This window comes from Podarcis muralis, chromosome 3 (assembly GCF_964188315.1).
Source record: "Podarcis muralis chromosome 3, rPodMur119.hap1.1, whole genome shotgun sequence".
In the NCBI taxonomy this organism is placed as follows: Eukaryota; Metazoa; Chordata; class Lepidosauria; order Squamata; family Lacertidae; genus Podarcis; species Podarcis muralis.
In genome coordinates, this window is record NC_135657.1 from 118,329,495 (window position 1) to 118,401,583 (window position 72,089).

Sequence of the window (72,089 nt, forward strand, 5' to 3'; positions counted from 1 at the left end):
CTCCCTCGGGAGGTGGACTCTCCTTCCTTGGATGTTCTTAAGCAGAGATTGAATGATCATCTGTCATGGATGCTTTAGCTGAGATTCCTGCATAGCAGGGGGTTGGACTAGATGACCCTTGGGTCCCTTCCAATGCTAAGATTCTATGATTCTTCATTTTCAGAGGAAGCATTTCTAGACCTGGTTCAGCCCCATGAGCTGCAGCCCTAGACAGCTGGTGGACCACAATTCCTCCACCTCTACATAAAGAAAGGCTAATTTCAGCATTCCTTTTTGATGGGGTGGGATGGCTTGGAGGCAAAGTCATCAAGCGCTATTGTAACAAACCCTCCCCCCAAATTTATCACTTTGAGGGAGACTATTTGCATGTTTGGTGGAGCTGCTTAACTGTAGCTATTGCAATATGCTGATGAATAAAGTGATGCTTGGAATATTTGTGACCCATTCCCAGCCACCCTCATTAACTAATCACCCTGGATCACCCTGAGCAATGTGGCCTTGGGGATCAGCAGTGTAGCTGTGGTCAGGAAAGGCCGGTGAAATGATGAACTGCTCTCTCTCTCTGCCTGTGGAGTGAATACTTAAGAGCTGAAAAGAAATTTGACAGTTGTGCTGAACAAGTTTGCTACGTTTTGCAGCGGTGATCTTGTGAAGGACGTTCTATTGGCTGGAACCACACGTGGGTAGGATCCTGGTTTGCCTTCTTTATGGTAAAGCTATAGAGACAAAAAAGGAACTGCGAGAGCCTTTTTTGCTGCCACCTCCTGGCTGGAGTATTTCAATGCATTCATTTTATTTATTTCTTGTATCTTGGCAGAGCAAGTGACATCAACTAAATATTTGATCCTGTCCTATCCCAGTCCTGGTGGATAACACTATGGCCGCACCTGGGAGGGCAGCACAGTGACAGTGGCCCTCTTCACATGCCATGATGGGGTAAGGCACTCCTACTGCACTCGGAGACTGCTTTGCTCATTCTACAGAGTAGCACCTTGGGCTTATGCCCCAGAGTCCTGTCCTGATGGTACCTACACAACTATGCACACATTGAACTAAATAGGACTTCTGGGTAGATATGCACAGAACCAGATTTTCCCACTGCTGCATGTGTTTCCAGTGTGTTTCCAAAGCTATGTGGCAGGCAGAAGTTCATTGTGGCACAGAGAGTCAGTAATGGGGGAAAGTTACACCTCCTGAATTTCTGGCTTTTAGTTGGTGACATCAGATGATTAATAGGTGAGTGACCCGACCCACCTGTCAAAGTGGCCCACTCTGGTCTGCTGATGTGATCCTGTTCCCCACACCTGTGTTAAAGGCACAGAAGGCTAGAGGGAGGGGACAGCATGTTATTTCTGCTTAGAAATCCCAAATACAAAAATTATTTCCAAGTGCATAAATCAACATAGATTTTATTGCCGTGAAATGTTCACTTAAATGTGGTCATCATCTTCAGAGACCCATGTCTCATGGACAAGTCATGTAAGGAACGGAAAGGTAAAAGAGAATGAGTTTAACCACCAAATTATAAATTGCTGTGGGGTGGAGCAGGGAAGAGGAAAGGAACAATAATCTTTGCCTTGCTTGTGACCAAGTGCTCACTCACATTTAAGTACAATCACAACAACTGCTGTACAGAACAGAACCCATCAGACAAAAGGAAAAAAAATAGCTCTTTAAAAATGATTCCCCATGAAAGAAACAGAAGTTTGGTCTTTTTCTGATGTTGGGCAAAATGACCTCATCTTCCCAACCCCTCAGTCAGCGCTTCTGCAAAGTCTGCAGCACAGCCAGGAGGAGGAAGCCTTTGAAATTCCACTTCCTGGATCCTGCTCGTGGGCCTGCAATTCTCTTACTATCAGCTCCTCTTGCCCTTTTAAAGCAAACTACTGGAACAGAAGAGTTATCTTTCCAAAGGCTAAGATAAATTCAAATTTATCTGGATTAATCAGCAGCCCTTTCTGATTTGTTAATTTCCAGAGCAAAAAAACAAAACAAAACAATGTTCTACAGTCTTTTCAAGGTTGGAGGGAACCACTACATGGGGTGGGGGCTCAAGGATGCATCTGAAGAACAGGATGCCACCGTGTGAGTGCTCCTATCAAGCAACCATGCCGGTGAGGAAATTTCAAAAGGAAGATATGAGCAGTGGGTGGTATTTACACAGAGGTCTGAGAGAGAGACTGTACACTGAATAAGGGTTTTTTTGTTTGTTTTTTTGTTTTTGTATCTTACAGAACATCAAGCCTGACCTGCAAGAAGGTCATTTCACACATTACGCAGCAACAAAATAGTGGTTGGCCCCAAGTGTACACTCAAATGGCCCTCAAGCTACATCTAGGCTGCAGCTCACCCACCGTCTTCTAACAAGTGTACTTCGTCTGAAACACATATTTTCAAACACCTGTTTATCACATCCACACTATACATTTTTAGGCGTACACTTTTTTTTTTAATTAAAAAAAAACACCATAATACAGGAAGGAGGCCCTAAGTACGGGTGCCTGTCTGGTTGGATAAAAAAGATGACTGTATTTTGCTAATGAGCTTACGTATAGATAAACATTGGCAACCAAAGGATTATAAAAGACTGAACAGTTAAGATACTTTTGAATATGAACTGGGGTGGAGCTGTGAGCGGCAATAAAGGTTTTTGCCAGGATTTCAAAATGAAGAAGAGGTCCTTAGCTTTTACCGTCTGAAAATGCAGTGGTCCCATGAATACACAATTCCAAAAACCCATTTATCCCTCTCTTGATTGAATAAAAGTATTTCTAAATTACAGCCACCTAGGCTGTCCCTGGTCATTCATGCCTGTGGGTCACAGCCAGGGTGTTACAAATGATGGCTACAGGGGACCCGATACCTGCTGCACAAAAACAATAATCACCACCATATTTAACAAAAATGGTGAATCCTTAGAAGGGAGGGTTAAATGTGATTAAGTTACACAAGAGGAGACCTCAGGTAAAACTTCATGACACCAAGAGGTTTGTCAATTCTGTGTATGTGTGTGAGAGAGAGTGAGTAAGGGAGAGCGAAAGCGCAGCTGACTTTTGACACCTCACAAAACCCCACCATGCAGTCTACTTTGGTAAGCAGTATTATATCAGAGCCATGGACTCATATGAGATCAACCCTTCCCCATGTATTGAAAAATGGCTTGCATTTTCCAATGCACAGAAGAGGAGCCATGTTCTCATGTGAATCCAATGCTCGAGTGTTATACTGTTCAAACAAGCAGGCCACTCACATGAGTGTGTGTATGCAAATTGGAAGCAGAGGCATAGCCAAGATTTTTCTTAGTGAGGCAGAACCGACAGTGATTAGTCAGTTAGTTATGTATTTCTGTTGTTTTACTTGATGGGGGGGGGCAGCTGTCCCCCACCCCCTCTTGGCTATGCCCATGTGTGGAAGTATAATCAGAACCAGCTCTGTGGGATTCCTCTTTATTGGCAGGAATTAAGTGTGTGATGCACAACACGTCAGGGATTTATTTTATAAATCTAAACTTGTCAACATTTCAGCTGGGTTGGGCAATTGAGATTAGGGCAGATCTGCAGCAGTTAGCTAAAGTGTGACCTGCTAATTCCTGCATATCTAACCACTGTGTAAGGCATAGCTGGAAGGACTAGTAGCAAAGTTAGAAATCCTATTACATTTTGATCCTGGACATATTTCATGATGCTTTAGTGAAAAGTTTATTTTACTCTAGATTTGGGTAAGTTTTGTGAGTATTTGGAATGTCAGAACTTCATACTATTTTAAGAAGAGGAAGAAAGACAATTGAGAACAATAAGGTTGTGCTCTAGTCTTTGCAGTGAGCAACGTGTGTGTGTGTCTCTCTGTGTGGCAGATTTGGTGTTCCAGGCCCAACATGCGCATATGTTAAGTGCAGGGTCTAGCTGAATGAACCTGAGCCCAGAATAGCAAACCAGACTTTGGGCAGATGTCTGGGAAAGAAAATTTTAAGTCCAGCTTTATTATAAGCCACAGCTAGAAGGCTTTTCTCACTCCTTTAATGAACCTAACAGAAACAGAATGAGCCTGGCAAAAGCTGAGGCATTAAGGGTCAGAATCATGAAACAGCTAGAAAATTATAACTCTCTGGCTATCTTGGGCATGGCTGCTACAAATGGCTACTTCTAAATCAGATTATTGAATTGGATAATGCGCTGGTCTGTAACAAATCTTGAGTTTAGGAATGTGTGTTCTGGGGGGGGGGGGGACATTTGGCACTATTAAGACATTTTCTGAATAAGCAGGGAAAGGGGGAACAGCATCTTCCGTGCTCATGTCTTCTGGCCCTCACTCCTTATGCACATGCAGCATGGTGTCTGTACAAATGATGCCCTACACATGTGCAAACCGTTGGCTCTGTCTGTGTGATCAGGGACCTTTCCTGATTGTGTAGTCAGAGCTTACACACAGGATCTTTCAGACATTGCACCAGAAGCACATCGGGGAAGAGCTGGCAGGAGCAATCCTACCCCCCCCCCCCCCGCAAGAAGAGCTGAGCAGTGTGGCTGAAGCATGATCATACAAGCCGTTGAAAGGGGGGGGGGTGAGAAACATTGTGACATCACAGCAACACACTAGATCTCTCCAGTCCCATATTCTGATCCAGCAGAGCATACAGCTGTTTATGATTTTCTGCAGGCACAGAACTCAGCTGCTAAGATTAAGGGCAGGTGGGAAAGATGGTCAGAAGCTCCAGCTCTTATTTGTTGAACTTCTCCTAGCTAGCAGTAAGAAGGGTATGGACTCAGTGGCCACACCCTCCCAAGAGAAGGCACCCAGGCTGGAATGACAAATCGTTGATGGGCTTTGACATCATTCTGGTGTGGATCTATCAGAAGCTCCCAGGCCTCAGTATTCAGTCCAAACAACGCAGTGCTTGTTATTTGAAATATCTTCAAGTTCTTCCACCTCCTATGCAAGACATGCTTCCATATTGTCTCTCGTGGGGGCAAGTGAAAAGAGGCGCTCTTCTCTGTTTCATCCATTGAATGGGTGATGGTGTGACACAAGTTCACCAGGATGCCATATTCTTTTAGTCTCCAATCAGGCTGTCCAATCAGAAAAGGGTTTCAGTGTTAGCCTGTGATAGGTTAGAAGTATGGAAGTGCTGGGGGGGGGGGGTAGTGTCAGTGTATCATTTGGAATGATCAAATGTATGTGTGTGTGTGCGTGCACACACAAAACATCATTGAGAGAGAGAGGGAGAGAGAGGCTTTTAAAAAAGTGACACTTTCATCCCACAGTTACTGTACATAGCTGTCCTTGGGGAGAGCAGGGGTGGTGGGTTTTAAAAAACCTCCCCCTCCCCAAATTCAGTTTGGTCCACTGGAGCCAAATCACTTTTGATGAGATATATAGATATAGATATATATGTAGATCTATATATATAGAGATAGATATATGTTTTAAAAAAAATATCAGCAGCAAGGTTCTCTGGAAATAGATTCTGTTTGATGTAGCTAGTCTGTCTTTTCTGTTTTGCCCTCTTTCACAGCAGCCTCTGAAGTTTTCCGCAGGGGGGCCTTCTCCGAGTTGGCGTGTCCTTGGCCGGATTCTGCTGCTCCGCCATTTTTGTGTGCCGTGTGTTTTTCCAAGTAGTTCAGCATTTCACTGAGAACAGTTTGGAAAGTGCTGAGGGCAGCACATATCGCAGGCGTCCCAAAGCCATGAGTGATCAAGCTGTAAAGGAAGGAGAAAGAGAGAGAGAGAGAGAGAAATATTGAAGAGTTTACTGCACACAGATTTTCATTTTGCTGAAATTGAAGACTTGCCCACTAAAATATTTATTACTTTTCGAGTGAGGAAGACACAAAAATAATCTATCTATCCAGGCCAGAAACATCTTCAAAGGTTGATTTTCTTGACAGAAGCTTAGGTGTTAAGTGCAGCCCTTAGGGACCAGATTTTCAGTTGCTTCATTCACTGTGGCCAGGATGCCCTGGAACCCTACAGGTAGAAGAGGATGCTATGAAGTCTCCCAAAGCAATACAATGTGACTCCCAACAAAACTGTCTGCTAGGATGATGAGGAATAAACCCTGCAAGAAAAAGCCTCAAAGGTAGAAATATGTGTGGAAACACACATCTTGCACCCACTGGGAAACTCTGGCCCAATCAGGTACTTGCGCACGGGTGTTTATAGGTTTATGGGTAACATCCACCCTTGGCATGTTGTGGTGAGAGTCAGTGTTGCAACAAAAGTGATTCCTGCAGTAATAATGTTTGGAGCTGGAACATATACTGGGGTGGCAAAACAGGGAACAGGCAATCTTCATTCTGGGAATAGGTATGAAGGTGAAGGGTTAACCCCCCCTTCCCAAATACATGGCCCTGATCCAAATCATACTTGGGATACAGTCACATATAGTTTGGTCTTTCATTTGGATTAAAGTTCAGGTTGCCAGTTTCCCCCCCTGGCATGTCCCCTATACCTTTAATGATTGCCTGGCTGGCAAAAATCAGCACTGAAGTTTTTGCCGGCGTGGCTATTCAACAGTGGGAAAAGCTTAACATGCTGGTTTCTGACTGTTATAGAGCTATGAAATGCTGGAAGTATTTGGATACAGCTAAGCTTGCACTGGAGGCAGAGGTGTAGGAAGGTCAGGTGGTACCTGGCACGGAAAATTTCTTGTCACCTCTCCCCCCCCCCCCATTGATTTTTGATTTGCCTGAAAAAATGGTTTTTATGTTATTTTGTATTTTCTTACAAAGGAATGTGGATTCTGGGCCCCTGATAACAAGTAGGCGACTGTGGACAGATACTTAAATCTACAGGATGGATTGTGTTTTGGCTCCACTGAACTGAAATTTCAGCCTTCATGACGTATGAAAACGGCCAAGTAAACAGTTATTTTTGTGGAGGAGGGTCAAGATATTAACTGATATGCATGAAATTTCAGATATAGCTATATAATCCCTAGTGTAGTAAGATAAGACCTTTGGAGCAGGCATTTTTTTTTTAAAAAAAGTTTTTTATGAAACGCCTAGTAGGGCAGTAATTGTTCCTTGATAATTTGTCACCCCCCTCCATGATGGCACCTGGGGCGGACCCCCCCCCCTTCCTAGGCTCCTGACTGGAGGCTAGAGAGAGGAACCTCCTAGCTTCCTAGACTGTCATTTATCCTGTGCTGACCTTCCTTCGGATTAGAATTTCTGACTTCATTTCCTACTTTCTTCTTTTCTTTGCCACCTTGGCATCTGCTTTGATTCTCTCTCCATCTGAGATGAAAGAGAAAGCAAGGCCCATTGCACCTCTTCTATGCTTACCATGATACAATGCACTTTTGGGGGAACGAAAATGGATTTGTATTTGTAAAGAGTGTTCTGAGAACGTTGGCGGTGGTGGGATATTATGCCAATTTTCTCAAGTCATTATGCAGTTAAGCACATGCAGCCATGCCCAGAAGCTGGATGGGAAGGGCGTTTCCCCTTCATGTTTTAATGATATCCTTTCACTGAAGCAAAACCAGCCAAATAGGCCTCAAGACTTGGACTCTCCTTTGGCAGCAGCTACAAGGTGTCGCACACCCCACCCCACCTCTCCACCCCCAGGCTGACAGAGCTCAGTCTTATTGTGAAGGAAATTGCTTTACTCTCCATGGGAGGTGGAGGAGAAAAAGAGGAAGCCACCATCTGTCTATCCCCGTTTACAGCAATGGCCAAGTCTGGATATTTCTAGCAGCAGAAGTTGCTATCAAATATTTACAGCATACTGTGGCAGGCTGATGATACTCAAAGAGAGACATGTGCCTCTGCTATGCCCTGCTCAGTGTGAAAACATCTAACCCCATGAGTGGCCCCTATGACTGCAGAAGCCCCTTCCTGCAGCCTCTACATATTACCTGCGGTTCTTCTCAGTATGTAACTTGTTCATGGTTAGAAGACGGAAAACACCAGGGCTTAGTGCCAAGCCTTCAGATCCTTTACAGCAGGCACAGCCAAGGTGGGGACCTCTGGATGTTGCCAGACATAAACCCCCATCAGCCCCAGCCGGCATGGGAGTTATGGTGCTAAACGTCCAGAGGGCCACCCTTGCTTTACATAAATTTATTTTAGGAACAAAAAGGAGAGAGCAGTCTCCAGTGTTTTCTTGAAAGGATCTCCCTTGGTCCATAATCACATTTTTGTGGCTCACGCACATGAGGATCTGCTTGCAACGAGTGTATCAGCCATGTCTCTTGCTGCATGAGGGACCGTATCGGCCACTATGTGGGCATGCTTTATGCAGGGTTTCAGCTTCTGTGGCACTGAAGCCTATGCACATAGCTCAGTTGCCCATGTCGGATGTGTGGATGTTGGGGGTGGGTCAGGGGAAGCTGCAGAGGCCGTGGTATCACCCCACCACTCCTTCTGGGCATGGCCACTCGTCCATGAATAAGAGTGTGAGGAGGGTTGCTAACACTCCAGCTGCCATTTGGGTGGCTGTGTGTATGCTCACACAACCTTTTAAAAATACATATGTTATTATTACCATTACTATTCATTATTGTTAGTAATAATAATTTAAAGCATGCAAGTATATTAAAGTGATTTCAGGAGGAGGAACAAGTTGCTGAGAAGGACTTGTGTCCTATAGCTACACCCACAGAACCCTCTATGCCAAGCCTATTAGAACCCGCACATTCTCTTAAATACTATGAAAGTGCTTTGTGGTAGTTCTACTGGTTGTGTTTTAGTTTGCAGAAAATGTTGCAGGGTTATATTCAGATACCCTGTCTGAGCAGCACAAGGCAAGGGAAGTATATATGGCTCCATAAATTTTTTGGCACTTCAAGAATTTAAATCCTGGAAATGTCCCATCTCTACACTATGCTCCATGAAGTGCTCCACCTTCAGCCGCCATTTCGCTCAAGCACATTTTTATAATTGATGCCTGGGGGAAATCTTTGCACTTATCCCATCCTGCTCTTGCTTAGAGAGACCTGCAATATCACTTATTTGATTTAACCTGTTTGGGACTGAATGCTCATTTACGTTCATTTGGGAAAATGTAACCTAGTCCTATGTCCTTTCTTGCTTCCACATATTCTTCTTTTGTTTAGCTCACTAGCAGAGCAGCAGAAAAGAAACGACTGCTTCTCACCAGCACCACCAGAGGGCATCTGACCACTCAGGAATGACAGCACCTTGGAACGAGACAATAGTTTCCATTGCATTCTAACTGTGCAAATTTTCATGAATTTGGATTCACATATTCAACTGGATAGTTTTTCATTATGCAAAAACTGAAGTGGTTTAATTGTTTATTTACTTAAAACATTTATATCCCACCTTTCCTAGGGCAGATAACCAACAATAATTTAAAGAAAAACAAGGAAGAATAGCTAAACTATTAAATGTTGAAGAACACATACACACACAAATAAAAGCGGCTCTTAAAATAATCTTAGAACAGTGTACAAACAATGCAATACAGATTGATGCTGGAGTTTAAAAACCATTCATGGCTTCATGCTCCTCTAAACTGGAAGGTTTGACCATCCGGTGAAAAGTCATTAAAGGGAGGGATAAGGCAAGCCAAGCTGGGGGAAATTCAAGAGCCTTTTTCTATCTAAGTCTATATTATTTATATAGCAAAAAAATGAGTTTACATAAAAGTCTTGGACAGTAACCGCATTCCAGAGAGCTATACTCTCTCCTGGATCAAATCCGAGGACATTCCTGTGCCTTGGGATCCTGTAAGATGTGGTTGCTACACAAGGACTAAACTCGGCAAAACTCCCCAACCCAAGACCAAAAGTTTAAGTAGCCTCCTTTTATGCACCCCTTGAAAGCTCTTCCCTACCACACATAGACTGGATTTAACCGATGCTAGTCTTGATGTAGAACTTACTGTGGCAGCATAAGCAACTTTCCTCCCAGTTTCTTGAGAGGAAGCACATTGAAATCTAAAACATTCACCAGCTAACATTTCAAGTTGACTTACAGAAGACAAATGGATTTCAAAGGTCATACCTGAAATGTGTTAAATGTCTCTGGATGTCAAGGTCCAATATTGGAGTGGGTCTTGAGGATCCCAAGGGTGATCTATCTTGGCTTAGCAGGTCCTGAAATTCTTTACATATTTGCCTAGAACCAAAATGGATGCATAATGTTAAGGATGTCTACCCAATGTCCCAATGCATGCTCCAATGTGTTGACATCTCTTAGCAGAAATGGATTCCCAGGTATGGAGCACAACTGAATAAATAGTAGCAGGTGGTACAGGTGGGAGGTGGGCTGAGAAATGAAGCCATTCTTCAAAGCTCTGCTGAAAAGAGTTTGGCACTGGCACTATTCCATTGCTTTCCATAATGCATGTGAAATAGCAACACTATGAAATGCAGATGGAATGTGCATAGAGGCTCGAAAGTGAAACTGTGCCAGGATGTTTGAAACACACAATATTAATTTGGAGACCAGATGATCCAGCATGTGGACTATTAGCTGGCCATTGCTCTCTTACGCTGTTTAGTGATTATATTCAAAATCAATCTACATTCCAAAAAATGTGTATATGCATACACATGCGCGCGCGCGCGCGCACACACACACACACACACACACACACACACAAAACAGCGACAACAATCCAACACAAATTATGTGTGGTTATGCTGCTTTTGGAATCTACTTTAAAATGCTTCAAGTTGCAGTATTACTAAACCTTGACCATCCAGTTCCAGACTTTGGTCAATAGAACTTCACATTTCAGTGAACAGGAAAGGCCATCAGTGGGAGGAATCTCCCTACAACCTGGACTTGCCAACCATGCTTATCTCACTCATGTCTAAATTCAGCTGCTATCAGCTTGCTTGTACGCAATTTTCATCCACTATGTCATTGAGACTACTGCATAGGATCAAAAACAGACGATCAAAGGAAATAGTGCTACATGGGGTTAGCCTCTTGGTTGCACACCATTGCACTGTTCTCTCACATCTCATAAGGAAGCCACACATACATAAAATATTGCCTTCTGGAGTCTACAGTGTAATTTTCAAAAGAGATGACGAGCCATGCCCCACCTTTTGAGACCATTATCAGAAATAAGCAACATCTCTTGGGTGCATGCCACAAACACCTCCCAGGTAGGGTTTTATGTGTGTGAACCATTTCAGAACCTGCCTCTTAGGTTCAGATAGGAGGCCATTTCAGTTTCTGTTTAGAAGGTTGCTTCAGTCCATTTTCTGAAGCTTCACATGACTTTCCTGCAGACTATAATGGGGAAATTAACAAAAGTCTCCACCTTTTATTTTATTTTTAGGCAGAATTGGGTGTTATATGCAGAGCTGAGTTGCTCTCGATTTCTAAACAGACTGTATGAAGTGTTGTGATTTGCCTGAGATTCATACCTCATAGAACTGTTGAATGGTAGAGTTGGAAGGAACCCCAAGAGTCATCTAGCTCAACCCCCTGAGACTTTTGCACAGCCTTGCTCTCAAGTTCTACAAAAATTTTCCCTATAGACATAATTTTATCTCGTGAACAATAACTTCCATATGAACTTCTGTCTCTGAGATCCAGGGAAGCCTGTATTAAGGTCCGCCAGTCCATATCAAGCAAATCTTTGCTCTTTAGCATTTGAGCCTTTGTCTTATTTTTCAAAAAAGGAAACAAATTATTTGCAACCGTTGATAGTTTAAAATGAAAGCAAATAGTATGAGTTTTTATCACGCCAATCTTTACAGTGTTAAATCATAGCTCCCAAAAGATCTGGTGCAAATCATTAGTGTGAGTAAGCCCAGAGTAATTTTGGTCCAGTCTTTCTTCGAAGCTCCGCCACTCTTGGCAGGAAGGGGTCACTTTGAAATGGTGTGCTGATGTGCCTGCAGATGAATGAATTGGTCTGTGCTAGTCCTAGGTAAATGTTTTAAGAGTCTGTTTGGTCTTTAAAATCCTGGCAGACTAATTGTTTTTTATGGCTCCTTGGGGAAGATAAAGGGCTTCAGGGGGCCTATTTGCCTCTGTTATGTTTGTGCATTTCAGAACTTCTGATTGTAATGACTGTGTGTGGCCTAATAAAAGTGGCAGCTTGTTTCCTTCCATTTTAAGCCAGTTATGTGATTTTTGGACTATTGCATGCTGGTATAGCCAAAGGGGATTCTTTGAAGAGAGGTTATACATCAAGTAGGAAAGAGGTTTCCCTTTTCAAGGAAACAGAAAGCTTGCTACTTTCATTGAAGCCTTTGATACTGTATAAGTTATTTGCGGTCACCTGTATCTTGTCGCCAGGCAGCACACCATGGCCATTGAAAATGTGAAAGAGGCACAGGGGAAGGAACTCAGAAGCACTTAACAGAGAAAAAAGCCTACTCTCTGTCCTTCAGTGTGAATGAATATGCAGGGCAGGTATAATGCAGAAAGTCTGATCCCTAAACAAATTGGGCTGTTATAGTTCGAATGAGCCTCATATCTCAGGCCAACAGAACAAATTAACCTGCTTTGTCTAGCCTATCATGTGAGCTTAAATGGTTTGTGCATCAGTCTATAATGCTACAGTGCAGCATGTACTTCTTTGGGGGTCCTGTTGAAATCAGGGGAAGTTTTGTAACTGGGCTTATTCAGAATGCCTGAGAGAGACTCTTACTGAAACTGCATTAGTGAAAATAATAGCTGGTGTGCACATTGACTAGGTCTGGAGAGACCTTGGTTCAGCTCCCTACATACATGAAGATCACCGGCCTTCTTCATAGACTGTGATGAGGATAACATGGGATAATGTGACAGGGAAATGAAGACATGTTAGGAGTAGTGTCCCGTAGGTCTGCAACATCTGGTGTTTTGCATGTTTACTCAGAAGTAAGTTCGGCATAGGTGGTGCTGTGGGTTAAACCACAGAGCATAGGACTTGCCAATCAGAAGGTCGGCGGTTCGAATCCCCACGATGGGGTGAGCTCCCGTTGCTCGGTCCCAGCTCCTGCCAACCTAGCAGTTTGAAAGCACATCAAAGTGCAAGTAGATAAACAGGTACTGCTCCAGCGGGAAGGTAAACGGCGTTTCAGTATGCTGCTCTGTACGTCAGCTCCCTCGGCCATTAAAGCGAGATGAGCGCCACAACCCCAGAGTCGGTCACGACTGGACCTAATGGTCAGGGGTCCCTTTACCTTTACCTTTAAGCTTCTGTTGAATAAGCTTCCTCACTCCAGAATAATTGTGTATGGGATTACATCCTTGCTTGCGTATTAAAAGAAAGCAAATAAGAGACTGACGTCTGTAATGTATGTTTATGGCCCTTGTTATAATAAACTAAAAAATATACAAGGTCTTTATTCCAAATATGGCCCTTGATTTTTGAAAAATTAAAATTAAACCATTGACTTTTGCATAAGTAACCAAAAATATTTCAAGAAAACATTTTCCTCACTTTTTCCAGATTGCCAAAAAAGTTCAAAAATCAGATAATTTCAGAAGATTTAACATCAGGAAGTCAATGGGCTGTTTCTGGCCTGCTCCTGTCTTGATGTGTGTGTGTAATAATGTCTTCTTTATGTACTTTAGTAAATTCAGCACATTTGGGCACATTCAAAGAAGTTTGATATGGAGGATTGCATGTCAACTGCTATGTAGTGAGGTTTTCATGCGAATACTGAACTTCTTTGTCAGTTTACATGTTTCCCATGAATCCCACTGGATAATTCCCATGACAAATTAAGCAGAGATGGATTTAGCACAGTGTGACTGGTTCTCCTGCACTGTGTGTCAAGCTGAAGGTGGCACCATAACTATGTTAGCGGCAGCTAAAAAAGCCAATGCAATTCTGGGCTGCATAACTATTTAGCGGCAGCTAAAAAAGCCAATGCAATTCTGGGCTGCATCAATAGGAGTATAGCATCTAGATCAAGAGCTGTTCGACAGTGGAATTTGCTGCCAAGGAGTGTGGTGGAGTCTCCTTCTTTGGAGGTCTTTAAGCAGAGGCTTGACAACCATATGTCAGGAGTGCTCTGATGGTGTTTCCTGCTTGGCAGGGGGTTGGACTCGATGGCCCTTGTGGTCTATTCCAACTCTATGATTCTATGATTCTATGTTGCAGTGCATATGCAAAACAGACATGGAGAGGGCAGCAAATTTTGGCCTCATGCAGGGGGCTGCTGAAATTTGAAAGACCAAAGTCCGCCCTGGTACAGGAGCACTACAGGATTGGCTCATGTGCCTGGTTTGTTCAGCATGTCTATGACAGGCAGGTGATCAGTTCTGATTATGCCCAGTAGAGGGCAATAATAACATAACAGAAAAGAAGCAACAGTCCATCTGTCTGTCATTCATCAGTCAGCTGATTCCAGTGATGTGTCAGCTGCAGACTTCTGTTAAAAAACATCCAAGTCATCTTTCTCCACACAAATGGAATTGGCGATTTTGCATTTCTACTATTATAGTGCTCATGCAAGGAGACCGCTCATGTGACTATATTTTCAGAACTGATACAAAGTGCTATCCTATTAATATTTACCTATTTGTGTCACTAAAATCAACACAATGTACTTCCCAGGAAGTGTGTTTCAAACTGCAGCCTCTGTGGCTAATGCATTTATGTATCATGGAACAAAAACACTCTAAAAGTTCCACTATGTTTAGGGCTGATCCATGGTCAGGTTACAAACCAGCATGAAAATAATCTGGCTCTCCCTTACTTTGTTGCTAGGATCATCTTTTTCCTTGCAGTCTGCTCCTTCTGTTCCATGTGCTGTCTGGCAAGATGCTCCCCAACCGCCTTAGCTGGGAATTCAGTTTCACAAGTGTAGCCAAAATCCCTGGCCAAATGTAAAGCTTCTCCTGCAAGCAAACAAAAACAACTGGGTCATTTTACATTTAGTCTTTGGTACTTTACTTTACTTAGAATGTACAGACACTGCCTCTCTCAACATAGATAGAGAAATAGTTATGACTTAAAGCATTTGTACCTGCTCTTCAATCAAGAAAAATGCCAGAGCAGATTGCATAAGAGTAGTAAGAAACAAAACAACAACATATTTTTGTTGTTGAAATATGGCATCAAAAATAAAATAAAAAATACTGATAACCCTGAAGAATGGCAACCACCAAAATCAAAGACTGGACTTTGGCAAACTTAAACTTTGGCTGGGTTTTTAATCCTTGCTCACAACACATCATCCAAAATGTATATCTATACTGTACTTTGTGTTTAGATACTACTGTCTGATGCCTTGTTTCTCAAACCAGCTTCCCACCAGCTTAAATTGTTCTTAAGCCATTCCTCATTTGTCTCTAGCCAAGGCATGGGCACCTTTGCATGGGGCAAAGACATCCCTGCTCAGTCAACACCTCCTGGTGTGTACAGTACACAGACAGAAATTGACCTGTTTCATAGAATCATAGCATTGGAAGGGATTAAGAGGATCATCTAGTCCATCTCCCTGCAATGCAGGAATATGCAGTTGTCCCAAAGGAGGATCAAACCTGCAACCTTGGTGTTATCAGCACCATGCTCTAACCAACTGAGCTATTACTGCTCTGAGGCAGTAATGTGAGCACACCCTCACTTTGGATCCAAACCTAACGTATACTTTGTCTTTTGGCAAAGAAGTACTGCAGCTTTTCAAACAAGGCAATGTTCAGATATGCTGTAAGTAGTACTATGGGATGACTCTCTTCCATGGGCATAGTAGTGAGGTGACATATTAAAGCCCACAACTTGAGTAGGGACAATCACAAGATCACCACCAGCATATCATCCTCATCAACAATTCATCAAAAGGTAAGGTTACCAGATTTTTTTCCCAATGAATCCAGGGACACTTTTCAACTTCAATGGATTTTGTCAGGGGACTGATTTGTAAATCTGGGGACTGTCCCCGGGGGATGGGGACATCTGGTAACCTTATCAAAAGGTCCCATGCAATTGGGCCCAAAGATGTGGCTCTGGGCCTTTAAATATTACAGCAGCATCAGGGAATGAATCCACAAAGAAACTGGTCCAATGCTTATACTTTAAAGATCAATCACTTTAATATTGTTTGCTTTCCTAAGGCTATGATGTTGTGAGGGGGGTATATGGAGTATTAGGGGAGAGGTAGTACCTCTGGTGGGGGATACATTCCACCTTTTTCCCCCACCCTACACTCAGCTCTCACCTGTGGCTCCCAGAAGCTGTCAGCATGCAACAGTAGCCATACCCCAGGAATGGCTTCGACTAGCCAGCTAAACCAGGTGAGGGTAGACAATGGGTCTCAAACCTTCAATGAGTTAGGGACTTCCCCAGCATGTGAAGATAGACTGTGTGGTGCTGTGGTCTAAACTACTAAGCCTAGGGCTTGCCGATCAGAAGGCCGGCAGTTTGAATCCCCGCAACAGGGTGAGCTCCTGTTGCTCAGTCCCAGCTCGTCACAGTGCAAGTAGATAAATAGGTACTGCTCCGGCGGGAAGGTAAATGGCGTTTCCGTACACTACTCTGGTTCACCAGTCATGCTGGCCACATGACCCGGAACATAGGCGCCGACTCCATGGGGCTTGAGGGGGCCCGAGCCCCCTCAAAAATTCGTTTGGGGGGGCTCCGCCCCCCCAATAATCTCCGGCGCCCCTCCAGCAGAGCGCCATCGCCGCCCCTCCCCCTGCCCAAAATGCACAGGGAGGGGCGGGCTGCATGCCTCCTGCCCTCCTCCCGAGCAAAAGCTCCACCCAATTTCCTTTGGAGCTGATTAATAGGCGCAGCACGCTCTCCCCTATTCGCTCACGAGGAGGCGGCGCCACTTTATTTGCATATTCATGAGCTTATTTATTATTCATGAGCTTTCCCGGGCCCCCCCAATATTTTTTATAAGTCCGCGTCCCTGACCCGGAAAAACTGTCTGCGGACAAACACCAGCTCCCTCGGCTAGTAAAGCGAGATGAGCGCTGCAACCCCAGAGTTGTTCGCAAGTGGACTTAACTGTCAGGGGTCCTTTACCTTTACCTTAATAGTGGGTCCAGTGGTCAAGGAGGAGGTTGTATTGCCAGATCAGATATGGCCAGTAGGTGGTGCTTCCTGGTTTCAATGTTTATTGTAGCTTTAAATCTTTATATTTTTATCTGTATAATGAGGGCTTCATCATATAGCTAACTTACAATGAGGAACTGGTGCTAGATGCTGCTATATATCTGTCAATATAATTAGGACTATATATGATAAGGGCAGGGATGCAGGTAGCGCTGTGGGTTAAACCACAGAGCCTTGGGCTTGCCGATCAGAAGGTCAGCGGTTTGAATCCCCATGATGGGGTGGGCTCCCGTTGCTCAGTCCCTGCTCCTGCCAACCTAGCAGTTTGAAAGCAGGTCATATTGCAAGTAGATAAATAGGTACCGCTCCAGCGGGAAGGTAAACGGCATTTCTGTGTGCTGCTTTGGTTCGCCAGAAGCAGCTTAGTCATGCTGGCCACATGACCCGGAAGCTGTACACCGGCTCCCTCAGCCAATAAAGCGAGATGAGCGCCACAACCCCAGAGTCGGTCATGACTGGACCTAATGGTCAGGGGTCCCTTTACCTTTACCTTTACGATAAGGGCTTGGCAACTTAATGAGAATTTGGCCAGCTGCCAGACACCTGCCAGTTTGACAAGTTACCATGCCCAAGACATGAACTGTACTTGGCTCAGCCTGAAGGACAGCTGACGCCATGCACCCTAATTGACCAGACATAAGGCCGGCACTGCATTCACGCAGAAGTAGGGAAGAAGGTTCACATAATGCAGAACACCTGCATAGCCTGGCATTGCGCCCTCGCTAGGGCTCTAAAAGCTCCTAACTTCAGAGGCCGAGTGAGTCCTCGCGTTCTACAGGTAAACTTCGGACATTGGTCCCATCAGCTGAGGGAAGGACCTGATGCTCCTGGGGACTCTGCAGCAAATGAGATGAACCATGAACTTCGCTTTTGCAGTTATCTCCCTAAATATCCTGAAGTGCCTTTTTTGCTTATCTTAACTGCTATTTAGTGTTAAGCCTTTGCTTATTGTAAGTCTTTATATTGTAGAGCTTATTAGACTCTATTTTGTAGTATCATTATGTCTTACTGCTAATAATTGTCAATCAATAAACCATTTTCTTCTTCATCTAACGGTCTACTAGTCCTCCATCTGCTGGGATCCAAAAGAACTCCTTGCTTGCTATAACTACTAGGCAGCATAGCAAGACAGAGGTTTCTGCACATGCTGTAGATGGACGTAAGGGGCAGATGGGGCTTGCCAACCTGAGAAGGTAGCCCATCTAGAAGGAAAACTCTGACCCTGAACCTCCACTGCCTTGTGGGAGAAGAAAAGTCTAAGGAGCAAACCCAACACAATCTAGAGTGGAGTTGGTTGGATGGTGCCTTGTATACTTTCTCCCAGCAACTCCTGCAGCCAAGCTGGTGCTCTGCTTTCCTTTGGACCACATCAGCGAGACTGAGAAGGGGGTCTTGTCTTCTGGGCGGCCCAAGACCTCCATACACACTGCCCAGGGAGGTCACTTTGGTGCTGCTAACACAATAGTTTGACTTCACCCCCAGAGGCACACTCCATTGTCTTGAGACAGATGGATGTCAACAACAATGCTGTTGTATTATGATTATAGGAAATTTTCTATAATTATGAATGAAGAAATATTTTTTTTAAATATTAAAAAATGGCATTAAAAAAACAGCTACCAATGACTGGTTGGTAGCTTCTGTTTATTAAAATGTAAGTTAACTCTTTAGAGAATCCATTTCTTTTTGAATTTGGATAAGAGTAAATTGGTTGAAGTTTGCATTGTAATATGCACATAATATGACAATTAAATCAATTAATTCATTATGTGTTCAGCTATAAAACATGCAGCCAAATAAAGGCCCTTAGATGGACAAAATATAATTCTGATTACTTTTGTGTTGCTTGTTTAGAAACAGAGAATTTTCATACAGAATTTTATCGTTTCATTGGGCTCAATTGCGTAACTGTGGAGTAGTTAAAACATCAGGAGGACATACCATACTGAGCTGCAGATATTAATTTTAGAGACAATTTGCTTTCTTCACCCCATCCCTTTACAAGACGAAACACATATTTTCAACAAACAGGTCAACATGTGTCTCTTTTGGCTGTTTAATGGGCACTACCGCATCCACAGCTTCTCTCCCCTTCTCCTACTCTGTAGCCTTTGTTTTCACAGTCTTCATTCTTCTGTCTTCTCATGGGATGGAAAAGCAACCTATTTCTCTCCCCCCCCCCCCCATTCCTTAAACAGGTAATGCTGCAGGAGTGCTGATCATTATGCAGGTAAATCCAGTGAGGAGAAGAGAGGAAATCCATGGATAAGCATCCTCCTAGGACTGTTGCCTTCAGCTTTCACTCGAGATAGGAGCATCCCTCAGTCTTGGGGAGGCCCAGGAGAGCTCCTTGCTGCTCCTTGCACCTGCCAGCTGAAGCCTGTCAAGGTACACAACCTGGTCCCTCCTGTGGGGCCTTCCAGAAATCTCTGCCTTAGCCCAGCAAACTGTCCTTTTCAATCTTGCAAAGCTCCCTGGCCAATTGTCAAGCAAGACAGAAAAAGTCTTGCTTGTTCAGCATCAGCTCTGGCTGTAAATAAAGCAGCCTGTGCCCCAGATTGCAGTGAAAACAATGAGCAGTGCAGCATGGCTGCTCTAGCAGTCAGCACTGTGTGTGGGGTCCTCTGAGCAAAGTTGCTGTGGCATTTCAAGATGGCTGGAATCCTTGAGAGCTGCTGTTGAGCTGGATGGACAAATGACCTGACTCAGCATAAGATAGCTTTCTGTGTTCGTTACTTAAATAGTCTGCCATCTTGCCACACTCTCAGGGCAGGTGCCTCATTGAGATGTTGAGAACAAAGCATGGAAACTTCAGAAACAACAGTTGTCATTCATTGCTAGTAGGAAAAATGTAACTGTTGATCTTTTGTTTTCATCTGCAGTTACAGTAACATGCTAGAACCAAAACCACTTCAAAAATTCAAGAAGGCAACAAGTAAGGTATTTATAGCATGATATTACAAAGCATACCTTCTACTAAGGATGTTAGGAGGGTGACATTTGCTGCTTTCCTCCTCCCTGCAGGCAAATTGAGCCCCAGCCTGTCCAACTTTTCTCTTAAGCAGCGTCCTCCATTCTTGGATTTTGCTCTGTCAGGGAAAGGGGAGGGAATGGAAATAAAAAGATTCAATGTTATCCTTTCCCAGTTTTTCTTACTTAAAATAATTCCTCAAATGAGCATCTAAGAGCTGCATGTTCCCAATTTGCAGTACAAGGCCCTCCTCAGCAGGAATTCATAGGTCCTCTCAGCAGCTGGAGCTAGTAAATGAGAAGAATGATGTTGCTAAGGGCTAAATGGCATGTTAAGTGGGGAAGCCATGACTTGATGTTGCTTTCTTTCCCCATAGGAACCATTGTGAGTAGCAATTGAATCAGTGCCATAGTGTACACGAGTGTGCATATGGCTAGCCTTTCCCCACAAATTGATTTCATGGTGCAGATCACTTAGTGGGGCTTCCAAAAATTTCCTCAATCAAATTTCTCCCCAGATTTTTGGAGTTTTGAATGATCAGGTCTTGTTTCCAAAGTGAAACTGACACATTTGATTTTTCTCCCCATTGTTCCTTTTCGATTTTCAGATTTGTACAGCACACTTTGTACACACAGCCTCTTCCTTCAGCTTATTTGCATGCCCTCTCTTCTGCATCACAGATGTGCAAATGCTATGTGCACTGATAAAACACATCAACAAAACAAATGTGATATGATAGTATCTACAATTGTAATAGAAGGCTTTTTTTGTGCCGTGTTTGACCAATCTATGACAGTATATGGGCACACTGGAAAGAAACTTGATGCAGTCATATCAAGATTGTTTTTAGGGGCAGTGTGCTTTATAAATGCGTTAATGTGCACTGGTAACAAAAGCAGAGATAATACAAATGAATTAGGAAAAATAGACTGTGGAAAACTGCACATGTCCCACATTCCAAATTAAGTTTTACAAATGCCTCCAATTAAACTGGATTCAGGAAAAGTGAAATTTGGATCACAGCAAATCAGAGAAACAAATAAAGCAAGAGAACGAACAGAGGAAATCATCTCATCTCTAAAATCACTCCTCTGAAAGGGACATTAGGTGGGAAACTGAAAGCATGCAGGTACAATATGAGTAAAAGTTGGGGTTTCTGATGTACTGGAATTCTCTCTTGACTTATACTTAGAAAGGGTTATCAAACAAAAAGTAGTGTTACAAAAATAGTCTTGTTCCTCTCACAAATTTATGGGTTTCAGACGGGACCCCCTGAATGCTACTAGTAAAAAGGAAGAAAATGAATGACAGAGTTTTGCACCAAGAAGAGCAAGAATCTTCCCACACTTCACCAATTTAATTACTCCATGGCTTTTGCTATTAACTACATCATTTGTTTTGTGTTTAATCTGAGAAAGTCACATTTCTTTGGTCATTTTTTTATGCAAAGTCATTTTGTTTCAACACTCATGTTTGTTTCCCCCTTCAATGAAGCTTGTAATTCTCCTGCCCCTGTCATCTGGGTCAACAGTGATCACAGAGCTGATTTTGAAGCCTGCTCCTTGTGGCTGCCACTTCATTTCCCCAGAATGCCCCAGATGTTATATTGTGCTGTAGGCTTTCTTGTGGGAGGAGCAGCATAAATTAATGGTGGTCACCATTAGGAATCTTGTGAATCAGCTGTCATTTCTCTCCCAAATATATTGAAATGATGCATCATCTAAGCCAGGCTTCCTCAAACTTGGCCCTCCAGATGTTTTTGGCCCAAAACTCCCATGATCCCTAGCTAGTAGGACCAGTGGTCAGGGATGATGGGAATTGTAGTCTCAAAACATCTGGAGGGCCGAGTTTGAGGAAGCCTGATCTAAGCCCTGTGGAGAAAATAAAAGGCAGAGTGGCCATTGAAACAATGTGTCTGCAGGAACTGTCAGTGAAAAGTTCAAATGAGTCTAAGTGTGGTAATAAAAGCTGAGCCTGTTCATGCCCATTCATTATTTCATGCATTCATTCTGAAACAAATGAAAATTTAACCAAATGAACTCCATTTTATATACATTCCATAGAGATGATGCCTAGCTGGTGATTGGGAGAGGAAGGATATTGTTTCTATTTTATTTTTGGACACAAAAGTTGTCTAACAGATAAAACCACAGCCAACAATTAAAATGCTACAACAAAAAGCTGCTTATGTTTCCTCTATTATTTCTGGTCTTCCTTGTTGAGGCAATCATTTTTTGATGTTGCTGTCAGAGGGACAGGTTAAGATGAAGATTCCAGAGGAGGCACCATTTCTCTGCCTCTGATCAATCTGTCTCAGTGTTCCCTTTTCCATGAAGAGCCTGAGGTACATAAAGGTCTGAAGAACTCATCTCTTATAAGCCCAGCCAAGCTGAGCAGGCACAATGACATGCCATCCAAGGCCCCACTGAGTCCAACTCAAGCGTCCCTATATCTACCCCATGCAGTTGCACACAGCTTTCCCTTACCTTCTCAAAATCCCTCCTAACAGAGAGGCATTGAGGCATTCTGGTGGGGACAAGCGTCTCTTCACTTCTGCGATGGTCACTTTGTATTTGGAAGTGGAGCTGAGTAAAGATAAACGGCCAGGAACCGAGCAAAAGAGGTCTGTGGGATTGACTACACACGTGCCACCTGAAAAGGTATACATGACATGCGTTAGGGGGAGGCTCAGAGCAGGAGTTTTCAGGATGAAATGTTCCTGGAACACATTTGAGGGAAAGTCTTGCTTAATTCGGGAATTATGCCTGAATGGGGGGTGGGAGCACAAGTAAGGTCCGTTGGGCCAAGCACACCAGCCCTGCTGCCAACACTCACCTGTGTGCTTGCTCTGCCTGTTCCATCCCTGACCTTCCTGTATCGAGTGGTACAGAAAGGTAGGGAAGGGAATTCTAAGCACATTTGATTGAAGACACTTAGAAGTCTCCTTGGAATAATGCAAGGCTCTCAGTTACAGGGAAGTTTCTAAGCACATTTAGCTAAATGCACTTATAAATCTCCTTTAGACTTTCCAGCCCCAAGACTGCTGGGGATGGAACTGACATGCTCAGTGACATGCAATCCTTTCCCATGGGTTGATCATTTTAATGCCTGAGTAGGGTTTTTTATGTCTTTCCCAGTTTTGTCTATTTTAAAAGCACAATTTCATAGCAGAACTTGTTATTGTTTTTTTAAAAAGTACCTCCAAAACTATATCAAACAAAGAATTTGCACGACATGTAAGAACTTCAAATAGCTAGTCACAACAGGCTATTTGCAACCAATTACAATGATTTCTTCCCTTTTTATATTTTGGTTCTGGAGGATCTTTTCTTCTTCCAGGAAAATATTTTTGCATATTTATTTCGGGCTTTTTGTTCTGTGATTTCTTCCCAGAACTGCCTCTTGCAACTGTGACCTGACCTCTGGCATGATAGTGATACTTAGGCATCATCACTACTACAGCTGCAATTCTTGGAGTATATCGCTTCAGACAGAGGATTGCACAAATACTGTATATCCTTCCCTGCACATAGACAATTAGATGTCAGGGAGAAGGTTTCTAGTATTCTATTTTTCTATGCATGTATCTCCCCCAATAAAAGCATTCAAGCACACTTTCTGCAGTCTGGAGAGGGGCACTCTTACCACAGGAGCTGCTGTTTGTGTAGGCTAAGTTTTGCAGTGGTAAAAATGATTAAAACAGGTTTAAAATGCTGTTTGTATTCTATATTAGCATGTTTAGATTAATACAAGTGATACATACACAAGTGGTTTACCAAAGGGTACTTGGGAAGGACGACGACGACAATCCAGGTAACTAACATGTACCAGTATTTGTATCATGTACATTCTGCTTTTTATTACATTTCTAGAAGTTAACATTATTCTTTGAAGTAGAGTTTATAGCAATTATATTCCATGGATGTACACAAGGCAACGGCACACTTGAAAATATTTGCAATGTTACCAGAGGAGGCATTCATTAATTGTTGTAGTCCATGTCTTTCCCATTTTCCCATTTTGTTTTCACAATTTCTAAGTCATGATTTCTGTATTTATGCCTAGTGCATTCAAGTGGTTAATCACGATTTCTCCCTATAAAAGCCAGTCCCTCAACATCTCCATCGCATTGTGAGGAAAAGGAACAAAATGTAGGATGTGCTGAGAGAAGCAGCCCACCCCACTCAATGGCTTGATTTCTGGTGACTGGGATAGAGAACTGGGTGAGGCCTCCATTGCAATGATGTATCCAAGGGCACTTCTTTCCTTTTTCCCATATAAGTGAATGGGAAATGTAAGGTCTGCTCTAGAAGGCAAACCTACCCTTCCGCACTCACAGTGGGTGCCTCAACCCTCACAAACAGGGATCCCCCGGGAAGCAAAAGGCCTCTCCATACACAAAGTGCCCCTATTCTATTTATGGGCATAACAACTTGCCTGTCTGACTGCCTGACTTTATCTATGCCACTTTCCATATTTTCTGATTTCACCCTGCCTCCGCTGACAGAGATCACATATGCAGTTTACAAGGAGACAAGCTGCTTGCTTGCTTGCTGCTCAGGGGTCCCAGCAATCTATGGCCAACACACTCTGTCACTATAATAGGGGTTTCACTAGAAAATATATCTGTGTCTATATCTCTGTCCCTATCTAACTAGTGATTTTATAAATTGCCATTTAGGGGGGGGGGACGAGGTCTCAAATTAAACGGGCAACAATGAAAGACCAACAAAATTCTGAAACTCAGTTATGTTAATAAATGTGAGTATTTTCAAAGGAAAACACAAGCTTCATAACTAGTAGAACTAGTAGAACTCTATGTTTGTGTGTGTGGGGGGGGGGGGGTTATTTTATTTTTCCAAACTCTCCCCCTGCCAAATTGTACCTTATGCTTTTTCACCTACATATAGCTTTGAATAAATAATAGTCTTCCCATGTATCCAGATTTCAGTTCAGCAAGATAATGTGTAAATGATGTTAATTATATTGGAAGGTACTATTTATTTCAGCTCTTGATATATTTGCTCGTAGGCAGGTAGAGAATTACCTGCAGCCATAGATCTTTATATTACAATGCAAGAGACAAATTAAGTCTACATTTTACAAACAATGAGGAAGTGCAGCAATGAAATATTAATATTTCTCTTTTACAATCCAACCCATATGTGCACAAACAATTTGTGCTGAATAAATAATTGCTCCTTTAATAAGAAAACATTTTGTTCCCACCTGCTTTATCTTTTTCAGCGCAGGCTTTATCATTCAGCAGAATGCATCAATTCCAGGAAGGCCACAGTAGTCTTCTAAAATGAAACTGACTCAAAAAGCGATGCCTTGTAAAACAACACTGAGCAGAAACAATGGCCAGATCCAAAGAATTGCTAACTTGAGGTGCCCCTTGGGGGTTTCAGTGTGCCCAGTGGGATTTTTGACATTTTCTCCTGGAGTGACAGGCCCCAGCATGCCACATCTCAAAGTACTTTTGAAAGCCCTCACCGTTTTCAAAAGTGCTTTGCCTTGAGCCACTGCTCTAGGACAGGTCCAAATCAGCACTGGGCATGCAGAGCTAGCTGTATTGTTGGATCGTGGCCAATGAGGATAGGAGGGAGAAGGGGAAATGTTGTGGGAACATAAAAGGCATTACTTATCCAGTGACATAAGGGCAGGATGGTAAATGGAACTTCCCAGTGAAATATAATGAAGATATGAAGCAGGGTCTGTCCAAATTATGGCTTAAGCCTGCTGCGCAGGCTTCCTGGGAAACCTCAGTGCACCAGCTGCACAGCCCACCCACTGAACAAAGGGGAAGCCTGGCCCTGGAGGAAAGAGCCAGCAGCCAGTTCTTGAGCATCTCCAGGGGTGCTGCCCTCAGCTGACTCCTTGGTTTCTCCTCAGCATCCTTGAAGTTTGGATGCCCAACTTCTCTTCTGTCACTGTCCTTTGATACTACACTCTTCCCCACCATTCTTCCCTATCATGCTTAACATGCTTGGTACAAGAAAAATGTTCCCTGGAGGCTTCCCAAGGTTGCCCAGCACTAGGACCAGTGGGGCAAATTCCCTAACTGCACGTAAGTAGGCAATGCACCATTTTCAAGGATGAAGTGGTAGGCACACAATACTTTTCTCTCTTCAGGAGAATTGAAGGTGATGTGATAGGAACACGTTTTATTCCACTGTCATGACTGTTCAAGCAGATGTTAGGGTGCCTAACTACAAAAGGGCAAAAACTGCTTTTCAGAATCAGCACTGGGATGGAAAATGTAAGTGATTGCATTACGAGCCATGATGGCCCTATGGTGCCACTCCCAGGAGAAGAAAAACTACCATTTGTCTCTAGTCTGAACACGGCACACTGAAATGATGTTTTGGAGAAGCTTCTGTATTCTACTAATCCAGCATAATATGGATTGAAAAGCTATATTCACATTAATGATTGAATTCCATGCCCCATTTTTCATGCTTTATGACCCGAAACATTCTCAGCTTCAAAAACTCTGGAATATGAGATGATTCTTAAACACCATGTCCCAGTCTCTATCATAGCACCTTAGAGCCAAAGCTTTGATCCACAAACCATGAAGTGACATGAAGCAGTTGCCTTGGGCAGCAGATTCCTGGGGCGATGCCTTTTCCACACCTCCTGTTTCTATTTATGTACACATTTTGAAACATCAAGTCATCACTAAAGCATGGGGTGTGGGTTGGTGGACTTTGTGGACTGGATGTGTGAAAACATCCAGAATGGTATATGCCAATTGTCACCACTAAAGGCTGGATTAACTACTATATACTTACAGCTGGAGCCAGAGAAGAACTCTGCTCATGAAATGGGCCTTTTTTGGACTCCCTTTCCATTGCAGCCCCTGATAACTCCAAAAGTGACTCCTGATGGTCAAGATGAAGGAGGCTGAAGGGGTGGGGTGTTAATGGGATTTGGGGAGGAACTACAGCTTTAGATCTAAGCCTAACAACTCAGACAAAAGGGCATCCTGCTAGATCATAATTAGCAAGAAATGTGGGGCAGAAAGCCAGGTTTTATTTAGTCACTGAATTCACCATGGGATTCTGCATTCCTGTGGCAAATATCTATGCCCTTTCCAGTATTAACTGTCTAGAATTCAAGTCAGCTTCTGGCACTTTGAGTCTTTATGATTGATGTTTCTATCCCAAACTGTGAAAGCTAGAACTATCTATTTAAAAATAAATAAAAATGAAACCAATACTCTCCCATAATGGCATATGATTTCTTGGCTAATGAAGGTTTCAGTCTATACATTTTAAACAAGAAAAAAAAATCACTCCATGAAGGAGCCATCCAACCATCTGCCATATACTTCAGTTCTCGCCCAAAAAACACCTGGGAAGCAGACGTTCAACTTTTATCCTAAAATCCTAGCTGGATTCAAAATTAGATTTCATTGACCTAGATGGGTTTTCTTTCATGACAACTGGACTTCACAACTATCCTATGCTAGCTACACGGAAAGAAGTCTCATTGTGCTCAGTGGGATTTACACCCAGGAAAGTGTGGAAAGGATTGCAATCTTTTTTTAAAAAAGGTGTTTCTAAAATATTTTACAGCAAGCTTTGGCATAACACAAGGAAGAATTTGATGAAATGTGATGTCTAGGCTTGCAAGCAGGGCCATCTTTACCCAGGGGTGCAAGGGGGGGCAGGGCGCTCAGGCACCAAATTTTGGGGGGCATCAAATGTATACCTACTGTATACCGGCAGCAGTGAAAAGGAAAGGAGCAAAAGTCCCCACCCCATTCCTCCATCGCTCTGTTATTCAGCCGCATCAAATATCCCCGACGAGTCAGGAAACAAAAGCAGGTTTTTTTGCTGTGTCGTTGTTATAGGTGAGCGATTGCCGCCACCCAAAAAACTCCCAAACTTTGAGTTCAACCCCCCCCCTAAAAAAAAGGTCAATAACTTTGGCTTCCCCCTCCCTAAAAAAGCCCTAATCTGGGGGGTGGCTAAACTAAATTTGGGGATGCTGGACAGATCTTTGCACCCCGGTGGCCCATATGCTAAAGATGGCCCTGCTTGCAAGCCTATGCACATGTACTTGGGACTAGCCCTCACAGATGTGAGCAGAGGTGGATTTAGGAGAGTGCGGCTGGTTCCGCAGCACTGGGCACGGAGCCTTGGGGGTGAAGCAGGAAGCGCCACAACTGTGATTTAGAATGGAGTGTGAGAGGAAGGGGATGCACCACATTTTGCAGTTGTGCAGGGTGCTGCTGATTTTGAGATCCCAAGTTCCACCACTGTTCATCCAGCCTGCATATCCTTGGATAGCAGCAGTACAGTAAAAGATGGAATAAATAGATCCCTTCTTTGCGACAAGGTGGGACACAGTGCAGTGAGCGGAGGAGGAGGCATGAATCATGGAGCTGTTTATACAGTGGTAAAGGTAAAGGTAAAGGTACCCCTGCCCGTACGGGCCAGTCTTGACAGACTCTAGGGTTGTGCGCCCATCTCACTTAAGAGGCCGGGGGCCAGCGCTGTCCGCAGACACTTCCGGGTCACGTGGCCAGCGTGACATCGCTGCTCTGGCGAGCCAGAGCCGCACACGGAAACGCCGTTTACCTTCCCACTAGTAAGCAGTCCCTATTTATCTACTTGCACCTGGGAGTGCTTTCGAACTGCTAGGTTGGCAGGCGCTGGGACCGAGCAACGGGAGCGCACCCCGCCGTGGGGATTCGAACCGCCGACCTTTCGATCGGCAAGCCCTAGGTGCTGAGGCTTTTACCCACAGTGCCACCCGCGTCCCTTATACAGTGGTACCTCGGGTTAAGTACTTAATTCGTTCCAGAGGTCCGTTCTTAATCTGAAACTGTTCTTAACCTGAAGCACCATTTTAGCTAATGGGACCTCCCGCTGCTGCCGCGCCGCTGGAGCACAATTTCTGTGTTCATCCTGAAGCAAAGTTCTTAACCTGAAGCACTATTTCTGGGTTAGCGGAATCTGTAACCTGAAGTGTATGTAACCTGAAGCGTATGTAACCTGAGGTACCACTGTAATAAGGAATAGTACAGAGGGAGTGAAGGAAGAACAACCTTTTCTTCTAAACTAAAAAGATAAATCTCTTTATCTTTTCTTTCTAACGAAGATAATGCTATGGTCAATTCAGTTGCCTTTTGCTGCACTATAATATGCTTTTTGAGATTGGGTGACCTTGAATACAAACAAGATTCTAAATTATCACCATAACATGTGCCAACATTACACCCCTGCTTTGTTGTATCATTGGGAAGTATTTATGTCCTGGTACAGCAAACTGCATAAGGGACGCGGGTGGCGCTGTGGGTAAAAGCCTCAGTGCCTAGGGCTTGCCGATCGAAAGGTCGGCGGTTCGAATCCCCGCGGCGGGGTGCGCTCCCGCTGCTCGGTCCCAGCGCCTGCCAACCTAGCAGTTCGAAAGCACCCCCGGGGGCAAGTAGATAAATAGGGACCACTTACTGGCGGGAAGGTAAACGGCGTTTCCGTGTGCTGCGCTGGCTCGCCAGATGCAGCTTTGTCACGCTGGCCACGTGACCCGGAAGTGTCTCCGGACAGCGCTGGCCCCCTGGCCTCTTGAGTGAGATGGGCGCACAACCCCAGAGTCTGTCAAGACTGGCCCGTACGGGCAGGGGTACCTTTACCTTTACCTTACAGCAAACTGCATAATAACTGCTAACCTTGGCCACAATAAAGAGGTCTTTTCTTGGTGTGCCCAAAAGTTTATATAGGCTTCAAAAACCAACACCTTTCTTGGAATGACAAACATATTGACCAACATTTTTATTATTATTATTATTATTATTGTAAGCACACTTTCCACCTACCAGGAGCTGTAAGTATCTCTGATATAGAATCATCGAATTGCAGAGTTGGAAGGGACCCTGAGGATCATCTAGCCCAACCCCCTACAATGCAGGAATCTCAACTAAAGCATCTATAACAGATGGATACTTAAAAACCTCCAAATAAAGAGAGTCCATAACCTCCTAAGGGAGTCCATTCCACGGTCTAACAACTCTTACTGTCAGAGAGTTCTTCCCAGTGTTTAGTCAGAATCTCCTTTCTTGTAACTTGACTCCACTGGTTCTGCTCCAGCAGCAGAAAACAAGCTTGTTCCACCCTCTATAACTGGGAATAACACAGAAATAAGGGGAAATTCCAGGCTAGTTAAGATTGGGCTGCTATTTGGAAGTTCTATTGAAAACAATGTGCCACAGAATACAACAGGAATACATGGGCATAGCCAGGGTTAAATTTTAGGGGGGACATGCTTTATATTGGATGAGGCAGAACTGAGATATCTGTGATGCAATTGGTCAGTTAGTTAAGTATTTCTATTTATTTACTTGAGGGGGGGGGGGGACAGCTGCCACCTAGCACCCCCTGGCTACATTCTCACAGGAATGTGGCAAGTGCCTTGCACCAAATTAGGAGGTGTGCCCACCTAGCTAGCAGTTGTCCAGGTCCCAGGTAGAGGTCATTTCATATGTCAGCTTCTACCTTTCAATCTGAGATGCCTGTCAGGATGGACAGTGCTGGGCTAGATGGAGAAATAGCCCATCAATTCATATGGATTTTCAAGGGTAAGGGTTTTTGTTTTTTTAAGCATTTGGGGGGTTAGGAATGGTAGAAAAATTGTCACCTGAAACAGTGTTGTTGTTGCTGTTTTTTTTTTAAAAACCCTCTGTTTCTCATTCCATTGTCACAATATCCTTGCATTCTACTCATCTATGATTAAACTTCCATGCAGAACTGGCTGAAAACATCATGCTGCCTATTCCACCATCCAAATATATCCCCCTGCAGAGGACTGTGAAAATCATAGGAGCAGTACCCATTCTGTACATTATTTCTTTTTTTACAAAACTGTGAGTTCAGCTTAAAGATATGTGTGTGGGGGGGGTCTCTATCCAATTCCCTTATTGTTCTCTGCCTTGATGGTGCCACTCCTCCAAAATTCCAGTTTAACTAGGAGAATTTTAAAAACCTTTTGCTGGGACTGGAAAACGCACAATTTGCCTCCACTTTCAGTTTCTACAGTTCACTGTCATGGTCTTCCCCATCTACTTTATGAACACAGTATACACATGCCTGTGTAGAAAACATTGCAGAAAAGCAACCATGAAGTTGTCCTTCCATGATTGTATCGAGATTCTTTTTGTGCAATGTTTCACTGGTGTGCACAAACCTGCTCCTTTCCATTAGTAAAAGATTGCACAAAGGAAAATCAATACAACTGTGTGTACAATTCTATCAGTGCAATTAATTAATACACACACATGCATGCATTGGTAATGCAGGACAGAGTGCAGAGTGAAGACATGAAGGAACATGAGACATGAAGCAAATCATGGACCCACAGCACTGTATAGAAAATTTGGGAACAAAAAATTGGAGGAATGGAGGATTCTGAATACATTGATTCTCTCAGAAAGAAGCCTGCACAATTCAGAATGCCAAGAAAATTCAGAGGAGGATTATTTTGGAAGCACCTCTAATTCAAGCACATGAGAGATCAGCCATGTCTCCACACCACAAGACAAAGACCAAATACCGGTAAAATGCATTATTTGCTGCCATGTAACATGAAGCAGCACATAGACTGAAGAAGCATCCTTAATTCCACCACCTTTAGGACCAGAATAAAGTTAGCATAGCCTCAGTATTTCAGTTGGATTGCAATAATTCTCTAGCACTTTATAACCTCTCATTGCAGAATTGATATGAGTTGCATTAGTTTTGTAGAAACCAAGTAACACTTCTGTCATAAACACATATTTCCAAAGGCCTTCATTCCACACAATTGGTGCAATCTTGAAAAAGTTACCTACACCTCAGTCTTGTGGAAACCTCAGCCCCTTGCCTATGAAGGGGTGGGGGGTGGGAAAGAAGGAATCTCCAGTAAGCAAGGTTTACTTTGGAGTAAACTTTGATGCTTGTCTGTGTATTTCATCTCCCTAGGTAAGTAGGATTTAGCACGCCCAATTTCCTCTGGATTTTCCCCATGCAGTGGGACTTGTAGAAATTGCGTTGGAGACTGCAGCCTATTCTTACTTGGCCAGAGAAAGAAACACAGCCCACCCAACCTGTTACATCTAAAAGTTTGGGATGAGGCGGGTTTACATCCCTGCTTGGGAAGGCGCTTATTGGAGCCAACCGTGAGCCCAACCCAAGAGAAGACCGATTCAACTCAGGCTGCCAGCATTTGGGAACAATCCCCCAAAACACAGCGGCGCTTTCTTCAAGGAAGGCATGCAAAGGATCGGGCTGTGCTTCCATGGCGAGCAACGCAAGGGGATTGCTGCGACGTACTTCTGAAGCGAAGGGCCTTCCGAACGCTTGAGCACAGCCATGGAAGTGAATGGGGGAAATGGCTTGAAATCCTAATACAGTTCTCCCTCGTTTGGGGCGGGATTTCCCAAGACGCTCCCGTGACCCGCGAGTCCCAAGCCCAGGCAACTGTTGGGATACTCGGCTGCTAATCTTTCAGCCAAGCCAAGCAACCCTCCCCCCGCCCCCGCAAGCTGTACCCTCTTAAAACCCAGCCGCGCTTATTCCAGCCGCTCCCTCTTTTGCCTGGGCGCGTTTCTTGCGGCTTCCTTCATGAACCATTCAGGCTTTATCCCACACCCCACACCCCGCCTCACGTCTCTCCTTTCCTGCCCCCCTTCCTCTCTTTTTATTGTTGTGACTCCATTTGAAACCAGCTCGGCTGGAACTATTAATTAAACAAGCGCATTAGGGCTTTTAAATGGGACTCAATTTGCTTCCTGGGAAAAAAAAAAGAGAGAGAAAAGAGACAGCAGCGTTAATGACAATACATTAAGGGCAAATTATACGTATTATGGGATTATCAAGATTTGGCCAGATAAGAGCTAAAGAGTGGGGAGGGAATTGGAATCTAAAGGGGCCGACAGAGAACGGCTGGCGAAGCAAGCCAGCCTCGCCCCGTCTCCTCAGGTTGCTTTCTCCGAGACCGGGACACTAGCTCAGCACAGTTACGCGCGCCTAAACTCCGCGGATGCGCAACGGGTGGTGGTGGGTGTCGGAGGTGTTATAATAATTCTAAGGTGTCATAAATAAAATAAATCTTCATAAGTGCACAAGGTAATCACACATGATAAAAAACCACATGTCTGAAATAGTGCAGGAAAGAAATCCAAAAGCCATCTGGACTCTTAATGACCCATATATTTCCTCTGCAGAAGGAAGTATATTGGAAGAAACCTCTCCCAGTAGTTCTTTTCGCTTACAAATCTAGTGAAAAGAGAATATTTTGTGAATGAATAGGGGAGGTCTTGGGACAATGGTTCCAGGAACTAACGTTTTACCATTTAAAAGATGGCCCAGACTGGCCGAGGTGGGGCGATCAGGAAACAATATCAGGTATCTTGACAAACAGGAGACAAGCCACACTCTCAAATTTCTGTTGTAGACCGCCTCTTTCTGAGATGCGTGTGTGATGCTTCTGGTGGTCTTTAGGCAATTTCTAAGTGTTTAAACACACCTTTGTCCTGGGTCCTCCTCTTCTCTGACCGACCATGGACTTAGGAGACACTGAAACCCCTGGATGTTGAGCTGTAAAAGCCAACCCCATGCCACCCACCCCCGTAAAACAGGGTTCTCAGTTGTGCCCTGCATTCCGCAGAGACTCCACGCCGGCTTGGGGAAAGCGTCCGTGGGGCTTCCTTACTAAGGGCTTTAGGGGTTTGAAATGGAGGGAACAGAAATTCATATTATTTGTTTTTACGTCAATATTTAAAGATGGAAAGAAAAGCGGTTGAGGACTAGAGCTAGGCGTAACTTGGAGTCGAGAAGAGAGAGGGACTCGGGGAGAGGATTATGAGACAGAAGAGGCCTGTGGTGGATCAGGTCTAACAGAGAACATCCTTTCAAAAAGATTAACCTCTGGGACATGTTTCTGCTGGAATATGTACTGTTGTAAAATGTGTACACATTCTTTAAACCCACTCCCGCATTAAAAACAATGTTCAAATAGAATTCAACAGAACAGCTATAGTGAAGCAAAAATAGATAACAGAATGTGGGTGTAGGACTCTCGCGTTGGACGCTTTGCGCCCATAGGAGCCAACATCTGGGGCCCAGGAACCTTCGGCCACCTCCAATAAAATATTGGATGGGGCCATCCCCCTTCCAAAAAATTAATGGGCATTGCCATTCAAATACCAGCCCCCCAATAGTTTGTTTAAGTTGACACCCCTGCTTTCGCCCTAGGAAGAGGGATCGGATTAGCTGGATTTATTTCCCAGTAAATATGCCTACGATCCGCTCAGCCTCACCTCAGCCCTAACCTTGCCCGGTGGTTTAGGCCAGGGGTGTCCAAACGTTTTTCAAAGAGGGCCAGATCTGATGAAATGAACATGCATGAGGGCCGACCAAAGTTGTTGACCTTTTCTTAGAACCACAAAGGGGGAACTGCCCGTGGGGGCCGAATTAAACCGACCGGCGGCCGGATTAGGTCCCCCGAACCGACTTTGGACATGCCTGGTTTAGGCAACCTGGTGGTTCAGGCATTCCTTCCAGTTTAGGTATGGGACGTAGTAACGCTGGTCTGCCTCACAGGTTTGTTGTGAAACGATTGCTGAGCGAAATGTGAGCAATGCTTTTGAGAGTACTCGAGAAAAACGCTGTGGTGCCAAAGTCACAAACCAGCCGGAGCCAAGCGTTTTAAGCCACTGATTCGAATAAAATAGTTTAGCACATGTTTTGTTGTTGAAATTAATTTAACGAAGTCCGATCTTCTTCTGGATATCAGCTTGGGAATGAGCCTTACTGCCAAGTAAATGCAAAAGGGTCGCGTAGGATTGAATCCTATATGTAATTCTTTCACAGAATAGCCGTATGGATATGATAGACTGGTCTTATCTTTCCCCGCGCCGATGTGGAGAATATTCTGCGAGATATACTAACAAAGTCCCTTTAGGTTTTACCTTCTGCTTAGGCGTTTACAGTAAAACAAACGGTGGCTCGTCTGTCCCATCTGGTTTCTCTGCCTAATTCCCTATTCTCTACACCCAGTATGAACAGGGTCTTTTCTAACACGACATATGCGTCGTGATATATTCTGCCAGAATGTACCATAAATGCAAAACTTGGAGCTATCCTTAAAAAGAAAGAAAGAAAGAGATTGTTTGGTCTTGGATATTTGCCCCCTAGAGCTTCACTCCACCCCTTAATAATAACTCTCTCCACCCCTCTCCCCCCGCATCCAATGAATGAGTCATTAGGCTGCAGTTTCATCATTAAGTGCCTCAAATTAAAATTGCAGATCAAAGGACCACGATCAAACCCCGGATTGCAAGGGATAGGCAGCGCCTTAAGTAAACACATAAAAGGCAGAAGGCAGAGAAGGGGGACGTCTATCCAGGTTCTCTATTGGTTAGGCTGGTTTTTTGGTGACTGATGCTCAGACTTTTAAGAGCCTTTCTATTTTTTATTTTTTTTTAATCAAATAAGATCTGACAATGTTTCTAGCTTCGCATTAATGCCTCAGCCTTCTCATGTCAGTCACCTCTAAGCGATTTGACAAACTCAAGATCTCTTAAAACGGGAAGAGTTCAGATCATATTAATTCCCCAAAAATGTTTTGATTCAAAGTAGTTTGTATTTTACGTTGCCAAGGGCAATCGAGAAAGAGAGTGTGCCGATAGCCCGGGCCTTCTTTTTCTCTTCATGGCCCAGAGGCGATAGCAGTATTTAAGCTTCTGAAATTAGCCTGGGGCAGGGAAAGATGGATGATCACAAAGCGAAACAAGAGCCGCCCCCCCTTTCTCCCCCCCCCTTTTTTTGAGTTTGCCATTTCATAAAACGACACAGGAGGGCCAAGTGTCACCGTGTTGTCTTTTTTTTAAAGGACTCCAAAATATTTAGTGCAGAAGCCACCAGTCTATCCCTCTTATTTATTCGTTCCAAAGCAGGCAAGCAAAACATACGAGACTCTTAAAAAAGAAAAGAAAAAAGCAGGTTCCAGGCTGATAATTGTCGTTTAGAGAGGAATTCCTAAAACAGAAAACTGATTTCTAAGAAACTATAAAAAAAGAGGGGAGGAAAACTGGGCGTGGCGGCGGGGAGTGAAAAAGATGTTTCTTTTTGCCGCCATCCTCAGCAATGATTAAAAATTGCAGACGACTCTTGTAAATAGAAGGTTTGCATCTTCGGGAGAGATTTCTTTTGAAAGGGCCGATCTGAATATTCAACTTTTAAGGCAAAGCTTCACTCGTCTGTATGTACAACATTAATATGATCTCTGCAGAATTTGGGCCCTCAGAAAGATTACCATATCAAAGCAGGCGCCTGCGGCTAGAGAAGCTATCGATACGCTCGCAGTAGGTAAAGTAAAGATTATTGGTTGTGATGGTGCGAGGAGCGGAGCTCCGGGCGAAATCCTGCACACCATTAACTGGAAGTGATAGCGGTGGGAGCTCGGCCACCGAATCGGGGGCAAATATTGGCTCTGGCTGGTAATTAGCTCGCCAACACCTCAGTCCTGCAGCCCCGACCTCCTCCCGCCCCCCTCACCGCCACCGCCCAAACCCACACAAAAGAAAAGGCCCCTTCCTGCCCGGGTCTCATTAAAAAGCAAACACTCCACATCAGGGCACCTCCAGTGTCTCAGCTGGGACAGGCCTAGTCGGAGGAGGAGGAGGAGGCAGGCAAGAGGCTGCATTTTGAGCAGACGGGGGTGGGCGGGCTCGGGCCGAGGACTTTGTTGGAAGCGGGGGGGGGGGAGTAGGGGCACTTGGTTAGTTTTCGAAGAACAATTGGGCAATCTTGGCTGTAGGGCCAGAAGGCCCGGTTCGAAATGTACATGGATTTCCCCACTTACTTTCTGTTCTATACCTTCTATAGTCCTTACCAGTTTTCCTCACCTGTTTAGTAAACAGTATGAGTATTTTGGAGTCGTCCTTTCAACTCGTTCATTTTCCTCTATATTGAAATTAAAGGGTTTTTTAAATGTCTTGATGGAGTTAGATTTTCCTTCCTCTTTCCTCCCGCTTCTTCCCAAAGTGGAATATTTTCTCTCCCCCCCCCCCTCGAATTCCCTCCCTCTCTTCTTAAAGCCGCTTTCCCCCCTCAGATAAAGACACCAAGCGCTTAAAATATGAGGGGAGCCCGGCTTCATATATTTGCATCGATGCAGCGAGAGAGAGAAAAGAAGGGCCCCCGCTGATTTATGCGGAAGGTTCCACAGCGCTCGGGATCCGCGTGCCTTGATGACTGCTAACACTTTTTCCCTAAGACTCACTTGACAAAATATTTATTATGTATTTCGAGGACTCATTTGAAACGTATAGGTTCGTCTTTGATATTTGTCCCTGATTTCACAAGAGGCGTTGCACGGAGGGCGGGGGATGGGGACTCAAGGTGTCGGAGCCATTCAGCTCTTAAGATGAGTAGAGAAACAGCCTCCTTGCATTTTCATGCTGGATTTTACCATCAGCCTTTAAATCCTTGAGTGACTCGGTCGCCTTTTGAAAAACGGAACGGTAAGGAGGGAGAGAGCAGCCTTGCTTAACTACAATCAGTCGCTCAGGTAATTGGAAGCTCCTTGCCAGGAGAGAGCTGGAGACGGCATCAACTCGATAAGAAGGACTCGAGAGGAAAAACCTCCTTCAGATGGGAGATTAGAGTCCAGTCAAGCAGTTACAGACACAGCACCTCAGTTGATGGGAATTCAGCATTTGCCGGTTTCTCCCCCTCAGGATCCAGCCCAAAGAAGCAAGCGCACTTGCTTATAATGAATATGAACCAAAATACAAGAAACCAACATGCAACTCCTCTCCCAACCTCTGGCGCTAAGGAAGGTGGAGATGATTGAATAAGAATGCATAACATATTGTCAAAACATTCCATATGGATTACTCCAGAGAGATAGACCCTTGCTCTTTTTCCAGTATACAAGCTACAAATGTAACTTTTTTTAAAAAAATGTGTCACCCCTAGCTCTATTTATATTTCTCAAACCACACAATAATACCGCACATTAAGACGATTCTAAAAATCAGAAGGTACAGCCTTGTGTAAAGAGTGAGGGAAAACAACCGATTTACAATCCATTGAAACGGAAAGAAATAGATTTGGGGCCATTTATGGTTGATATTACAGTTTACGTTTCTGCAGACCTTGATCAAAATGTTAACAATAATATAAAAAGAATCCATCCGTTTGTTTAGAAGAAAATGACGTGGCTTTCACAGATCCCCACTTCCTAGAAGAACTGTAACCCTCAACATTCAGACGGGTTTTGGAGTGGGACTGTTCTAAAGTAGCCACCGGCGCTCAACGGTCAAGCTTCCTCGCTGTTAGGAAAACTCACCGCCAAGGAGCTGTCCATTTCAGCACCAGAAGTATCCCTGCCACCGCCTCCTTACCCGCACCTTTAGAATATCTGCAGTCCGACAGGATTCAAAAGACATTTCACCACTAGCGTGTTGCTGTGCGCTCTTTCCATAATTTTAGGCTTCAAATAAGTTGTTATGACCTTATTACTATTTCAGTAACTTTAACCAAGACGGAAGAAAATTTCCCCTTGCTCATTTTGGTTTACCCTTCCTCCAAATGTCAACAAATAAAATAAATAAAACTATCTGGAAAACAGAACCGTAAATTATAGTTGAAGCAATCCTGTTGGAATAAGCCTATATTACACACGTGGCCCAAACGGGCTAGGAAGCGCTCAGCGTTAGCACAGGATGGTTTCAATAGTTTCATCTTGTCTCCCTGTCATCGGTGATATATGGGGGAAACCCCATTTAACTTCATCCCTTCATTAATTTGTTCACATTTCGGGGGGAAATGTTTCCCTCCGTTTTCAGATGTAATCTTTGAATAAATTCTGTTCTCTGACATTTTTATTATCCTTCATTCTGATCAGACCGGTAACATATTGGCCTCACTATAGAGCCTTCTGCCTAAAATACTTGCGATTCACACAAGTTAATGAACTGACCCACCCCACCCCCTTTCATTCACCCAGTGCATTTTCAGTGCACTCCTATACATGTCTACTCAGGAGTAAGCCTCATTGAATTCACCGGTTGCCGTAGGATCAAAATGTGAGCTTATGGCTGGTGCTACTCCTCGCCCTGCAAAAGCCAGTAATTCGGGTTTCTGATACAGAGTAGGCTAGAAGACCACATCCTGATTTTTACAAAAGCTACGCTTCGGTTTTAAAACTTCCATCGCAAATTGCCATTGAAGCCCTACTTGTCGTCCCCCCCCCCTACGTAAATAGTACCAGCAGCATACTGAGTTGAAAAGTTTACAAAACACACGCGCGCGCACACAAAATGAAATGGGAAGCGCAGGTGGCAAAAACAGCATCGCAAGATCATCCCAAGTAGAAAGCATAGCGGAGCGGGGCGGGGGTCGTCTTTCATTTCCTAGAGCTGCACACTAAACATGATGGCAACGTTTCCTTAAGGCCTCTTCTGTTTCTATTGGGGTGGGGGCAATTACATGGATATAAAAGGCACCCAGAACCCGGTCACAAACTCCTCTATTTGTTTGGAAGTTGGCCCTAGTGGTTATTACACAATTTTAAGGCTTTCTGTTGTTAAAATAATAAGTAAAAACGTAGGACTCGCAACTTGCTTACCTCTCCTTATCACCCCACCTTGGCCGTTCAACACTAGCCCACACTGGGTCTCCACTGAGCCCTTGAATGAAGAGAATAAAATAAAATCAGATAAAGATCCGTACAGATAAATTGCATGGCTGGATGCATCGAACGTGATGCGTTTTAGAAGTGACTGTGTTCAGATTGCAACTCAAAGAGTATATCTCCTACGAAATATTTCAAAAACCATAGAATAGCACAGCTTCTTCCCAGAACAAACAAACTCTGTTCTCAGATATGATCTTTTGTCTGAATGATTGATTGGCAGGCAAAGAGGAAGAGAGTCAGTATGGAAAGTTTTTGAAGGGATGTTTTGGAGGAGGAAAAAGAACAATTTTAAAAGAAAGTGGCAGCATACCTGTGGAACATATATACCCCTTTCAAGGTCCATGTCTAACGTGTTAAGTGAACGTAGCATTCACATGTCACACAACTAGGACCAGTTTGCAGAGACTGGTAAAAGCCAGACTTAGAAATGGGAGTTATAAAGAACGGCGACAGAAGGGGAACAATCGGGTGTTTCTCGATTTCTCGACTGGACTAAATTCTAGACTACGTTGTAGTAGTCCATTCCAACGACTGAGAATTTTGCTATCAACTTCAGTGGGATTTCAACATGCTCTGGTCAAAACCCTTTACAAACTGAGTTCCATATACTCTGGTTTCGCTTTATGTTGGGATACGAATTCTATCGAGAAGAAATCCCCCCTTTTTTCTGTCTATGTGTGTGTACATTTCGTCCACGCAACCTCTCAGTCCTTTTGTCCAGTGGCAATGTGTTAAAAGATGCATTTTCCTTTACAAACAAACGAGGTATTGGACATGAAAGAGGCCTCTTAAGGGTGTTAACCTACTCAACAGCCCGTGAAGAGTTAAGTACATGCGGAGAAAGAGTCGGTGCATAATAATAAAAAGCCCACTTTACAAAAACAACCTTTACAGTCCCGTCTCTCTCTTCCCCAAGCCCCCCGCCCCCGTTTTTCGGCATATTGACGCTGGCCTAGAAAACCCCTTTCAAGGCCTCTTTTGAGTTTTAGTGTTCTGCCTTAAAGTGATTATGAAATCAATATGGGGAAAAACTAGGCGACTGAGCATAAATTAAAGCGGTGATGGGAAAAGGTGTGACAGTTTCCTTTGTTGCCCATGGAAAATCTTTTTAGGGGTCTCAAAGATGCCCATTCCGGCTCCAAGACTCCTTGCATCTGTTAGGCTGGCTTAAACAGCCTTCCAAACTATTGGACTTTCACTTAACATTCTGAGCAGGGGAAAGTATATTTACATTTGTTGCATTAGAAATGAGGCATATGTTGATGAAGAAAGTGGAAAGCGGGCGGGGGCGGAGATGAAAAAGAAAAGGGAAAGACTGGCTACGAGTTGGAGTTCTTCCTCCAACCTTGGTCGGGCAGCAACCCATTTTGTCACCCAAAAAAACCTCCCCTATAAAACATAAGAAGATGAAAACAACAAGCTTCTTTTCAAGCGTCGAAAAGAAAAAGCTACAAAAATCAATGCAAATTCACAAATAGTGGTTCCCCCGCCTCCCCCTCGCGCCACTTTCGAAACCTCACATTTGTAACTGTGAAGAAACTGATGACTATGTAAGGAAATAGCATCCATGTATAATGAGTATAACAGACATTATGCATCATGCATAACTCAAAACTAAAACAGGGTTTTGTTAAATTTGATTTTTATGGCATTTTTTTTGTAGCGCTCCCCCGCCGCCGCCCCCTACAAAACAGAAAGAAGGAAAGACGACCTCGTGTTATTCTCTCCACTATTTAAATTTAAGACAAAAAATGATTTTTTAAAATCGTTAAAATGATTCCTAAGCATGAACCTGCCATCTCAGTCTCGGCAAAAGGAGGTTGGAAGGGAAGCGCGTTGTTTGGTCGGATGACATTGCATAAGTGACCAGTTGAATGGCACTAAGTCGAAAATTGGATAAACTATGGTGCTTTTTTGCACAGGATTTAGGCATTGTGCGCTGCCTTGCAAACGTCTCTAATCCCTCCTTTTGAAAAAAAATACAAGGCTTTGTGCTCCGCATAGAAAAAAAAAATGTACAGCTAAAAAAATCAGCAGCAGACGTGGTTATGTAAAAAAAGGAGAGTAAATAGGTCTTAGTGAAGCGAAATAGTGAATGGCAGATTTGGGAGAAGGAGTGATGAGGAGGAACATAAGGGAAGCCCTGTTGAAAATGGGGAGGGGGCGGGTAGAGACAGAAGCGTGGAAAATGATTGAGTGAATTTCAATGCAGAAAGTCAGGTTTTAGGGAACTGTTCTTCATGGGCCCAAATGATTTTATTCTTGTGTAAATTCCAAAATATGTGTGTGGGAGGCCTTCCTTTTATATGGTACACATACAAACATTTTCTTTATCCTCAGAGAGGAAAATATATATATATATTTTCTGATAAGAAATCTGGGGCGGGGTTTGAGGGGAGAAGAAAGGACAATAAAAGCAACTTAGAATTTACTCTCTGTAAGTAAATAGAACCCACTTCATTGCGTGAAACTACACTCCTTCCTAATAGGCTTGATAGAATTTCACGTTCTCTCTCTTTTACAGTAACGTTATAACTATGTATTAGTTATTAGAACTATAGTTAGTTATTATAATACATTGTAACTATTATTAAAAGTAGTTAATTCCATCAAAACACACCTTCACTTGATGCTGATAGCTTCTTGACTAGGAAACTTTCGAATTTTGTAAAACTAGAGATCTGTGTGTGTCACAGTCAGCGAAAGAGAGGTGCAACAGAAATAAACAGATGAGTATGTTGGAGAGGAAGAGAAAAACAGGTGTTTGCGTTGGAGAGGGAGAGAAATTTAGGGAAGAGATGTGCATGCGTATGTGAACACGGGGGGGGGGGGAGCGGATGATTGGGTTAACGAATGGATGGATTTGCAGATCTATTTCAATATTTTACAGCTAGTTTTTAATGCTTCTGCTGGCTCCCTCACTGCCATAGGTAGGACCCGCAGTCGCCTTCCATGAGCTACTGCTCTTGTGCAGTTCTCTTTCAGAGATATTTCTGCCTGCCTGGTTCAGTTTTAATTTTGCAGAGCGGAGTGGGGGGGGGGTGTTTGGAGGGATGCGATTGTCTTTAGGGGAGAGACCTTTGATTTCTGCCTGTCTAATCTGGATTAGCTAATGTCCCCGCCCGCCCTCGGCCGCAGGCAGCTCGCAGGTGAGAGGCTCCTCCGCCCGCGTAGCACTTTCTCTCCTGACCAGAAGGTCGCCGAGCTCTCTCTCGATAGCCGGGGGCCGGGTGGGTGGCAGGCGAGTGCGGGCCAGGGGTGGGAGCAGGAGCCGGGCGGCGGGGGTGCGGCGGGAAGGCGACGCGTGATTTACCTGCAGGTCGTCCGCTCCCGAGGCGGCCAGCCCAAGGCTTGGTCCTGGCAGGAGTCTTTGATCGGGGTGCATCCCATACTGGGAGCCATGGCTCATAAGAGACAGGTCGTGGCGACGGTAAGCGTCTAGGCAGCCCAGCTCCCTCCTCTGCTCGTCCAAGCAGGAGGACTTGAGCGCCCGGGCGTTGTGCAGGTTGATAAAGTCGGTGGGTTCTCCATGGTGGATCTGCTGGTAGTACTGTTGCGAGTGGTGGAGCGAGTTCAAGGAGTAGGCGTCGGGGTTGACGGCCGGGTGGCTGTGTTGGAACTCGTAGTGGAAGGACTGGTGGTGCAGGGGGGTGTACTGGTGGTTGGTGGAGAAGTAGGGGGAGGCGAACTCAGTACCGGTGGTGGAGTAAGTGAGGGGCGACGTGGAGGAGTAGGCGACGGTGGAGTTGGCCACAGACTCCAGGCATCCCAGCTGCATCAAACGGTAGCTGTTTGATCCGTCATGACGTATCTGAAAGGAAGAAGGGAAAAGGTAACCCAAATACTGCAGGCTGGTCATCGGAAAAGAGCGGGGCTCCAACAGCACCCTGTCCCGCCTAGCTCCCCCCCCCCCCCGCAACCCTAGCCAAAGCTCCTCTAGAGTTAGCGCCGGCAACCCCATACACCTTGGGCTGGTGCCCTGCAAGTCAGCACTAGAGGTTTAAAGAGGGAGCGAGAGAGAGACCCCTACGTAGGAAAGCGAGGCGTCCACACAGCTTGGAAAAGAAAGCTGCTACTTCACTGTGATGGCTGCTTGCGGAGGAAACCCAAAGTTACCCAACACAAACGCTGCAAAACTCCATATCCGTCTCAAGCGGAGAAGGACTGATCTCCTCCTCTTACGGTCCTAACTCTCTCAGCAGACATAGGTCTCTCTCGATAGATACCAGGCACCGCGTCTCTCTCGGTGCGGCTCGACTCCCTACATGCCTTTAACCCTTCTTGGTAAAAGATCTAGGTCCAAAACCTTCCCCTTCCGACAACCTGAGTAGGAGTCGATCGTTTGCTGGCCCCCGGATTCCCATTGCGCGCTCTCGCTCTCGCTCTTTCTCTCTCTCTCCGGCTATTATTAATAGTATTTGCCACCTTCCGTTTCACGGCATTATTGGGGCCATTAGCCTGCTTTCTTTCCGGCAACCGTTTGAATGCGGCAATGGGTTTGCCCCTTTCCTGGCGACAGATGTCATAACGAATTTTCGCCCTTTACTTCTCGAAGTTCTCTCTGAAGCCGGATTATAATTAAATGTAACGGTCCAATGTGGATTAACAAAAAAATGGAAACAACCACACACAGGCACACTCGACCGTACACACACACACACACGCATGCATAGGCACACACATCCGCACACACGCGCACACACACACATCCGCACACACGCACACAGACACACACAAAATACCTCCGCATCGTGGACGAGTCCTGGAAAGGTAGTTGACATTTTGGGTTCTCCGAAAGAGGCTCTGATTAAATCCCTTCTCCAAATTTAAAAGGAAAGAAAAGACACCAAAGCAACCACCAAACCACGAACAGTTTTTAAAAATCAAAAAATTGCAGTCCTCTCCTGTTTCCCACAGACGTGAAAAATATATATACATATAGAGAGTATTTCTATCTAAACACAAAGAGGCTTTGCAACGTGTCTGCATAGGTCTCCCGCTTTTTTCCACCGTGCACCCTTTTAAAAACCTGTAGGAACAATTTTTCCCTCTGCACAAAAGCAGCTCCCCGGATCAGATTTTGTACTTGCAGGGTATTTCTTTGGCTGATGTCGTAGGTCCCTTGGTAATATAGAAGTTTTGAAAATTAAGCATCAGCACTGAGAACTGGGAGGACAATAGATAGAGCAGCTTCATCCCAGGAGACAAGGAATAAATATTGTATCTTCGCCTAATAAGGAACTGTAGGTTCTTTCAACGTTTTTATACATTTTTCCTTCACTCTTTTAGAAGGCTTCCCCCCACTTTACTCAGGCTAATGTGGGACCTAATCTTTTCGAAAGGGGCCTTTTTAGGAACATATGATTGAGGTGAACTAGAGCTAATACATAAAACAAACTAGATTAATTAAAACCATCCTTTTTCAGTTGGTGAGTGTTTCTTCTTGCTGGCTGTGGCTATCCACCCCCCCCCCCCCATATTGACCAAAACACAAGATTAGCATGTATGTAACTGGATTTCCCCCGTCCTCCGAATTACACCAGCGCATTTATATTTCTTAGAGAAAATAATAAATCGAATTGAAGTCCACCTCCCCGCCCCCCCCCCCCCGCCACCTTAGTCAGATTGTTCGATATGGGGCAACTTAGATGAAATCACACTGGGTTTTGAAACAGAATTTCAAAGAAACAACTTATCTGAAATGTGTCACTGCGGTTAAGTGTCGCTGCCGTGCATTAGAGATATAGATATATAGATATAATATAAATACATACATATATATACATATAGGGCGATACCGGGAGCAGGAAGACACCCCCGCGCGCCCCCGCACCCACACATGACACGGGGTAGGAGAGCTAAAAACCTGCAGATTTGTGAGCGAAAAGGTGAGAAAGATTTGAAGCCTCCCGCCCCAACTTGGAAGTGTCTATTTGAAGTGCGATTTGTTTTATTTTTCAGACAGCTAATTATGGCCGAGTTAGCATTATGGCCGAGTTTAAAACTACGTGCATGTATTTATTTGCAACCATCCCGGGAGTTAATTTCTGGGGACGCGTCCGCTTTCTGCGGGAGAATCATCTAAGCCCCGTTTTCTGCTCGGAGGAACCGCAACTGAAGATTCTCGCTCGTCAGGGCGCGCCTGGCGAATGCTCCAAGGAAGGATCTGAGGCAAATGGCATTTCCTGCCGCTGCTGTGCCTCTCTGCTGATGGCGAGCTTAAATTACAAGCCTTGGAGACAGAAGCGGGTGTAACTCGCTTTTAATTGCCATTTAATTTGGTTCGCTTTTAAGTGTTTAAACCGCGAAGGTGTCTTAATAATAAGCCGCAGGCAAACAGACATGTGGTTCTTTTTTAAGGTCCAGGTTTGGGGAGTGTTTATTGGTATCTGTTCATGCAGGCTAACAGGAGCTGTCATTCAAGCCTCTATTCTTTATCCAAATGGACAAAGGCACACGACTAGAATTGAAATGCATTGTCTGAAATGGAAAAGTGCGATTATCCAGACCGGCACAGGGGTCAGCAGCAAACACTTTTTGTGGCCTCCCCAACCTTCTCTTTAACGGGATGGGGTGGGGCGGGGGGGGGGTTTCTAAAACTCCTTCGCAGAAAGAAAAAAGAAAGAAAGAAATTACACCTGACATTTTAAACAGGAAATTCCATTAATTACTGACATCTCTAATGTTTCTTTCCCCAGGCTTTGGGCAACTTTGGTGGTAAAGATTAGGAAATGGGAGACAGTACATAAATCAGTGAAATCTTTCCCCTGCAAAGACTGAGTTTGTCCAGTGATCAGGCTACCCCGGCTAAGACGCTCCCGTCCACCCCCTTCCTAAGCGGAGGCGCCTTCAGGAAAGAGCAGGGACTCCTCTCAAGTCACCTCCTTTTAAAGGATCCTGCTTCCCCACCAGACGAGAAGAGCCACCAGTCCCTTGGGATAACCACGATTATTCACCCCACCCTGGTTTATGACCATCTATAACGCTGAAGGGTATTATTTTGTTTTATGAGAGCCTGGATCGCCCTTCTGGCTCGCAAGAGTAGATGAGCACGTCGGAAGCGTGGAACAAAGAAAGAAAGAAAGAAAGAAAGAAAGAAAGAAAGAAAGAAAGAAAGAAGAAATCTTGTTCATGGCTAGGTTCCACTCAAATGCGTCTATTCAAGTGTAACATCGGACAACTAAATACTTGATTTGTTTGTGTGGAAACCTTACCCACGTCAAACTGGATTTCCAGGAGAATGTGCGGAGGATAGCATCCTTACAGCCCGATTCTCTATACTTCCCTCTCACCTGGAAGGTAACCCCTACGGATTTCAAGTGAGGTTCCGCTGCTTTAAAAGCAATTTAGTTTTGCACACCTCAGGTGTGATTCTTCTTGTCATCAACTGGACGTACTTCTAAGTGAGTGCCTTGAGAGTAAGATGGAAACAGACAGGAAGCGAACCTAGGTGCGCTTACTTGGAGATGAGATCCATAGGAAATAAGATCCAAGTTGGTGATGGCCACCAACTTGGATGACTTTAAAAGAGAATTAGGGAAATTCAGGGAGGAGGAGAGGGCGACCAACGGCTACGAGCCGTGATGGCTTTGTTCTGCCTCCGTTGCCAGGGGCAGGGCGATGCATCTGAATACCGGAATCGCAGGTGGGCAGAGGGCGCTTGCGCTCAGGTCCTGTCTGCGCGCTTCTCATCAGCATCGAACTGAGACAGGATGCTGGACTATGAACCAGTGACCTGATCCAGCAGGCGCTTCGTATGTTCTTGAAATCAAGCGTAGGTTAGTAATTGGTCGGTTGCTGCAAGGTCTTAAGAGTTGAGGATCTAGTTCACATTCAGTCACGAAACTCTGTAGGTAAGGGTTCTGACAACCTGGTGTGATATGACACTTAATCATTGTTTCCCCTCAACGTCATAGAAAGTGTCAGTTCGACGCCGGAAAAGCGAGTGGAGAAAACGCGCGACGTCCTTTCCCATGCTGGCAAAGAAAACAGCCAAATGGAGACAAAGTTTGCATGTTTTATCTTACTTGTCCATGTTTAGGCTGGAGAGCTGTTTTCACTTTTCTACAGCCTAAACAAGGCAAGACAGGCGTGCAGAAATGAGACTGACAGTTTCCTAGGCATGGAAACAACTTCCTCGACAAAGCAGGGACTCCCCAGGAAGAGGATTTAACTCCTCCCTTTCCACAACAACAACAACAAAAAAGGCACTCCTCCACCGTCGCGTAAACACTAGCGGGGTTACCAAATCCTGGATCAGACCCGCAACAAGGACCAAGGTTTCTGCCCGGACTGGGGAAAACGTTTAAAGAACAGCCAGTCAGAACAGATGAATTTGTCCTGCCAGTTCTTTTAATATGGAACGTAAGTTCATACTAAGCCCAGTTCAGCCGTGGCTCCATCTACAATGAGAGGCAGCGGCCCTCCGGGGCCTCGGAAGGGTCTTTTCCATACACACACACACCCCGGAAATGTCGGGGGTTGAACCTGGCTGGGATCTTCTGCACGCAAAGATGCGTTACCGCAGCGTTACAGTCCTTCCTACGCCCTCGATTTGTGTTGCTCTCGAAACAAACCATTAAACACACCCTCTCCTCCACAATCTTGGCCAAATCCATATTGATGAACGGAGTCAAAGCTGTGAAGCAACCGACTGATTGCTTCTCAAAAGCAAGGAAACGCCTTGTTTCCTACTATAGTATGTCAATCCCGTCCTAAGCAAAGCAATGCTAGACTATCATCCTAGGGACGCAATAATTGAATGCGTTACAGTTAACAAATGCAGGTCTACTCCCGAGTAAGTCCCACTGGAATCAATGAGAATTCCTCGCAAGTAAGTGTGTACTGAAGGGCACTCCCAAGGTGTAGTTTAGTTTTCTAGCTAGCCTATTCTCTCGAAGACTTCTTTCAGTTTTAGCCTGTGAGGGAGGATTTCAGTGGCACTTTTGATTTCTTTGACAGTTTGCGGGATTATGGAAAGAAATGGGTCTTGAACGCCTGGCTTTTCTCTCAAAACAAGGCATTCAGAACACGGAAGGCCAAAGCTGTGGTTTTACTGTGTGGTGCTGCGGAAACCACCCTAAGCTATTGGTCACCTCCCTTCTCTCTATTTTAATTAGAAAGTCTGTGGGATATATTGGGGGGCTCCTCCGTTTGAGTAGCCAGTGACCAAGAGGAGCTGATTCAGTTCTCAGAGACAGCTCGAGAAGCTTGTTCCACACTATCAGTTTTGCCTTCTTTCTCCCAACCACTCTCTGTCCGGATTAGTTGACTCATTTTATGATCCACAGGCACTACTATAATTTCCCCTAAGTCAGGGGTGCCCAAACATTTTTCAAAGAGGGCCAAATTTGATGAAGTTGATGAAGTGAACATGCGTGAGGGCTGAACAAAGTAGTTGAGCTTTTTTTTAGGATTTGACCCCAATAAGTAAACTGCCATGGACTTTGGACATGTCTGCCCTACTACGTCAAGGACTGTTTGTGGGAGGAAGGCTGGGAAGGAGCCACCATCCATTCAGACTTATTTGTTGAAAGGTTCCTGTTTAGATGAGAGGTGGGCAATCTGTGGCTCTCCTGATGGTGCTGGACACCAACTTCATTCAGCCCAGGCCGAATGTGATGGTGGAAGCATAGGCCACACCTGCCACAATTATTCAGTAGCAGCCAGCTTCCAAGCTGTGTGCTCAGTCTGCCAAGTAATTCCAACAGGAAGTTGTAGTTCAACATCCTTGGGCCCACAAGTTGGTTCCCTCTCTCTTCTTTGGGGGATCGGCACCCATATAGCACTTCTGACCACCAAACATGGGCAGGCTTAAGCAAGCAAAACTGGAGGCTAACAGAGAACCAAATGCTGTTGTTTTACACAGGAGCCACACATCTGCACAGTCCTGCCTTCCATGGACCACTCCTGAGCCATCCATTCTCTCTGCCTTTAGAGACAGAAGAAATCTACTTGTCTTTCGCCTATCCTTAGCTGAAGAGCAAACTGTACTGGGGATATGAAACCTACCCTCTCTCCCACTCCCTTCATAAATACAAGAGCAGGAAGCAAAGTCTCTAATTCAACTATATGCCATGTCCCTTGGCAAGTGCCAACTTGAATAAAATATTGGGGGAGGCAGGTAAGCCCCATACTGCATAATTGATCACATGGTGTGGTGCGCACACACTGTTTGAATGGGAATTCACCTCAACTTGGGAGAGGTGGCCCCCTCAAATATTTTCTTGGGGGGCTGAAGGGACCTCAGCCTCTAGGAGTTGGCTCCTATGCAAGGTGCTGTAGGAATGGTAAAGACTTCAACACACCTCCTTCCCTGCTCTATGTTTGTCCCAGATTTCCTCATTTCCCATCATTATATGCTGAAGTCACTTTGCTTGCTGCGATGTTATTTAAGCTCTTTTTAACTAATCTGCATAAGCATTGGGCTTGGACCATGCATAACCTTTAATGATCTTGAACTCATTTATTCTGCAGCCCACAATAATGGTTTCTCAAGGTGTACCCTATCTATGATTTTGCCTTTTATGTGGCTTTCAGCATCTTTTATCTATACTGTCAAGGGAAACTGTTCTTTCAGCAGAATCCTTTCCTGCCTTTGGGAACTTTCCCAAGATCTTTATTGGGAGACTAACCTAAATGCGAGAAAGAGCTCTACTCATTGCTGAGAATTGTTGTCTCAGTCACAGGAAACAAGCATCTACAAGTTGAGAAATGTAGAACTAGTTTTCCCTGCTATTGTTTTTTTTATTATTTCATCAACAAATGTGTGGTTGTCTTTCTCAAGCTACCAATGGGTTTTAATGCAACCACTCATTCAGACAATATTTAGTTTACTTTGGAATATGAATATTCACTTTAAATATGTACTGCTCTTACCACAATCCTTTCAGAAAGATCCTACTTGCTTCGCTATGTCCACTTCACCAAAGAGACATAGCAACATTGATCTTCCTTCCACTCATACCTGTGAATAGTGATGCAGGTCAAGTCATGCAATCCTCTCAGCTCAGGATCATGCTGATAATTTTGGATTCATCTGAGATGTCCTTCTTGATATGCCATCTCTTATTAGAGATATTTTTTGTCCCCCCCCCCCCTTCAGGAATATACAGTTAACTGTGGGAAATACTACCAATAACATTCACCACTTTGTGGTGGAGATTCACACAAAGAGAGACTGCTGCAGCCTCCAGCAGCAAGGGAAAATCTCTTCAGCAGCATCAAGTAGAATCCCAGCTTCTACTGATTGTTTTTATGCACTAGTGTTATGTGGATTTTCTTCCTAATTAGTGTTTAACCACTACGGATCGGGGGGGGGGGCAGGGAGGGAGGGGTTTTCATTGATATATATGGTACTTTCCCATTCTCTTAGACTGATACACATATTCACAGGATATATACACTAAAGGGATGGCTTTGAAAGTGAACAGAATAGGCACCCTGAAAAACAGGTGCCCCTTTGAAGACTCATAATGGAATCTCTCCTGGGAAGATGCCAAGCCCATGATAGCCCCAATATCAGCAGTTATGGCTTGGAGAGGTAGAGAGTGCTAAGAGAGTAGTCCAAGGTAGAATTGTGTATAAGCATGTGGAATATATATATATATATATATATATATATATATAGAGAGAGAGAGAGAGAGAGAGAGAGAGAGAGAGAGAGAGAGTAAAGTAAAGGTACCCCTGCCCGTACGGGCCAGTCTTGCCAGACTCTGGGGTTGTGCGCCCATCTCACTCAAGAGGCCGGGGGCCAGTGCTGTCCGAAGACACTTCCGGGTCCATAGGCGCCGACTCCATGGGGCTTGAGGGGGCCCGAGCCCCCTCAAAAATTTGTTTGGGGGGGGCTCCGCCCCCCCAATAATCTCCGGCGCCCCTCCAGCAGAGTGCCATCGCCGCCCCTCCCCCAGCCCAAAATGCACAGGGAGGGGCGGGCTGCATGCCTCCTGCCCTCCCTCCCGAGCAAAAGCTCCACCCAATTTCCTTTGGAGCTGATTAATAGGCGCAGCACGCTCTCCCCTATTCGCTCACGAGGAGGCGGCACCACTTTATTTGCATATTCATGAGCTTATTTATTATTCATGAGCTTTCCCGGGCCCCCCCAATATTTTTTATAAGTCCGCGTCCCTGTCCGGGTCACTTGGCCAGCATGACATCGCTGCTCTGGCAAGCCAGAGCCGCACACGGAAACGCCTTCCTGCTAGTAAGCGGTCCCTATTTATCTACTTGCACCCGGGAGTGCTTTCAAACTGCTAGGTTGGCAGGCGCTGGGACCGAACAACGGGAGCGCACCCCGCCGCGGGGATTCAAACCGCCGACCTTTCGATCGGCAAGCCCTAGGCGCTGAGGCTTTTACCCACAGCGCCACCCGCATCCCCTTTTTGCCACATCGTTTTGCCAGCGATGCTAAACCAGGAACCTCTGGAGAGGAGAGGACCTCACACAGGATGTACCAGCTAGCACAGACTTGGGATTTTTTAAAATAGCACAGTTGTTGTGTCACCTATGGTGATCTGCACAATCTGCTCTTTAAGCTGGGTCATCTTGTGATGTGCTATTTCATTGTCTTCAAATTCACAATGCCTTCAGTATAGAAGTGCCTCCAGTTTTTCTGAGAGTGACTGATCCAAACACTACTTGTTTTGTAGTCTCTTAGAAAAAAGGGGGAGGTGGGCAACTATACAAAGGATTATCAAGGATTTCCTGACCAGGCTCTCCATAAAAGTACTCCTGGCTGAGAAAACATCACACCAGATGCAGAGCTGCTTTTTCATCAAGAAGACTATTCTGACATTGTTTTCAAGATGCATTTTAATATTTGAGTCAGTATCCAGTCATTAAACTTCTCTCTGGTTGCTGAGAATGAAAACATCTGCAGACTGTGATGTATTAAAGATGTACCGTATATTAGGAGTGTCTATAATTGATGGAGACATTCCAATAAATAATACAGTGTCAGAATCTTTAGATTATTGAGGCTCATCTACAGTGCTCATATATTTATGCACCACCAGTAATAGCAAGCATGTCTCCTTCTCTAATTAAACACACAGCACCACCATGGTATGTTTAAATAACATAAGACTATAGCACAAATGTGAAAATAATTCATGTCAAAGATTTGGGTCCTTAGCTTATGAGTCATCTTAGTGTCAACTCTTTTTTGTAGTGAAATAAGTTGGTGATCAGTGATGTGAATGTCAACATCTGCTAGATTTTGGATAATCATTCTAATGTATCATACAAATAAGTATTTTGACTTGCTTTTGTTCTTCCAGTTGTAGGCCTATGCTTTACTAGTAACACTCTTCATGTGTCAGTCTAATGCTATTAATGTTTTTAAGCCACAATTTTCTCAAGAGTATGAGCAGCTTGAATAAATTTTATGATTAAGGTGGGGTTTTTTGTAAAAAATAAAATAAAATTGAACACATATTTATTCATGGGCTTGAAACATAAGGCTTTTATTGACCCAAGAATCCAGGATGGTTGCAAAGGAACCACTGAATATATATTTTTCCTTGACTGATTCAGAATTCATGCCTTCCTGCTATTAAAATGCGTATGCTGCGTTCCCCAGACTGAAGCCAGCTACTTCAGAGACACTGGAGTCCATCAGGGAATATGTATTTATGTTTTAAAAACATAATTTAATTTCCCCATTGATTGTAACAGCTCATGGATAAAATCAAGGTTTTCCCCTCCCATAATTATCACTTAAAAATTAACAAGTAGAATTTATATGGAAAACAAAATAATGTCCTCAGCAACCCAGCAATGAGAGGGTAGTGGTAAGTTTGTTTTATTTTTTAAACCCACAAGGTTTGATTCTGAAATGAGTTTTTCCTTCTTACGCTTTCCTTTCTTAAAAAAACAATTAGATGAAGAAGAGGTTATTTCTAAACTTTTGGCAATAGCAATAGAGATTCATAGAGAGGTCCTGCTGATAGTACAAACTATGAATTCAATCCTGCAAACCTAGTAATCCCTGCTTAAGCTAGTTGTCTTCCTGACCCTATTGGAGTCCTTGACCTGGGTGAAGGTTGAAGGGTCAAAGCCCTAGAACTCTGGAACTCTCGAGGCTTGAAGGGTTTGGCCCAAAGCTCATTGCAAGTCAGAGCCTCGTCAATTGAATGCACTAGGCTTGAGCTGAGGCCCTGAGCAAATGTTTGAATTTTCATTGTGTTTTAAATGAAAGAATGAAAGAGTAAATGGCCAAGCAATGACTGCTCACATTAAAGGAATGGATTTTTAAGCATTTGGGGCCATTTCACACAGTACAGCACAGAGCAAAATTTGGGTTTGCCGTCAAGTAAGGACCAAACTACATGTTACATGCACTTGCATCTTTAATTGCCTCATTCCCTTCAGGAGAAGTATATAAACCCTCTTTGGGTGGCAATTGGACATGCAGAAGTGGTGGAGGGAAACTGTTTCAGGGTGCCTCCACATGGGGGTTTTATGCTGCAAGTGTCATTCAGGTTTGATTTTTTTCTGTGTGCCCAATGGGCATGCAGCTACCCACCACTCCTGTATTAGTTGTAGGTTTTTGTTTTAAAAAAGATATTCCACTGCTTCCCAACCACAACAGTGGGTGGTCCTTGATGGAATGTTTCTGTGCTATGTTCCTCTCAGTCACTACTTCCACACCTTTAGTTTACTTTCCTTGTTCTGGACATGCATACAGGAATTTCTTCTTTAAAAATTGCGCAGGAAGTACGCAACAGCAAGTGTTATGAACCCTTCGTTATCATGTCTCACATTGAGCAAAACTGGCTTATGCTATTTTAATTTGGAGGTGGGAGGTGACATCAATGCCCATTTATTTTCTTTTTAAAAGAAGTTAATTAATAATTATGACTTTGGGTGTGTAATGGTTTTGGTTTTATTTAATGGATTTTCTCCAGTAAGAGGAAATCTGGATTAAATGTAAAAAAAGAAGGAGAGAAAATGGGCTGGAATTTTGATGACAATGACATCATGTCAATGGTGTGAAAAATAAGCATGGGTGAGTAGCACCAATATCAAAACAAACCTCTATCCGGAAGTGCCCTAACACTTTCCCAGCCCACTGTTTTTCTGATCCAAATTACTCCTAAATGTCTTCTCCTGTAGAGAAAAAAGTTTTTTCCTCATTATATGAGATTGCATATAATGTATAGTTTGGTTCTTGATCTGAAAACTTGCTTTAAAAGATATAGTATGAAGTCACCCCGAAAGATCCTTTCAGGATCTTCAGCAGTACCATTTCCCAGGTTCTGTATAACAGGAAAATAAAACATATTATTGTTTGCAAACAGCAACCCCTGTGAAGACTTTCTGAGTGAACCCATCACCACTGCTTGAAATGGCAGCTGAAGAAAAGGATGACTTTGGAACCCTAATCTGAAAGCATTAGTTATTTACAGGATACTGAGATCTGCAATCTTGTCTGAAAGGCTGTAAATATGAGCTCACTCTGCAGTCTTTGGCATCACTAAGTAATTAATTTAAGCATAAAATTGCATTTCCTAAATCAAGCCAGTAACAATAGGAAACCACCCACACAATGCATCTTTACTTTCAACAGGGCATCATTCAAATCAAAGGTGTTCAGGAATGTGACCATAAAACTCAGAATTAGAATCAGGGCTATTTTCAAAACCTGAGATTTACGTTAGCTGATAAAAATCAAAGTAACTCCATGAATATTCTCAATGCTGTTATATTTCAGGGCATCAGAACATCAGAATATTTATCAGCACTTTGTTTCCAAGCCTCAATCCCTATTTCAATCAACAACAATTGATTTCCACTGAGTGGTTTTGTCCATAGTCTATCCATGTGGGAAGCTGTGGTCATTTATGTACATGCTAATTCTACTGAAGTTAATGGTACTGATTCAAGCTTAACTGAGAAAATCCGTGCCTTAATTTATGCCTTACTATATCAGTAATATGCTAGCAGTGACCCTATCAGCTTGAGCCCAAACACACTTACAGGGAAGTAACCCCATCACTTCCAGTGGAATTTACTTCCAAGAATATGTGCTTAGGGCTGGGATGTACATTTGAATCCCCAAGGTTATTAGGGATGAGTCATTGTGAGTAATGTACAGCAAATCTAAAGGCTGATTTTTATTTATATAATTAATTGGGGTGGGAGATGATGAATTATATCTCTCCGCTCTCTTCCTTCAAATCCCTCCTCAATACCCACCTGTTCTATAAAGGTTTTTTGTGCATAATATCTTTCTCTTCACTCCCCACTGAACTTGAATTTGTGCATATCCCCCCCCCCCCCGCTATCCTTGCTCCCACCACCTTCCGCCTACACTGGTGTTTCCTCCTCTGCTGAAATGTAAATTGTAAGCTGCTTGGGGTTGAGAAACAGTTACCAACAATCTCTTTGTCCTTGCTTTAAATTTTAATTATTCTGGAGCAGAATGACTCTAAATCATTGAAGTATCACTTGTTTTCCTGCAGGATGTTTCCCCAAATCTAAAAGGTACCTTCCTTTATTGTCTTCAAACAACCCCTGAGCTAGGTTGAATGTTTGCAATAAGAGCATGAAAAAAGGATGCAAGCCTGCCTGGCATCCCTTTCTTTTATTTTCTGTAACAGGAGCAGCCTGTTAGTTGGAGTAATCCCACACCCTCTCCCTCCCTGCTCTGCAATCCCCCCATCTCCTTCCTCCAAAGAGTTATTGGTTTATCAAACATCATGGCCCCTTCCAACAAGGTCCCTTGTCTTTCAGCAATGCTTCAGCAGGGAGCTGTCCATTCAGGACCAAACAACCACGTGGTGCCTGCCCGCGAAAAAACAAAAGAAGTGAAATATTAATTAAGAGAGAGAGAGAGAGAGAGATGCAATCTGTTCAATCCTACGCCTGCAGGCAAGCTCTAACGGAAACCACATATGCTTTCTCTCTCCCCCCAAGAAATCTTCATTTGGGCATTAAAATACTTAAAAGGATTAGTCATTAAATACTTGTACATTTGGTTTAATTTGCTAGAAACTCTATGTCACAGGGTTAGATCAGAAAGCTAAGAGTTTTAATCTCATTTGCAGTATTTACCTAGATGTTTTATTTCTTCTGCTGCTTGTTACAGGGATCATATTAATATCCCATGCATCCAGAGGGAGGAGGTTGAAAAAAAGGAGCTGGTTGCTGACTGATGGCATAGAAATATCAAAGGGCCTTTTCAAGTAAAACAAAAAGCATTAATGGGAATTGGGTGTTTCCTATAGCAGTCTGGCTCCTTTTAATGATAGGGATGCTGTAATAGTTGCTCAGGGAGACAGTGAAGCTAAATGGGTAAAGTAGTGGCTGAACTACTTGGGGTAGTGTGGGGATTTGGGTGATGTCCCACCATTTCAGTTGTTCAGGTTAGGTCATCTTCCTACTCTCTGATTTTATCTCTTCCCTTTCCAGCTGTCATATAAGAACACTGAGTTGTTTCAAGTAACGGGTTATTGTAACAAATTCTTCTATGTTAGTTTCTCAAGCTGATGTTGCCATTTAATTAATGGAAGAGTTGGCATATTTCATTTTGCTGTGCACTTGCTTAATTAGGAACAGCAACTTTGGTAATATGGTGCCCTGTGCAAGGCCAAAATTTGACAGCCAAAATTTCACTGCCTGGCCCCAGCCTAAAACTGCCTTCCCAAAGCCAGATATGGAAGGTGTCAGGTTTGGGAAGGAGGTGCAAGGCTCTTGTAGAGTCCTAGAGCCCTCCCTCCTCCTTCCCAAAGTTGGGGAAGTGCTAAATAGGCTTTAGGAAGGAGGTGGGAAGGTGTCCCTTTGGCCCCTGTGCCCTGTGTGTGTGAAAAGTGGCCATGGTGCCCTAAATCTGCCTCTGGGGACAACACGTATGGAACTTGAGTAGCCATGATCTAAAAAACAACCTGTTATGATTCCAGGGGTCTTTGATACTGGGAAGGGCCATGGCTCATGCTTTGCATTCAGAATGTCTTGGGTTCAGTCCCTGGCATTCCCAGGTAGAGCTGGAAAAGTCCCATGTCTAAAACTCCAGAGAGCTATAAATAATACTGCCACTACGTGGCCTTGATCAGATGTGCACAAATCCATTCAAATCTAATCAACTGGAACATGTACAATGATACCTTGGTTTAAGAACAGCCCTGTTTATGAACTACTCAGTATATGAACTTTGCAAAACCAAAATTAGTGTTCCAGTTAGTGAACTTTACCTCAGTCTATGAATGGAAGCCGAACGGTAGAAGGGCACCGGTGTCAGGAGGCCTCATTAGAGAAAGAACACCTTGGTTTAAGAACGGCTTTGGTTTAAGAACGGACTTCTGGAATGGATTAAGTTAATAAACAGAGGTACCACTGTGATGAGATATTTAGCTCCAAGCCACAGTACACCATGGGGAGATGAAATATGGAATATGGGGCATATTAACACTCACCAGGCCCATTGGCAGACCAACTATCCTTTCAAAGATGTCTGCAAACATGATATGAAGGCCACCAACATCACTCCTGCCATGTGAGAATCCCTTACAGACAACCACAGTGCCTGGAGACAGAAAGCAGGTCATGTATCCATAGCGGTGACCAGAGGAGGAATGATCATCAGGAGCAGCACAGAGAGAATAAATGCCATGGTGCATTTGCATCAGCACAACTAGACACCTTTATCTGTCCCAGCTGCAACAAAACATGTATCTCCCATATCAGTTTCTAGAGCCACAGCAGGTGCTGCAACCTTCCAACAGTTTGACTTTACCTGCAAAGGCACACAGCTCTGTTGGATGCCAGCCAGCCAACCAGCCAACCAACCAAGCCTCAGACAACAGAATAGTCCTTAGAATCAAAGATGGTACCAGTAACTGGTACAAGTTTAAGAGTCAGAACATCCCACCAGTAACTAGACTGAGGCATTTTGCATCACTGCATGTTTCTGAATGGTCTTCAATGGCAATCTCACAAAGAGTGTACTAGAGTAGTCCAACTTGAATGTCACTACTACATTCTATGTCACTAGTAAATGAGGTTAAAGGTAAAGGTAAAGGTAAAGGGACCCCTGACCATTAGGTCTAGTCGTGACCAACTCTGGGGTTGCAGCGCTCATCTAGCTTTATTGGCCAAGGGAGCCGGCATACAGCTGGTCATGTGGCCAGAATGACTAAGCCACTTCTGGCAAACCAGAGCAGCGCACGGAAACGCCGTTTACCTTCCCGCCGGAGCGGTACCTATTTATCTACTTGCACTTTGACGTGCTTTCGAACTGCTAGGTTGGCAGGAGCAGGGACCGAACAACGGGAGCTCACTCCGTCAAGGGGATTCGAACCGCCGACCTTCTGATCAGCAAGTCCTAGGCTCTGTGGTTTAACCCACAGCGCCACCCGCGTCCTTGTAAATGAGGTTAGGTCTGCTCTATTCAGATAGGGTCATGGTTGGCATCATTCTGTGAACTGCCCTGAGACCTCCAGGTATAGAGTGGTATATAAATTCAATTAATATAACAACAACAACAACAACAACAACAACGCCATTCTAAATGGAAAAATGCACTCTTGACCACTATGCTGAATCCAGGAGAACTCTGAAACTGTTTATGATTTTAGAATGTTGTTTATGCTGTACTTTTGTACTGTTTTATTGTTGTTAGCCGCCCTGAGCCTGGCTTCGGCTGGGGAGGGTGGGATATAAATAAATTTTATTATTATTATTATTATTATTATTATTATTATTATTATTATTATTATTATTACTTCAGTGGGACTGCAACCTTATCCAAGAAGGGTCATGAGCCTCCATCCAGAGTTGACAATTCACCTCCCTCACAACACCCCCATCTTGTCTGGACAAAGTTTTAGCTTGCTTGCCTTCATTCACACCAAAGCTGCCTCCAGGCACTGGTTCAAGAATTTCACAGCCTCCTTCACAGAGAAATGGGAGTTTGCTTAAAGGCAAAATTAATCAGTAAGGATATCTTCCATGTTGGAGCTTCAGCTGTGGACAGCTGGAGTCACAAAAGTCTCCTTCCTCCGATGTGTGTGGGGGCATTCCCTCTGGGGCAGCAAGGACTGGCATACATTAGAGAGTGGGCAGGATAGAGTTACACTCTAACATTTTCTTTTGGAAGACTGGGTGATGCTAGTTTGTATATTTTGGGAATTGAGGAGGAATGTCTCCCTAAGTCAGTGGCTTATGTGGGGAAAGAGGTGAGAGAGAAATGGGGCAAGAATACAGACAACCAATATTTTGGGGTTTCATCATTCTGCAACATTATTCTATTCTATTCTGGCTTATTATGGTTGCTATGTAATGTAGGCTGAATGATGGAGCACTTGGGAGCAAGCAGGTCATAGAAGAGGGTTTTGGAGTTCATGGTCTTTTCTTCCTTTTTAATTTCATGAATCTATAAAACTATGCCCACATCAATTCAAATCTGCAGGTAAGTTTAATATCAGTCATGAATTGAAAGGCAACCAAGCCATAAGATCCTTTTTATTTTCTTAAAACAACATTTTCACAGGAGATGAGACATTACGTAGCAGCTCTCCTGATGGCTGCCATCTTGCTTTCCTCAGAAGGCTTCATTTTTTGTGGTGAATGTTCAGAGGCATTCTGGAGTGGTGAATGTCGCGCCACTGAAGTCTCCTTCTGCCAGAGCTGACTTGGCTCATGCTGCAGACAGGTCATCTACCCTACTTATCCGTCCTTGAATGCCACCAATTGAACAAATGCACATGAACAGGAGTCCCAGACTAGATGTTCATTCATGACAGTTTATTCCTCTAAACATTAATTGTACCACAAACTGAACTGAACTGGATAGACTCCATTTGGTTCAGTTGTCCGTTTGTCCCTAAACAAATGCACACTCCTAGCAAGCAGCCACCCATCCAGGCATTGATCAAACTTGTAGGAAAGTTTCATATGTGCACTGCCTGGGCCACATTTACCATGTGGGTAAAGGCAGCCCAAAAGTTGTGAATCTGAAAACTGGCGGATGACCTGTGATGTCTGTTCATGTTGAGTCATAGAAGGAGAGGAGGGAGTATAAGAGAGACATGGGAAACCTATCCATTCCCTTCATTGCCTTTCAGCTTTCCCAGGCAATCAGTTTACAGCATGCAAAGTTAAGTGACTGACAATTTTGCAGCTTTTAAAGGGACCTCAAAATTTGCTGCCTAAGGCAGGTCACCACACCCTGCATGATGTTAGGGCCAGCCTTGAGGCTCTGCCCCTACAGCAAGGCTAGTTCCTCTGTTGCAAGGCTACCCTGCTTTAGGTGCTGGTTTGGGGCCAGCAAGAGGAAAGATAAAATTCGAGGGTTATGATGAGGTGAAAAGCCCTTGCTTTTCAAGAATGCAGACCTTTCTTTTCATGTCATAGCTGCTGCGTTTAATCTACTGGATTTATTTCCAAATATCTGATAGATGGGGAGGGGAGAAGTTTTATTCTCAGATGTTGCTCCCATGTTCAGTTTTATTTGAGAATGCAGGAATAAACCCCGCACCACACATAAAGCTTTTTCAATCACACTGTTGTGCTTTTCTTCCCTTCTCAAAAGCCAGAAACTCTTTTCTGATATTCAAAGCGTTAAGCCCTGCTACCCATGGGAATGCTTGGATGAGGACTAGATAAGAGAGTTACATTAGGGCAGAAATTCGGGTCACATCATATCAAACTGAAAGCATCAGGCCAAATACGGGTTTGGCTAATAAGATTTGTACACAGTCATTTTAAATTTTTAAGACTTGCCTTGAAATTTAAGGGGAAAGAAAAAGAAAAAAGAAACAATGAATGCATTTTCAATAAGCACTGGTTTGTATACAGTTCTAGCTTTAGTTGGCTGAACAGATAATCTAAAACTTATTTTATGAATTAGTTGAAACCTAAACCAAAGAAGAAAACAGAACAAGGCAGAGAACTAGATTAATAATTGTTTAGTGTATTGCACACGAGGCAATACAACAGAATTACTGTGTGGCTACGCATAGAGAATGTGTCTGCTCTGTTTAATGCTTTGTGTTTCTTCTCAGTGGCAGCTTTTCCTTAACATAAGGAAGCAAAATGAAAGTCACTGCAATGAAATTGTGGCAAACAAATGTAAGGGGAGAGAGGCTCCATGTTGTCCAGCAGGTAATGGCTTTTTCCACCTTCCTGTCCTAGGAGCCTCCATAAGGATGCTGTTTCCAGAGGAAGAACTGTGAGATGAGAGAGACTTGTTTGCCATCAGGGGGTGGTTGGTTTCACCTGTGCTGCTCCACCCCCAGCCTGAGGACCCTTCAGAAGGGAGTTATTGCCATGGGCATTAGGTGTATGTGTATTTTGATGAACTGAATGGAGAGAAAGATTATGAGTCATGGGGTGTGGAGAGTGCATGTATGAACTTACCAATGCTTAGTTTATATTGGCTGCTATTTTGTTAATGTTATTATTTTGTTTTCTAGATTATAACTTCAGAATTGATTTGTTAATCATATAATATGACTTTGCCTTAATTGCGATGTTTAGCTTATTTTAATTTGTCGTTTAGTTAATAGTGTCTTATAGATTGTAATTATTTCATTGATGATTTGTTATTTATTCTGTACGATTTATGTTGTATTTGTGATGTTCCATATTACTATTATGATTACTTATTGTTTGTAAACTGCTTTGGGATTCATTTTAATGAAAAGGGGCATAAAAATATAATAAATCCATTAAATCAAATCAAACCCAACACAACTGTTGTGGATACATCAGTGTTACACCAGTATTTTACACAAGAAACATGTGGAGTGTGGATGAGAGTTATGCATCCTTAAATATCTGTGCACAAGGACTTGGCTCAACCAGGGCTCCCAAACATGTGTACGATAATGTACACTTTTTGCATTAGCTGGAGAGGACACTAGTAGGCAACAATGCTGTAACAATCATGTTTGATGTGTAAGGTGTGGAGCTGCCTTCACAGGGTTCTTCATACTCCTATATATTTTAGGTGTATGATCAACAAGACAAAACAAACTCCCCCTGTGCTTGTCTGTATTCCTATACAACTGCAGATGTAAGTGAGAGTATGATATATGGGACAGAGAGACTAGCGATGACAAAACCTAGAAATCATAAAACCTATGAAAGCATTCCTTCCAAAACCAGGTATAGGCAACCTAAGGCCCGGGGGGCCAGATGCGGCTCAATTGCCTTCTCAATCTGGTCCGCGGACAGTCTGGGAATCAGCATGTTTTTACATGAGTAGAATGTGTCCTTTTATTTAAAATGCATCTCTGGGTTATTTGTGGGGCATAGGAATTCATTCATCCCCCCCCCCAAAAAAAAATATAGTCTGAGGGACAGTGGACCAGCTCATGGCTGAAAAACGTTGCTGACCCCTGCGGTATACAGCTAGCTCCTTATCCCTCTTCCTGGCTTCCAGTACTCCTGCTTCTACCATACATTAGTAACCACCCAAACTGTTTGTGGTCTATATAGGAGAAAAACATAAACAACAACGCCACATTCCAAATTAAATATGACAGCAGGCATAAATCACAAAGAATAAATATGGAATGGAAATGAAACTTGAGGTTGGTAACAGTGATAAGACACTTGTGCAAAGTAAGGGGCTGCTTTATACAAATTTTACACACCCTCATCCCAGAGTGTGATATGCAACAAGTTACATGTTTGCAGACAGAATGGTCAGTGAAGCCAGGATGTGGGTAGGTGGCAGGGACTTCAATAGGCAGGCAGAACTGGAGGTGGATCCTTGAGCAAAAACACCGGGGTGGTAAGACCAGTGCACTGCTTTTAAGCAACGGGGCGGGGGTGGAGATGTTTTTGTAAAATTTATTGCATGTGATCACAGAACTGGAGATTCTGGAGAGTTTCATCCAGGCTTCCTCAATCAGATGTTCTCCAGATGTTTGGGCTACAGCATTCATCAGTCTCAGCTAGAATGGCCAAGGGTCAGGGATTCTGGGATTTGTTGTATATAATACTATCAGGGCACCAGGCTGCATAAATTTGGTTCAATCTAGGCCTCCCATAGAGAGCAGTCATGCACACATCTACTCAGCAATGTGTTCAATGGGGCTTATTCCCAAGTAGTTATAGGACCAAAGCCTTCAAGAAGCAGTCGTACCTGAGCTCAACCAAAGTGTCTAAAATACTAATAGAGATCTTTCCTAGTATTTCTTTTAAGCTGTCTAATCCAGAATAGCTATCATTTTGATACTCCAGATCTAAATTATTTCTAAGAATGTCCTGTGGAAGAAAAACGAAAGAGAAAAGATATTGTAAAGGAAAATTCATTTGCATCTTTTGAGCAGTAAAAACCTGTTGAATGACATTTAAAAGAGGATTAAAGCTGATTTCTTACAAGCAGCAGAATAATCAGATCTCTAAGCTAAAGTGGAATTAAGGTCCTTCAATTCATCTGCAAAACCTGACTGAAGTTAAATCATCGTTCGGTAATTTACATGTCATTTACAGGGACATTCATTGTGCCTTTAGTACTGTAAATATGATCTGAACAGCTTTTGATCTTTTGCAGTATTTGCAGGAACACATTATTGTTTCAGAGAAGGAGGGGAGGCAGAGCTTATGAAGGAAGAAGGGGGGAAAATAAGGATGCTCTTTTATAACGTCAAAACAAATGTGTCAGCCAAATGGTAATGTCATCACTGGTTTCATTTATTTGAGCTTGGCAGATGTGAGGGTGGTTCAATGATTGTTTGTCAGGAAAATAATTTTTTAAGAGAAGCAAGCAGATTGCTGAGCAATGAACATGTCTGATGGAACATGCAGCATTGTAAACATATTTTTGTGCTCCAATGGCATTGTAAGACTAAGTGCATTAACAGGGAAACAAGTTGTTGAATGCAAGCTTCTATTTAAAAGCCCTATGTTTTGGGACCCAGGTATCTCAAGGACTGCTTTCTTTCCTAGTAGTCTGCAATACACTTTGAGATCAACATATGAGATTCTTTCCTTGGTTCTCCCCCCTTCTGAAGTCATGTGTCTGCCTACTAGAGATAGCACCTTTGTTCCTGTGATGATGCAACCGTTGAGGAACTCCCTCCCTATACATATTTGACTGGCACTTTCTGTTTTAGCTACTATTATGTACTAAGCTTGGATCCTAGAACAATAGGCAAGTAGGATCCTAGAATGCAACAACTGATTGGCTTGCAGGAGAAGACCAATCAGGCTCCAGGAGGAAGTTAATCAGCCTATTAGGCTGGTAGGCTCGTAGAATGCAACAACTGATTGGCCTGCAGGAAAAGACCAATCAGGCTCCAGGAGGGAAGCAGAATCAGCCAATCAGAAGGGACTCGTTGTGTAAATAATGTATATAAAAGCCTGAGGTTTGGGGGGCAAATCAATCACTGTTTTACAAGCTGCAATAAAAAGCATGAAATCACTACAGGACTCCGAGTATATTTCAGCTACTATATTTTCCTGTGGGTGGGGCAGTAGAAAAAATGCTGTTACTCAATCATACCTAGGATGAACATCTGAAGTTCTCTATTGTTCTCTATGGGAAACTATGGGAGGGGGTCTGTGCAAGTCTATGGTAAGTCTATGGATGAGAGCAAGTGAGATTGGGAGATGCATCCTGTGTACCAGGAGGAAGAAAAGAGAAATATTATTCCCTTCCCTTCCCCACTAGAACTTCAGCCTTCTCCTGCTGTATAGCTGTAAAATTCTCAGGACTGTGTTTGACTGGCAAATGTTAGAAGCTTTCACATGAGGGTCAAAAAAGGTGGCCTTTTGGCCTCCTCTCCAAACCAAGGGCAGAACAGTACTGCATGAAACCCACTCCCAGCAGCATATATGCTCTTAAAGCAGCACTGATGATTCCCTAACATGGTTGATAAGTAACCTTAAATGCTGCTGATCAGTGTTAGACTGAGGGCTGCCCAGAACAAATTTACCAGGAAGCTTCCCACATCTCATAAAAGTCATAAAACACACTTCCGGAGGCGGCGCGAAACAGCAATGGCGGTCCTCTTCAGGCTCTGAAGAGGGGCTCCGCGGAAAAGGGTCGTCCGCTGCGGCACAGCGGTGACCCATCAAGAAAAACCACGGGCAGAGTGAGCCCGTGGCCGTGGGACTCGGCGGGCACCAGAAGCCCCCCCAGAAGCGGAGAAGGAACCCCGTAAGGGGCTCCGGAACGTAGAAGGGGGAGCGGTGCTGTGAGTTCATCGCTCTTTCCACGGAAGCGAAGCCGCGCGGCTGCTGCTGATGAGTGCTGACCTTTCTTCTTGAAACATTAGACTTCAAACAACATACCCGTGAGTAGGGGTTACAAAAATTTTGGGACTAAAGTTTTAAATTCGGCTGAAAACGGGAGACGAGAAACAGGAAGTCCGTCTTCCGATCGTGCTTGTAAGATCAAAGCAAAGATTCGGACAAGCTGGAAGCGTTTTAAAAGGGACTGTAAAAAGTTTGGACTATCGTGTTTTTAAGTGAACTGGCTTTTAAGGAGAAAAAGGAAGGAATTGCTTTAAACTTATTGGTTTTTAAAGGGATCCTCCTCTTTTTTGTGGATTACAAAGGTTTAAGAAACCAAACCTTCGGGCTGCCAGATACAAGAGAACTGTCAAACTGCGGAAACTGTATCTTAAATAGAAATTGTTACTTTGAGTGTTACTAACTGGATACAAACAGAGAAACTGTCTTGCACCCTTTTTGAGACTTTGTTTAGCTTTGGGAAGAGCTCTACACGTTAAAAAAGGTATGAAGAACCCTTTCTAATTTGTACGGGAATTACAGGGACTTTAATGGCGGTAAAAGTGCTTTCTTCCTTTTGAACTACAGTGGCACTCCCCCTAGAGGATTTTGGATTTATAAGAGCCTGGGAATTACATTTTACTGTGACTCTTTGTTGTCTTGTTGCTTACACTCTGGAGCTGTCGTTCCCATGGGACAGCAGACAATTTGACCTTGACACATAGGCAGGTGTGGAATGAGTGGCTCAGGGAAAGCAAGAGCTGCTAAAACGAAAGCCAAACAAACAGTACATCTGGTCCAAACAACTTTGACTTCCCAAGCACGCAGATCATCGGTCCCAGCTGTGCTGGGAGCACAAGAAAGGGCAGTTGGGCAGCCAGCAACAGAGGATATGGCTTCAGGAGGATCTGAAACAGTTTTAAAACAAATTTTGGAACAACTGGCAATACTAAATCAAAAGGTGGATGACCAATCGACAAAAATTGACCAAGCTACATCCTCGATTAGTAAATTGACTGACCAGGTTGCCCAGCATACACAAGCAATTGGGAATCTACAAGGAGCAACGGCAGAAAATCGCAAACTGGCTGAGGAAGCCAGTAAAAAAGCAGAGGAAGCGAATAAGAAGGTAGAGGAGATTAAGGTGGAGGTGAAGCCATTGCATAAACAGGTTGGAGAACAACAGGCCTACCTGTCTATGGTCGAATTGAAAAATCGGGAAAAGAATCTTAGATTGAGAGCTATTCCAGAACTTGAACAAGAAGATTTGATTGGTTATTTGACATCAGGATTTTCAAAATTCTGGGATATAGAAGAAGATAAAGACTTTAAAATTGTAACGGCTTTTAGATTGGGAAAAGTCGTAGGGAAGGACAGAGCCAGAGACTGTTTGATCATTCTGAGATCCAAGGAAGAAAGAGACAAGATATTAGGCCTTCATTTCAGAAATACGCTTGTTATTCAAGACAAAAGAGCAGAAATTTACAGAGACATACCGAAACAACTCTTGGATCTTAGGGCTACATATACAGAGCTAGCAAGACTACTGAGAGGCAACACAATTCCTTATAGGTGGGAGTTCCCTCAAGGACTATCTTTTAACTTCAAAGGAAAGAAAGTTAAAATTAAAACAATAGAAGACCAGCAAAAGTTCCTGCACGACCACGGAGAAGACCTTCAAAAGGGAGCAGTAGCATCTTGGCCGCCACCACCGCCTGGAGCTGGAGCAACGCCTATACCCTCGGGATCAGAGGAAAAGGAAGAGACCCCACTATAGGATCAACAAATTAATCCAGGATGTCTCTGCAGCTACTTAGTTGGAATATAAATGGTGGAAATTCCCCGGAAAAAAGAAGAAGAATCTTTCACATATTGAAAAAAGAACAATTGGACATTATCTGCTTGCAAGAAACTCATGTGACTAGGCTCCACAGGAAAGTGTTAATTAATAAAAGACTAGGCCAGGAATTTATTTCATCGGACAGAGTCAAGAAAAGAGGAGTGGTGATTTATGCAAAGGAGAGCCTATCACCAAAATTTTTATTTAAAGATGAGCAAGGAAGAATTTTAGCGATTGAAATACAGACACAAGGAGAAAAATTTTTGATACTAGGAATATATGCACCAAACGATGGGAAATCAGAATTTTTTAAGAAGCTGCATGAGATGATGCTGGACTATTTGGACTATACTAACATCATTATGATGGGAGACATGAATGGGGTGGTATCTACAAATATGGACAAGTCACAAAACCAAAATTTAGCAAAAGATGGCAGACTACCTAAAACTTTCTTTGAACTAACTGACAATATGGACTTGATTGATATATGGAGGACAAAGAACCCCTTAGGTAAAGAAGGAACTTTCTTTTCTGAGGCCCATTTGTCATGGACAAGAATCAACCAAATATGGACAACTAGAGGGCTGGCACCCAAGACTAGAAAAGTGGAAATCTGCCCAAAAACCTGCTCCGACCATAACGCCTTGAAAGTGGAATTGAGACTCACTCCAATCGGTTCTTTCAGATGGAAAATGAATGACACTCTATTAAGAGATCAGGAGATTGTGAAGAAGGCACAAAAAACCTTAAAAGACTACTTTGAAATAAATTTGAACACTACGGTGGAAAAGAGAACAATCTGGGACGCAAGTAAAGCAGTTATGAGAGGGTTTCTGATACAACAGAACACGTTTAAGAAAAGACTCTGGAATGAAAAAAAGGATAAGATCTTAGAGAAGATAAGAGAAGGAGAGAAAAAATTGAGATCTAAACCAAAGTCAAAGGAGGTGCTGAGAGAAATTAAATTCCATCAAGCACAATACTCGAAATTGATAAATCAAGAGGTTGAATGGAAAATCAAACAAATGAAGCAAAGATCATTTGAATCAGTGAATAAATGTGGAAAACTGCTAGCATGGCAGTTGAAAAAGAGACAAAAATTGAACACAGTTACAAACCTAGAGATTGAAGGGAGAATTGTTCAGAAACCAGAAGAAATCAGAAAGTGTTTCCAGAGATATTTTAAAGAACTTTACACACAGGGGCCACAAGAAGAGACTGAGATAGATCAATTTTTAAAAATTAATGGATTATCAAAATTAACTCAGGAAAAGAGAACAATCCTGAATTGTAAAATAACACAACAGGAAATTGAGGGTGCCATTCAGAATATGCAACTAGGCAAATCTCCAGGCCCTGATGGACTTACCTCCAAATACTATAAGACATTAAAAGACTATTTGATACAACCTTTAATGGAGGTTTGCAATCAGATTATGGAGGGGAAGAAGGCACCGGAAACGTGGAAAGAAGCTTTCATCACATTGATACCTAAATTGGAAACTCAACTTAAGAACTACCGTCCCATCTCACTCCTAAATGTGGATTACAAAATCTTTGCGGATATTTTGGCAAGTAGGCTTAAAAAAGTACTTAATGAAGTAATTCACAAGGACCAGGCAGGCTTTCTCCCAGGTAGACATTTGTATGATAACACTAGGAATATCATTGATATTCTGGAACTTTTACAAACAAATATCAATACGAAAGCAGTGTTAATATTCATAGATGCGGAGAAGGCTTTTGACAACATTTCTTGGAAGTTTATGAAGAGAAATTTGGAAGGGATGGGAGTGGGACGGGGGTTTGAAAATGGAATAGAAGCAATTTACTCAGAGCAAAAAGCTAAACTGATAGTGAACAATGTGGTGACAGAAGAGTTTAAAATTGAAAAAGGGACACGACAGGGGTGCCCCCTATCCCCTCTTTTATTTATTTCAGTCCTGGAGGTGCTTTTGAACATGATTAGGGAGGACCGGTTGGTGCAAGGAATACAGGTCGGAGTGAAACAATATAAACTGAAAGCTTTTGCAGATGACCTGGTTTTGACACTACAGGAGCCAGAATCTAGTACAAAAAGAGTTTTAGAACTGATTCATGAGTTTGGTCGGGTGGCGGGATTTAAGCTGAATAAGCAAAAAACTAAGGTTTTGAGCAAAAACTTGACATCTTCAGAAACAGATGGGTTTCAGAAAGAGACAGAATTAAATGTGGTCAAAAAAGTGAAATACCTAGGGGTTAATTTGTCTGCTAAAAATCTGAATTTATTTAAAGAAAACTATGAAAAATGTTGGTCGGAAATCAAAAAAGATTTAGAAACTTGGTCAAGATTGAAACTTTCCTTGTCGGGTAGAATTGCAGCTATAAAAATGAATGTATTGCTGAAAATGTTATTTTTGTTCCAAACCCTACAGATTGTGGACAGAGTGGAATGTTTTGGAAAGTGGCAGAAGGATATATCTAAGTTTGTCTGGCAGGGCAAAAAGCCCCGAATAAAGTTTAAAATACTAACTGATTCAAAGGAAAGAGGGGGGTTTGCCCTGCCAGATTTAAGGTTGTATTATGAAGCTGCAGCCTTCTGCTGGATGAAAGATTGGTTACTTCTTGAGAACACTGATGTTCTAGATCTGGAAGGGTTTGACAATGCTTTTGGTTGGCATGCATATTTGTGGTATGACAAGGTAAAAAGTCATAAATTGTTCAAAAACCATATTGTCAGAAGAGCAATATTTATGGTCTGGATAAAGTACAAAGACTTACTAGAGGGTAAGACCCCGAGGTGGCTATCACCAGTGGAGGCCAAGGCCCGGAAAAGACCCAATATGGAGGCCAGTTGGCCAAAATATTGGGAAATAATAGAAAAAATTGGAGACAATTGGAGGTTGAAGAGCTTGGAGAAATTAAAGAATAAGGTGCAAGATTGGTTGCATTACGCTCAAATTCAAGAGGTTTTTAAACTGGATAAAAAAGTAGGGTTCCAGGTGGAAAAATCGAAATTAGAGACAGAATTGCTTGAACCAAAAACCAAGGTACTTTCGAGAATGTATAACTTGCTGCTTAAATGGAACACTCAAGATGAAACTGTCAAGTCAGCCATGATAAAATGGGTGCAGGATATTGGGCATAACATTATGTTTGAAGACTGGGAAAGGTTATGGACCACCGGAATGAAATTCACGGCATGTAATGCCTTGAAGGAAAACATTATGAAAATGATATATAGGTGGTACATGACCCCAGTCAAGCTTGCAAAGATATATCACCTGTCTGATAATAAATGTTGGAAATGTAAGGGGGCTGAAGGGACATTCTTTCACCTCTGGTGGACTTGTCCAAAAGTGAAGGCCTTCTGGGAAATGATCTATAATGAGTTAAAAAAGGTGTTTAAGTACACCTTCCCCAAGAAACCAGAGGCCTTCCTCCTGGGCATTGTTGACCAAAAGGTGTTAAAGAAGGACAGAACTTTTTTCATGTATGCAACTACAGCAGCAAGAATACTCATTGCAAAATACTGGAAGATACAAGATCTTCCCACACTGGAAGAGTGGCAGACGCAATTGATGGACTATATGGAACTGGCTGAAATGACTGGCAGAATCCGAGATTTGGGAGAAGAAAGAATGGAAGAGGACTGGAGAAAATTTAAGGACTATTTGCAAAAGCACTATAAATTGTACGAATGTTAAGAATGTGCACGATTTGGAATTTTTGCTTCAGCAACTAGATTTGGTGAACTGGAAATTATGTTACAAATAAGACAAGGTGGAAATTTAAAATAACTTTATTATGCTTATCTTAAGGTACAAGTAACTGAGAAATAGTATCTTGAATTTAGAAACATAATATTTGAAAGATACAGTAAGGTATGAAATAAGGTAACAATTTGCTGATATCTTTATTGTAAAGGACGCAGGGTTCGGGAGATGTGGGGAGGTCCAGTTGGATTTGTGAAAATGATATGGAAGGTTGATTTCTTTTATTTTTTTCATCTTTTTTTTCTACGCTTTTTTCTTTTTCTTATATGTCTACATTTTTGGTTTTGTTTATGAAAATCCAATAAAAATTTATATATATATATAAAAATAAAAGTCATAAAACACAAGCACAGGATGCTTTCATGTGGACATACACACAGCATCTGAGAGGAGAGAGCAGAGCTCCAGAAGGGACCTTCCTCTCTATTCCAAACTTCCTGCTCCTGTTTTCTTCGGAATGAGCTGCAAGATCATCTCTGAAATGGCATCTTCTTAGTTCTAACTCCAACTCTCTGTAAGGCAAACTAAAGCTTTATTATTTACCCTGGGTTTGGGCATGTAGTCTCAGTTTTTCTTTCTGACTGCTTAATGTTTCATTCATTTTATCTGTCCTTACAAATGGATTTTAATGTTTTGATATTTTCATTGTTGTAAG

At 43.4% G+C, this 72,089-nt stretch overlaps 1 protein-coding gene across 1 annotated transcript; it reads right to left on the reverse strand.

Annotated features, from left to right (window-relative positions):
- Positions 1–1,393: 1,393 nt before the first annotated feature.
- TFAP2D (transcription factor AP-2 delta) lies at positions 1,394–44,194 on the reverse strand (the record flags this gene model as incomplete). The annotated part of the gene is made up of 8 exons (XM_028721933.2): positions 1,394–5,697; positions 9,972–10,085; positions 14,627–14,768; positions 19,960–20,078; positions 22,447–22,612; positions 39,584–39,644; positions 42,966–43,463; positions 43,976–44,194. Coding segments are annotated over 8 exons (1,539 nt in total), but the record flags the coding sequence as incomplete, so codon positions are not given.
- Positions 44,195–72,089: the final 27,895 nt, after the last annotated feature.